Below are 58,379 nucleotides of genomic sequence, written 5' to 3' on the forward strand. Positions count from 1 at the left end.
ATCCTCCAGGCATATCCACCCATTTGTAGACTAACGCAGTTTTACATAAATGAAATCACTCAGTGTATACGGTAACTCTGAAACGTGTTTCTTTTCAGTTAATCATTTGTCCCTGAGAGCCTTCCACACCCATCAGTAAAGACCTACTTTCTTGTTTCACAGGCTGCAGTGTTTTTTTTTTTAAACCAAAAAAAAAAAAAAAATCATGATTGAGCAATTACCCACCAGTGGATTTAACTTAGACCCATAGAGGGTGTCTCCACATTCCTGATTTATTTTCAGCCCATCACTGTAGACAAAAATCAAGGTGACATAATCCTGGAAGCTGACCACCTGGACCCTGTCATCCATGAGCTTTGCAAGTTCAGTATCCTGCAGCTTCGGGCCAATGGTGAACTCTTTCTGGAACAGCAACTTCAGCTCTTTGCTCAGGTGTTCTAGTCAACTTCCCTGCCCACGTACTTGTGGAAGATGGCCACAAGGAGGCCAACAGCCTAACCGGGAGGGTAGGGGGTGGGGGGTACACCATGATTGGGCTCTAGGTTCAGGGAGCACAGCCTGGAGAGCTTGGAGAGACGAGCAGCGTGGTGGCCAGTGTGCCTTTTAGCCTGCAGGCTTCAGTGTATTCTAATGAATTCATGTGTCACCTTGACACAACTTATCTAGGCTATTTCTAAATTTCTACCGTTATAAACAAAGCCACCATGAACATCCTGTGCTTTCATCGATTCTCACCTATTCCTTTATTTCTTTTGGATAAATTCCTGCATGTGTGGTTTTGGGTCATTTTTTATGAATATTGCCAAACTGTTCTCTAGAAATATTGTACCAATTTACATTCCCACCAATAGGACATGAAAGTATACATTTCCTGAGACCATATCCAACTCTGAATGTTATTAACCTTTGCAATGTTTGTTGAGGACCAAACAATGATATTTCATTAATAGTTTACTTAGCTAGTATTTGATTCCTAATAAAATTAAGCATCTCCTATGCTTATTGGTTATTTGGATTACTTCTTTATATGAATTTCCTGTCCATATTCTTCTGTCATCTGTCTTTTGTTTTTTCCTTTATAAATATATTTATGTGTGTGTGTGTGTGTATATATTAACACTTTGTTATGTATCATGTTCTGAAACATTTTTCTAATTTGTCACTTGTCTCTCTCCCTTCTGTATAGTGTGAATTGTGAGTTCACTTTCTGTTCAGATGTCTGCAATGCAAAAGTTGAAAAGGTCAAAGTTAACAATCTTATCCTTTTTGGTTTCTGAATTTTTGTGACATGGTTTTAAAAAGTCTGCCATATCTCCAAGCATCTGGGTGGTTCAGTCAGTTAAGCATCCAACTCTTGGTTTTGGCTCAGGTCATGATTTCACAGCTGCATGTGTTCAAGCTCCACACCGGGATCTGTGCTGTCAGTGGGGAGCCTGCTTGAGATTCTCTCTCTCCCTCTCTCGCTGCCCTTCCCCCACTCATGCTGTCTCTGTGTCTCTCAAAATAAATAACCTTTAAAAATATTTTTTAAGGGGTGTCTGGGTGGCTCAGTTGGTTAAGCATCAGACTTTGGCTCAGGTCATGATCTTGCAGTGGACAGGTTCAAGCCCCACGTCAGGCTCTGTGCTGACAGCTCAGAGCCTGGAGCCTGCTTCAGATTCTGTGTCTCCCTCTCTCTCTCTGCCCCTCCCCCACTCATGCTCTGTCTCTCTCTCAAAAATAAATAAATATTAAACAAAATGTTTTTTTAAAATCTGCCATATCTCAAAGGGAAAAATATTTATCCATATTTTCCCTCTAGTACTTCTGTTCCATCTAGCACACTTACATCTGTGATCCACCTAGGAGGTATTTACGTATAAGAAGTTAAAATCTGGATCTGTACATTTTTTGTTTTTATTTTTTGCTGGATGACTAACCTATTGTCCCAAACCCTTACTGAATTACTTTTGTTTACCACTTATCTAAAATGCTACCTTGGGGTTCCTTGGTGACTCAGTCTATTAAATGTCTGACTTCAGCTTAGGTCATGATCTCACAGTTAGTGAGTTTGAGCCCCCATCCCGCTCTGTGCTGACAGCCCATATAGCCTGCTTCAGATCCTTTGTCCTCTCTCTGACCCTTCGCTGCTTGTGCTCTTTCTCTCTTTCTCTCTCTCTGTCTCAAGTATTAAAAAAAAAATAATAAACATTTAAAAACAAAACAAAAAAACACAAAATGCTACCTTTATCTATAAATTAATATGTATGAATATATGCAGTATAATGATTAGCATTGTATTTAGAGTCAAACAGATCTCAATAAAGTTTGATTATTTTCTTCATATAACACTTCTTGTACAGGTTTTCTTATGTAATTTAACTTTTTGTTGCTACTGAAATTGATGTGTTGTCTGCCAATATATTTTATGACTAGGGATTTTTTGTTATATGCCATCTATTAATTTTGTACATATAGATTAAAATAACCTGCAAAGATGACAATTTTGCTCTTTCTATTCCAGCTCTTATTGTACTCCTTGTTTTAATATATTAGTGGCACCTTTATTTTACTCCAGACATTAATGAGTTAAGGAAATATTCATCTAACTCTACTTTACTGAATGTTTTCAATGAAAATGGATACTAAGCTTTATTAAATGTATTTTTGGCATCAATCAAGATGATCATACAGTTTCTTTCCTTTGACTTATTAATATGGTGAATTATATTAATACTTTTCTTTAATGCAAAAACTACATGTGCATTTCTGGAATAAATCCCACTTGGTCATGGAGTATCAGTCTTCTAATATACTTCTACATTCTGTTCAAGATATGTAAGATTATTTTTGCATTTATAATTTGACTCTAAATACTGTATCCTAACAGTCCCACCATTTTTTTTTTTTTTGTTCTCTTCAAGTACCAACTTTGAAGTCAATTAATTTAAAATACTATGCTTTAGGGGTGCCTAGGTAACTCAGTCAGTTGAGCATCTTGCTTCAGCTCAGATCATGATCTCACCGTCTGTGAGTTCAAGTCCCACATTGGGCTCTGTGCTGACATCTCAGAGCCTGGAGCCTGCTTCTGATTTTGTGTCTCCCTCTCTCTCTCTGCCCCTCCCCCACTCACGCTCTGTCTCCCTCCCTCTCAAAAATGAATACATGCTAAAAAAAACTTTTTTAAATACTATGCTTTATGAAATGGAACTCCTAAACAAAATCAGAAATGAGAGAGGAGAAATAACAACCAACACTGTAGAAATAAAAAGATTATAAGAGAATAACATGAAAAATTATATGCAAAAAATTTGAACAACCTAAGAAATGGATAAATTCCTAAAAACATATACTCTCCCAGAGCAGAATCAAAAAGAAATAGAAAATTTGAACGGACTGATTATCAGCAATGAAATTGAATTGGTAATCAAAAAACTCCCAGGAAACAAAAGTCCAGGACTAGAAGGCCCCACAAATGAATTCTTCCAAACATTTAAAGAAGAGTTAATACCTATTCTTCTCAAACTATTCCAAAAAATAGAGAAGAAAGGAAAGCTTTCAAATTCACTGTATGAGGCCACAATTACCCTGATACCAAAACCTAATAAAGACCACAAAAAAAAGAGAACTACAGGCCAATGTCTCTGATGAACATAGATGCAAAAATCCTTAACAAAATATTAGCAAACAGAATCTGACAGTATATTCAAAAAGTCATTCACCACAATCAAGTGGTATTCACTCCTGGGCTGCAAGAGTGGTTCAGTATATGTAAACCAATCAACATGATACATCATATTAACAAGAGAAAGGATAAAAGCTATATGATCATTTCAATAGATGCAGAAAAAGCATTTGACAAACTACAACATCCACTCATGATAAAAATGCTCAACAAAGTAAGTTTAGAGGGAATATACCTCAAAATAATAAAGACCATATGTGAAAAATCCACAGCTAATATCATGCTCAATGGTGAAAAACTTACCACTTTTCTCCTATGATCAGGAACAAGACAAAGATGTCCACTCTCCTCCCTTTTTTTAATGTTTATTTTTATTTGAGAGAGAGAGAGAGGGAGGGAGGAAGCATGAATGAGGGAGGGGCAGAGAGAGAGGGAGACAGGATTTGAATCAGGCTCTGTGTTGAGAGCAGAGAGCCTGAGCGGGGCTCGGAACTCATGAACCATAGGATCATGACCTGAGCTGCAGAGGCTTAACCAATTGAGTCACCCAGGTGCCCCTTCTCTCGTCATTTTTACTTAGCATAGTACTGGAAGTCCTAGCCCTAGCAATCAGATAACTAAAAGAAATAAAAGTCATCCAAGTTGGTAAAGAAGAAGTAAAACTTTCACTATTTGCAGATGGCAAGGAGGTGAAAGACCAATACTCTTCAAAGAGACCAAAACTAAAACATTGATAAAAGAAATTGCAGATGACACAAAGAAATGGAAAGATAATCTATACTCATGCATTAAGAGAACAAATGTTGTTAAAATGTGTATACTACCCAAAGCAATCTACAGATTCAATGCAATGCCCATTAAAATACCAACAATATTTTTCACAGAACTAGAACAAATAATACTAAAATTTGTATGGAACCACAAAAAACTAGCCAAAGCAATCTTGAAAAAGAACAAGATTAGAGGTATCCCAGATTTGAAGATATACTACAAAGCAGTAGTAGTCAAACAACAAGATACTGGCACAAAAATAAACACATAAATCAATAGAACAGAATAGAGAGTCCAGAAATAGAGACCCCATGATTGTATGGCCAATTTATCTTTGACAAATGAAACAAGAATATGTAATGGGAAAAAGACAGTCTCTTCAATACACAGTATTGGGGGAAACTGGACAGCTACATGCAAAAGAATGAAATTGGACCACTTTCTTACACTATAGGGAAAAAAAAAACTGAAAATGGTTTAAGGACCCAAATGTGAGACCTGAAACCATAGAAATCATAGAAAAAAGCAGTATATCAAAATAAAGGTTTCTGCACAGGAAAAGAAATAATCAACCAAACAATAGATAACTTACTGAATAGGAGAATATATTTCCAAATGTTATATTAGATAAGGGGTTAGTATCCAAAATATCTAAAGAACTTATACAACTCAACACCAAAAGACCCCAAACAATCCAATTAAAAAATGAGCAGAAGACATAAACAGACATTTCTTCAAAGAAGAAATGGCCAAATGGCCTACAGATACATGAAAATATGCCCAACATCACTTACCAACAGGGAAATGCAAATCAAAATTACATTGAGATATCACCTCACACCTCTCAGAATGGCTAAATTCAAACAACATAAGTAATAACACGTGTTGACAAGGATGTGGAGAAAAAGAAACCCTTGTGCACTGTTGATGCGAATGAAAACTGGTGCAGCCACTAATTAAAAACATAATTACCATATGATTCAGTAATTCCGCCACTGAGTATTTAATCAAAGAATAGGAAAATACTAATGTAAAAAGATACATGCACCCTTATGTTTATTGCAGCATTATCTAAAATAGCCAAAGTATAAAAGCAACCCAAGTGTTCATTGATAGATGAATGGATAAAGAAGTGATAATTATATATCTATATCTATGAATATAGTGGAAAATAGTCAGCCATTACAAGGAATAAAATCTTGCCATTTGCAACAACATGGATGGATCTAGAAGGTAATGTTAAGTGAAATAAGTCACTCAGAAAAAGACAAATACTATATGATTTTACTCCTATGATGAATTTAAGAACCAAAACAAATGAACAAAGTAAAAAGAGACAAAAAAATAGACTCTTAAATGTAGAGAACAAACTAGTAACTATCAGAGGGGAGGTGGGTTGAGGGATGGGTGAAATAGGGGAAGGGAATTAAGACACTTATCATAATGAACACCAGATAATGTATAGAATTGTTGAATCCTTATATTGAACACCTGAAATTAATATAACACTGTATGTTAATTTATACTGGAATTTTAAAAAATTAAAAACAACAATAAAATAAAATGTATAAATAAAATGGAACTACTATCATGTGTGAATTCTACCCTAAGAAGAATGAAATGGTCTATATGAATTTTCTAAAGCATAATTGTGTACCATCTCATAATGTATATTACATTAAAAATTTGAAGCTGTAGGTATATATGCAAGAGAGTTAGGTATATGTCCCACAAAAATGTGTACACAAACGTCCATACATTATTCATAAGAACCCCAAACTGAAAACAACCCAAATATCCACCAAATAACAACTGGATAAACAAAATGTGGTATAACCATAAAATGAAATTATTATTCAGCGATGAAAATGAATGAAGTTCTGATACGTACTACAACATAAATGAAACTCTTAAAAAGATTTATACAACCCAACTTCAAGACTTACTGTAATGTATCGGTAATGAAGAGAGCATGGTATTGAGATAAGGAGAGACATAGATACAGATTAATGGAACAGAATAGAAAGTCTAGAAATAGATCCATGCATATATTGTCAAGTGGTTATCAAAAGAGGTCAAAGCCAACTAATTGAAAAAGAGAGGTCTTTTCAACAAACTTTAGTGGAATAATTGGGTTTTCATTGGAAAAAATGAACTGTAAATACTATAAAGAAATATTAACTTGAATTAATATGAAAGCTCAAATTTCTGGAAGAAAACGTAGGAGAAAATCTTTGTGATCTTGTGCCGGGAGCCGCACCGGGCTCTCTGGATGGCAGTCACAGCAAGGAAACTGGTATCTCCTTCTGCTACTACTGGCTCATGTTGTAAATGAAGCTGCTGGTATTGACCAGGTCTCACAATATTCCAGATCAGACCGATATTCCCCACACAGGTTGCTCTTAAGGAAAGGCTTTTCCTTGCCTTTCCTAAGATGATTGTCAAAAGGCTCTTCCTGAGGGTCTTGCGGATCCAAGACTTACATAATAAAGGGGGCTTGAGACTGGCCCTGAGGCAAAGAGCCTAATTTAGAGTTAAGGGCAAATATCTATCCCCACCCATTTGTTTCTGCCTGGAGCATTTTCTGGCCTTGTATATGCTGATTACTCCCCGTGAAGGAACCTATGGAGGAACTTCTTTAGTGATTATGAGAGTAAAGGTATCTCCTGAAAGACCTGTTTGACCCTTGCTCACAGAGAAGTAACTTCACCCTCTTATGCTAAAAACNATCTTGGGTTAGGCAAGGTCAAAGGACAAACCATAAACAAAAGAAAAAAATTGAACCTCATCATATTTAAAAACTTTTGATCTTTAAGAGACAGAAATTCTGAATTTCCTTTCTCAGATGGGTGAAATAGGGGAAGGGATGGGAGATTCCCACCCATGGATGGGAGATTCATGCACGTTCTGAAGAGTGGTCTGGCAGTACTTCATCAAATTAAGTACATGTATCATCTGTGGCCCAGCAGTCTTCCTTCTGGGTGTATACGATACCCTCACACAAGTCTAGGAAGGGGCATGTTTGACTACTTTCTTTGCAGTACTAATGGTAGTAGAAGCCAAAATGGTACAAAGCAAAAGAGCAATGACTATTAATTTATATAGAAACCTTTTTAGCATCCCCACTCCCCCAAAATAACCTCTTTTAGGCTTTTCTGATACTTCCAGGCACATCTTGTTAACAGATGCCAAGATAAATTGAGATGAAGCACACATGTTCACGAACAATTCAAAGTTACAGCAGTTTGACATGGAGATGCTGAGTGTAGTTCCCAGGAAAGAAGCCTAGGAGGGTTACTCTGGCTGCTGGGGGCAGAGGTGAGGGGCATGATCCACAAAACGAACCCTGACCGCTATTTGCACTTTCTGACTTTTTTATAAAAGTGAATGTCCTCTTTGGATTTCTTTCAAGTTAGCGAAAAGAGTTTCTAATGTAGGTCTTTTGTAAGAGTGAAAAGGCATAACAAGAACTTTCGAGAAATGGGGGAAGACTGAACATAACATCAACTATAATCAGCAATTCATCCTGGTAGATTCTACTTTTTTCAGTTTACAAAAACTAAAATGACCACTCTGCACCCATTAGGAAGGCTATTTTTTCTTAAGGAAAATAACAAGTATTGGTGAAAATGTAGGGATTCGGAATCCTCTGCGTTGGGGGTGGGAATGTAAAATGGTGCAACTGCTGTGGAAAACAGATTTGCAGTTTCTCAAAAAGTTAAACATAGAAGTTTGCAGTGTGGTGGAGTGTAAAGGTCAGGAAAGAGTTCTTGAGACGTTGTATGGCGCTATTTAGTAACTTTATTTAAGTAGCACAGGGACAGTACAGAAAGACCTGCACTTGAGCTGTATGAAGCTGGTGGTTATGTGCTTAATGTTCAAGGAGGAGGGGATGGGACATGCAAGAAGTATTAATTAGATCATAAATGCCTTCTTTGAATTTCCACTTGCAAAACTACTTTCACAAGATTTCTCTAGTGCTTTTCATTCAGTTGGATATTAACTGTCAGTAAGATTTACAAGCAGTCATGAGACCCATTAAGAATGGGGCACCTGGAGGACTCAGTCAGTAGAGCCTGTGACTCTTGATCTCAGCGTTATGAGTTTGAGCCCCACATTGGGTGTGGAGATTACTTAAAATAAAATCTTAAAAAAAAAAAAAGAATGTGGCAACCAGCACGCAATTGATCCTTATCAGAACTATGCAGGCTATAGGTCAGCCTTCCGGGCTAAAAGTAAACATTTTTCTACTTCCAACCCTCATCAGAAGTACCATAAGACTCCACAATTCCGCTTCTAGATTTATATACCTTCAAGAGTTGGAAATAGGGACTTAAACATATACTTATATACCAATGCTCATAGTAGTGTGACATTAAGCAAAAGGTGGAAACAATCCACATGTCCATGGGAATGGATAAACACAATGTGGTATATATATCCAACGGGAATATTATTCATCTGTAATAAGGCATGAAATTCTGATACATGCTACAATGTGGTTAAAACTTGAAAATATTATGCTAAGTGAAAGAAGCCAGACACAAAAGGACAACTATTTTATAATTCTACTTATGTAAGTTTCCTAGAATAGGCAAGTTCCTAGAAACAGAAAGTAGAATAGAGGTTGCCAGGGGCTGGGACCAGAAGGATGGAGTGTTATCACTGAGTGGAAATAGAGTTTCTGTTTGGGATGATGAAAAAGTCTGGAAACGGATAGTGGTCGTGATTGCACAACACCGTGAATGCACAAAATACCCCTCGGATTGTACATCTAAAAATGGTTGAAATGGTAAGTTTTATGTTATGTCTACTTTTCCATAATTAGGAGAGAGAAAATGAGAGAGAGAGAGAGAGAGCACGAACACAAGGTTCAGTAGAGCTAGGTGACTCCCTGAGGCTATCTCCCTAGCAGATGCCAGAATTGGGACCAAACCACCTCCAACTGGCCCCAGAGTGGGACTTTCCTGTGCTGCCCCTGCCCCTTACCATCTCCATCCTCCTGTCACCTCAGGATGAAAGCTGAAACAAGCTGGGACGCCTACTTGGCCCTCAGCTGGCAACCTGCGAATCAGGCTACTCAATTTTTTCCAGGCTCTGCACATGTCCACAAAGGACCATGAAAGTACCACGAACATTGATTTGGGGATTACAAAGAAATTTTAGCAAGTAGGTGAATTCACGGACACAGAATCTGTGAACAATGAGGGTCGATTATATTTACTAAAATGTATTTTTAAGATTGACCAAGGTTTGGAAGTAATCTCCCAACAAAATGGGTACAGATTTATAAAAGGTGCAAAATCTCTCTCTGGCTTTACTTGGATGGACATTTCTTCAGCACACGTGGAAAACACATCAAGTGCTGTATACACGCTTATATGCACGTAAGATTCACCTGAGAAGCTTGTGAAAATGCAGCTCCTGGCCCTCTGAAGAGGTTCGAGTGGTCTAGGATTGAGGCCAGGCATCTGCATTTTTCAAAGCAAGCTCAGATGATTCTGACATATGAACGGTAAAGACAGTATATAGCAGGCGCGCCTGGGTGGCTTAGTCGGTTAAGCATCCGACTTTCACTTAGGTAATGATCTCGCGGTTCGTGGGTTCGAGCCCCGCGCCGGGCTCTGTGCTGACTGCCAGCTCAGAGCCTGGAGCCTATTTCAGAGTCTGGATCTCCCTCTCTCTCTAACCCTCCCCTGCTCACGCTGTCTCTCTCTCTCTTCTAGAAATAAATAAAAATATTTAAAAAAAAAGTATATAGCAGCTCTAAACCTGGGCCTACCTCTTGTTTATGACTGCAGCCAAAGACCACCAGTAACACATCTGTAAGTCAAACAGATTTGGTTTCTTGGCTGGCCTCACTGCAACCACACACCGTGGAGACCGCACACCATGGAGGAACTATAAGGGCATCTCATTAGGAAAGAAATAGAAGGAACTTTCTATGGGAATTTGGCTTGTGTTAGACATTTTGGAGGAGAGTTCAAACAAAGCAGGCTTGGATTAGATGCTGGCAGGAAGTGAGAGCAATTCTACAATTGGGCATCTTAATCATTTTTATCTAGAAGGCAGGAGAAATGAAGAGGGGCCAATGCAGCCATTGGTAAAGAACCAGACCAGGAGTTTACTCTGCTGGGAAGAAGGACGTTTGATTACTTTTCTGATTTCATAATGACCTTGTTTTTTTATGAAGTTCAGCCCTAACTCCACAGTGGTCTTACTTTCATTTCACTTCATTACTGAGACACGGTGACCTCATCCAACGTTGGTGATCTAAAGGTTGTTCATACTCAACGGGAAACCTTCATGGCCTGGCTGTGAGTGCCTGGCCAACTCTATGGCCCAGCTCACAGGACCAGGCCAGCTCCTAGCTGTTATAGGCGATTTTTTTTTCCTTTTTGGTGTTCTTGGACATCAGTTATGTGTCCTGTTTCCCCTTCCTCCATGATCCTGTCACTCTCCCTCATTCCATTTTGCCCATGTCTTACTGGAGTCAAGTTCAGCAATCAGCTTGAACATTTGCATAAAATGGCCCATGCTCAAATGGCTACCAGCACCTATATTTCCTACTAATACATTTACAACTGACAGGGAGAAATGCTCCCCAAACACCCCCAATAAAGTAAGGTGATACTTTCAGTTGCTATCTCAAAGGAAGAAATTTTGTCTTTTTTTTTTTAGTTCTTTGCATGTCATAAACGTTAAGCAAATATGAAATGGATCATGGTGGTGAGCTTGGGGAGAAAAAGGAGGAAGTATTGATGTAAAAGGAGTCAGAGGTGTTTAGTCTCATTTCAACTCCTCAGAGAAACTATAACCACCTCTAACAGCTATAAATGAGTTGCAGTAAAAAGATGTGGATTTAGTGACCATAGGGTCATTAAGAAAACTATTAAGTAGCCTAGATTTCTTAGAAAAACAGTATTGGGGGGGCACCTCGGTGGCTCAGTCGGTTGGGCAACCAACTTCAGCTCAGGCCATGATCTCACGATTCATGGGTTCAAGCCCTGCGCTGATAGCTTGCTTGGAGCCTGGAACCTGCTTCAGATTCTGTGTCTCCTTCTCTCTCTGACCCTCCCCGACTTGCGCTCTCTCTCTGTCTCTCAAAAATAAACAAATGTAAAAAAGAAAGAAAGAAAAGAAAAGCAGTGCTTTTAAAGACTTTTAGGATAGCCAAATTCAATTTCCATTTGTTCTGGGTCTACCTTGGATAGGATGGCTGAAGTGATGCAAATGGTTGATAGCACCTAGATCTCTGTAAATGGAGTGATCATTACTGGAATTATTAGTAACTACAAATACTTAAGTTTAGGCATTCCCATATGCTTTGGCTTACTCAGCATCCAGGAAGTAGAAATGTCAAGCGTTTACATCATAAAAAATTTCAATTGCCCATTGAAAATACCTGGCTTTGATCATATATTTGGGCAACATTACCCACCAAAAATTTTTGAATTATCTCTATAAACCAAGTCTCTGATAGTTCAAAATAATGACTGAGTGTTTTAGTGACTGAAGAAGAAAATCTCCTTCTACCAAAAAGAAAAAGTAAAGATGAAACTAGCGCAGGGGAGAGAGAGAAATCACAATAACTTAGCAAATGAAGCACCTCTAGGTAATCTATTCCCAGCAGCTCTTCAAATTCTAGGTGATCTTTGTTCCTCTCTGAAACAACAGACTCTCTATTTTGAAAGGAAAAAAAATTATATTTCCAAATATAGAACACCACATTACTCCCTTAGTATTCTTACCTTTTTAATTTCTCTAGATGTCATCCAGAAAGAGAAATATTGTAAACATTACAAATATGTAAACATCTCTATTTTTTGAGACTAGATTTATTTCAATCTTGATAGTCACATAGAAGCACAGGATTACTCTATAAATGATCCAAGTAAACTATGTGTTTTAGGATCTTTATTGGTGTGTTGACAATATACATCAGTTCAGTAAACCCATTTTATAAAAGGAAACCCATATGAAGTAGACCAGTGGTGGGTAAACGTAAGTGTATTTTAGTTCTGTATCAAAAAATAAAATGATAGACTTGCCTGTTTTCAACATTTAGAACTGAAGTAGGTATCACCTAATTCTTTGGCTATATATCACATTATTATTTGCCAGTCTTCCCCATAAGAGTTGAAAGATTAGAAATATGTTCCTTTGATTTGATTTGCCTCAGTCCCATAGAAAAGTAAGAAATTTAATTTTAAGGGAAACAAAATTGAGGAGTGTCTAGGTAGGTCTAGAAATGAATATGTACAGAGCTAAGTAGGCTGGGGTACACAGAAGTAGAATTTGTGGATACATTGGAAAGCATAGTTCTGTCTGGCTTCTACCCAGTTTCCTAACCATACCTGGACTTGAGCTGTGTCCCTCTGAGCCTTCAAAGTCCTGAGCCTCTTAATTTTCATACAACAAGCTAGACTTCATCTACTTTGTTGGTAAAGTATACATGAACATGAGACTCTCTTCTACAACTCTTATTTGCTTGGATTTTCCTTCCTTCCTTTTTTCTTTTTCTTTTCTTTTTTCTTTTTTTTTTTTTTTAAGTAGGCTTCATGCCTAATGTGGGGCTTGAATCATGGCCTTGAAGTCAAGAGTCAAATGTTCTACCAACTGAGCCACCCAGGTGCTCCCTAGTTGCCTCACTTTTAAAACCAGGTGAATTGTTTATGTTCACATAATTTTTAAAAAATAATTAAAAGCTCTGTTGCATTTACTTGAACAACAACCGAGAATAATACAAAAAGAAAAATATCCTGATTTGGAAAAGGAAAAGAATGAAAAGGTGCTTCAATCTTATGAATGTATTGTTGGAACTTATATATCCATAGATGATTTGTGTGTGTTCATGAGATTAAAGCAGCTTTTCCGCAAGACACACATCTGCACACCTTTGGAGAGTAGATATATCATGAGATCATACAATCACGAGGATGGCATTTAGCTGTGTTCTCTTCCAGGGTTAACATACCACAATTTTCCTCAGTCTGTTCATGTGTTTAATTGCCTTCTGTTATTATTTTTTATGCAAGACATCTAGCCAGAGACCAGTGAATTGGAGCAATTATGTTTGGCTTGGATTCCCTCTGAGAACAGAGCCTACTAATTGCAGTAAAATTCACCCTTCACCTTGCTTTCAGTTATCTGCCTCAGACCCACGTATGCAGGCAGAATGTAGGGCTTGGGACATTATTCAGGTAAACCAACACCCTCAAAATAATTCAGAGGAACAAATACATTTTCTAAAATACAATATGGTTGTTAACTTACAATGGTTTTAAGAACATACTTTATTCACCAATTGTTTATAAATGATTGCTCAGCACTTCTCTTATTTAATATTCATGTAATAACATGTGTGTAATACTAGTTACAAAAATGAAGCATGTAGTTCAAACTACATGGAAAGGACTGAATCAAGTTGAACTGAGTCTTAATACTTGGAGAATCATTGTAATGGTGTTCAAGCAGAGGGTCTACTATTTTCATGTGACTGTTCAATAGTAGGGAGATGGCAATACAGTTGACCTTGATTAACACAGAGATTAGAAGCACCGACCCCCTGAGCAGTTGAAGATCTCTGTATAATGTTTGTCTCCCATAAAACTCAGCAACTAGTAACTAATAAACAGTCGATGAACAAAGATTATGTACATAATATGTATTTTTTTAATGTTTTATTTATTTTTCAGAGAGTACAAAAATGGGAAGGGCAGAGAGAGAGGGACAGAGGATCTAAAGGGAGCTCTGCGTACTGACTGCAGGAAACCCGATATGGGGCTTAAATTCACAATCCATGAGATCATTACTTCAGCTGAAGTCAGACGCTCAATTGATTGAGCCACTCAGATGCTCCTGTATATGTATTAAAAAATGTATTCTTGGGGTGCCTAGGTGGCTCAGTTAGTTGGGGATCTGACGTCCACTCAGGTCATGATCTTAAGTTCAAGCCCCACATGGGGTCCTGTGCTGACAGCTCAGAGACTGGAGCCTGCTTCGAATTCTTGTGTCTCCTTCTTTCTCTGCCCCTCCCCTGCTTGTGCTCTGTCTCTCTTTCATAAATAAATAAACATTAAAATTTTTTTAAAACCATATTCTTACAATAAAATAAGCAAAAGAAAAGAAAATGTTATGAAAAAAGAAAATGTTATGAAGGAAATCATAAGGAAGAGAAAATAGATTTACAGTACCAGAATATGTGTATCAAAAACAATCTCTATGGGGCGCCTGGGTGGCTCAGTCAGTTAAGCGTCTGACTTTGGCTCAGGTCATGATCTCACGGTTCATGGGTTCGAGCCCCGCGTCAGGCTCTGTGCTGACAGCTAGCTCAGAGCCTAGAGCCTGCTTCACATTTTGTGTCTCCCTCTCTGTCTGCCCCTCCCCCAGCTCATGCTCTCTCTCCGTCTCTCAAGAATAAATAAAGGTTAAAAAATTAAAAAAAAAAAAAAACAATCTCTATACATATACAGACCCATGCAGTTCAAATCTGTATTGTTCAAGGGTCAACCATAGGCCACTGATAAGAGCCAGACTGATAAAAGGAACATTTTTGTGTTTCTAATTTTGTCATGGTCACACAGAAGCAGCCTTGCTGAGAAAGGCTAGGATGTAGATCATTTCCCCTGTCCTTGTGAAGACTAGATACTCTCTGGTCTTCAGTTTTTAACTCTGATCCTGATTCCCTACAACCTCTCCACACCAGATCCCCTGCAGTTGGTCCAATAGGCTGCCCAGATCAGCTCCCAAAAGACCCCAGGAAGGCAGTTCTAGGTGGGCCTAGAAAATTCACAAAGCTTCTATTGGGTCAGAGTTCCTTCTATCTAGTGATGCTGGTTTTATTTTTGTTTTCTCCCTGTTTTTCTGCAGTAGTTAAGTATCTTTATTTCTAAAATACTATTTATACTTATATATTTTACTGTCAGTGCCACCCCTATCATTTAACTTCTCATTTTATCACCAATTCCTAAACTTATTTATTTGACATCATTGTCAAATTGTATGTCCTTGTAACAAAGGATCCGTTTTGGATTTACATTATACTTTGTCTCTCCTTATCTTTTATTTAGATTTACTTCTCCATTCTCCAATATATTTTTTCTCAGTTGAATAGCACCTTGCTTCTCTGATCAAGAGCTACTTTGAGTTTGGTATTTCTAGCGTCAGGGTCAATCTTTGGATTATCAATAAATAAAATTTTAACTTAAAAAAATCGTGTTGGTTAGTTTTCTGTTCAGTTCCATCCATTTACCCTTGCCCCTCTTTCTATAGTATATTCTCTCTTTTTAATGTGTAACTTTATATATTTTTATCCCCTTAAGGAAAGAAGCTCTCATTTGTAGTTTTAGCCTGCAAGTTAAAAAAACTCACAGAATCTGAGTTGCTCAATCCTCAGTATTTTTTATACATAGTATTGGATATACGACTGCACTACAATGATCTTTTAGCATGCTTTGTGTTACCTTGACCTTTTTAACTATCAACAGTCTCAAGGTTCTTCTACCAAACTTGTCTTCTGGAATTGGAATTCAGTCTTAATTCTGCCTCAAAATAGATGAATATGCAAATAGTAGCATATTTATCGGGAAAAATCACTTCCAAAGGAAAAGGCTAGAAACATTGTTTTAAAATAAAACCTCTGGCGGGCACCTGGGGACTCAGTTAATTGAGCATCTGACTTCAGCTCAGGCCATGATCTCATGGTTCAAGCCCTATGTTGGGTTCTGTGCTGACAGCCCACAGCCTGGAGCCTGCTTCTGATTCTGTGTCTCCCTTTCTCTCTAGCCCTCCCCCCTCTCTCAAAAATAAGTAAGCATTAAAAATTTAAAAAAAAAAACCTCTGGGAACAATAACTTGCTTATCTCATATTACTATCTTTAATTAAGTGCCTATTGATTCTACTCATCATACTGGCAGTTGGATTTGTGGGTTTTTTGTTTTCCCTGAGGAAGGCTCTTCTGGACCTGCATATCTTGGAGGCAATTCCAGAATGCCTGGGCTGAAGATCAAAAAACAAAATAAAATAAATGTAAGAATTTAAAATCTTAGGGAACAATATGGTAATTAAAACACATGGTAATTCGGTGGCAATGGCTGCTTCCCTCCTTGCTCCTCAAGCTGTCACTAAAAGTTCTCTCCTCAGGCTGGCCTCTTTATCTATTTAACATCCAGGTGCCTCTGAAACTGTCCGTTTTCCAGAAAAAAAAAAAAGAAAGAAAGAAAAAGTTCCAGGCTCACCTTGATTTTTTTCTTCAAGACACTGGATCAGATATTTTGAAAAGCTCTGGTATTTTTTAATGGAAAACAATATCGGAGGATAAAAAAGACAAAACTGGACACTACAAGGTATATTAGGTTGCTTACCCGGACTCCTGAAAGGAGTCAGGATGCCATCAGAGAAGATACTCCCTAAAATACTGTAACAGCAATAATCCCTTAACAAGAACAATGAATTCATGTTAATGTTTTCGATTCATCTCTAGTTAAATTGAGTCCCTTTTGTATTGTTCTGCTAGGACAGCTGATTTTTTCCTAAAGTGTTAATGGAGTTCTGTTTTACATTAACATGTCCCAGTATAGGTTGTCATATTATGCATCTTAATTATTGTGTAGTCCCCTAAAATGTCGAGTTCTTAGAATTCTTTTAATTTCTTCTTTGGATTCTCAACCCAGATATCTGGAATTCCCTCCAACATATGCAAGTCCACGGAACTCTTTCTGCCCCCTTTTCTCAATATCACCAGAAACACCAAGTATCTTTAAAACTGAAAGAAACCCATGCTTCCTCAGGAACACATCCACAGATCCAACTCAGCCTCAGAGGCTGAATCGGTGGACACTCAGTCAAAGATAATATCCAATGGGAAAATTATTGGTTCTCCAAATTAGTTTGTTTTTCCACAATGCTTCTTTAGCTGCCTCCTTTTGAACTGATTTTCCGTTATTTTTTTTTCCTCTTATGTTCCCAGGCCTTTGTTTGTTTGCGTATTCCTTTTTCTTTCTTTCTTTCTTTCTTTCTTTCTTTCTTTCTTTTCTTTCTTTCTTTCTGTTTATGTATTTATTTTGAGAGAGAGAGAAAGAAAGAGAGAGCATGATCAGGAGGAAAGGCAGAGATAGAAAAGAGAGAGAATCCCAAGCAGGCTCAGAGCTCTCGGCAAGAAGCCCAAAATGGGGCTTGATCTCAGGAACTATGAAATCATGACCTGAGCCAAAATCACAAGCTGGAGGCTCAACTGACTGCGCCACCCAGGTGCCCTACANTTTTGAGAGAGAGAGAAAGAAAGAGAGAGCATGATCAGGAGGAAAGGCAGAGATAGAAAAGAGAGAGAATCCCAAGCAGGCTCAGAGCTCTCGGCAAGAAGCCCAAAATGGGGCTTGATCTCAGGAACTATGAAATCATGACCTGAGCCAAAATCACAAGCTGGAGGCTCAACTGACTGCGCCACCCAGGTGCCCTACATATTCTTTTATTTCCAAGGCTGTCTTAGGGCTGAATTCCAATTTCAAAAGTCCTTGAATGCATACATATTATCTCAGTGTTGTTCAATTTCAGCAATCCAAACCAGACAAAGATAATTTGAAAACAAAACTAAATTATAGCTAAAATCATTAGAAAATTATGTTACATGGAATAGAGAATTCTCTTCCTTTTTTATTTTTAATTTTTTTCAATGTTTATTCATTTCTAAAAGACAGAGTACAAGCAGAGGTGGAGCAGAGAGAGGGAGACACAGAATTGGAAGCAGGCTCCAGGCTCTGAGCTGTCAGCACAGAGCCTGATGTGGGGCTAGAATTCACGAACTGTGAGATCATGACCTGGGCCAAAGCCGGCAGCCCAACCAACCGAGCCACCCAGGCGCCCCAAGCATTCTCTTCCTGAAAAGTTTATTTTGAACAACTTCCACTTTATTTCTTGTTGATTCTGCTATATTCCATAAGAACCATTTCATAAAAGACAAAAGCCCAATTGAACTATATCATATTTCCATATTCAAATACCTTTTGGATATTCCTCTAATAACATTACATGCAATTCCCAACACTTGGCCCATCTACAGAGACCCGTAGTTCAAGAATTTTTTAACCCATTAAATTATAACTATAAAAAGTTTTAGTGCAACATATCCAGGTTCTCAGTGGATTAAAACTTCCCATGCCTATACACCACTCCTGTATTTTACAATAATTGTGTAGTCACCACAGAAATAAATACTTCAATTTCCACTCCTCCGGCTTGCGCTCCCCGTCTGATGTGAGCTGCGCTCCCAGGGGGTGCGGGGAGGGGACCGTGGAGTGGCAGACAGCACTGAAGCTGATGTGCGTCGGATGGCCCATCCCCACGCAGACGCTCACCTCACCAAGAAACTACTGGACTTTGTTCAGCTGTCATGTGACTGCAAGCAGCATCGGAAAGGAGCTAACGAGGCCACCAACACCCTCCACAGAGGCATCTCTGAGTTCATCGTGACGGTTGCAGACGCTGAGCCGCTGAAGATGATCCTGCACCTTCCGCTGCTGCGTTGGGTAGGAATGTGCCCTACCTCTACGTGTTGTGCGCTCCACGCAGGCGCTGGGGCGGGCCTGGGGGTCTCCAGGCCTGTCATCGCCTGTTCTGTCACCATCAGAGAAGGCTCACAGCTGAAGCAGCAGATCCAGTCCATTGAGCAGTCTACTGAAAGTTCCTTAGTCGGGGCGCCTGGGTGGCTCAGTCGGTTAGGCGTCCGACTTTGGCTCAGGTCACGATCTCACAGTTCGTGAGTTCTAGCCCCGCATCAGGCTCTGTGCTGACTGCCAGCTCGGAGCCTGGAGCCTGCTTCGGATTCTGTCTCTCTCTCTCTCTGACCCTCCCCTGTTCATGCTCTGTCTGTCTCTCTCTCTGTGTCTGTCTCATAAATAAATAAAAATAGGGGCGCCTGGGTGGCTTAGTCGGTTAAGCGTCCGACTTTCGCTTAGGTCATGATCTCGCGGTTCGTGGTTTCGAGCCCCACGTCGGGCTCTGTGCTGACTGCCAGCTCAGAGCCTGGAACCTGTTTCAGTCTGTGACTCCCTCTCTCTCTGACCCTCCCCTGCTCATGCTGTCTCTCTTTCTCCTAGAAATAAATAAAATATTTAAAAAAAAGAAATAAATAAAAACATTAAAAAAAAAAAAGTTCCTTAGTCTAAACCGGTGACCTGTGCCCCACTCCTCACTGAGTTTCCGATTTCCCCCCGGGATTGTGTATCATGTTGTCTGTGTTAGCAGTAGTGTCTCTGGCTACCTTCTGTTGTTATACCATAGTACTAAATCTGGTTTCAGCCTTTTTGTATTATTTTTATTTTACAGTTGCCATCCATATATTAATCCCCCACCCCAGCCCCACCTCCCATTCTACTCTCTCTGCCATCTTATCCTACCTTTTGAGAAAGTGAACTCATGCCAAGAACCGGCAGAAACAGTGGTGACACCATTCAAAGGCAGGGAAGAGCCAAGATAGAGATCCCGTTCCAGCTTTCAGGCCTGAACTTCCTGTGGTGTGTAGGACATGATGGATGTAAACACCATTCACTTTGTAGCCCTTGTGCCCGGTGTACAAAATCATTGCATACAGCGTTTGCTCTCTATGGGGATTATGTGTCATTTGGGGAGACGGCATGTAGCCTGTGAGGCTGTTACGTGCATGTCTAAGGGTCATTTGCTAATCTGCTCCTGCCATTTGCTTTGAAAATGTGGTGTTGTTCCCCATCTCCCCCAACTCCTAACTGTGCCCCTGAGGGTGGCAGAGCATCTGCATGCCACAGATGTGCTGCAGAATTCCAGAGGCTGCCTGGGCAAGTTAGACATGGGGCAGTTGACCTATGTCCTGAAGGAGTACAGAGTAGCAAGATAAAAGAGGGTCAACTGATGGTGGAATGAAGAAGTCCAGGCAAGTCAGAGTCCTGATGGAAGGCTATAGCAGAGATGTTGGAGTCATGGGAACATCCTCTCCGGTCAACGGAGATTTCTTCAGTGGACACTTGGTACCAGCTCTGAGGGCCCTTACCCCTGCTTCCTGCCACAGTGTGGGTCAGATAGGTGTATGTATTCTTTTGTTTGTTTGTTTGCTTGTTTGTTTGTTTTTGAGAGAGAGAGAGAGACAGAACACAAACAGGGGAGGGGCAGAGAGAGAGGGAGACAGAATCTGAAGCAGGCTCCAGGCTCTGAGCTGTCAGCACAGAGCCCGATACGGGTCTCAAACTCACGAACCATGAGCTCATGATTTGAGCCAAAGTCGGACACTCAACCAACTTAGCCACCCAGATGCCCTTAGATGTATGTATTCTTTACCACATCAGAAGGAAAGTACCAGTGTGCCACTCTTGTGAGCATCCTAATAAAGGAAGATAAGAACATCCATAAAGAATATATGAATATATATGAAAGAAAAATATAAAGAAATATGAATATTCATATTCCAATTTAAAAAAAGAAATACTTCAAATAATCCACTGATATTAAGCATTTTTTAAAAGGATAGAAAAGAAAGGAAAAGACAATTTCCCTTTCAATTAGAAGCATAGACAGAAAAACCTCACAACTAAGAAACATCAGCTTCTTCAGTTTTATTGTACCATACGTGTCAATTATTTTTTTGATAGTAGAAGGAGAGAATTTTACTCCATTGTAACCAGATGGAAGAAAAAATAAATGTGAGTGCAAATACGCAGGTTTGTAGTTTGGTGTTATGAAGCTGAAGAGCTTGAAGTCTGATGATTTCTGTTTTCTCAATGAATTTATTTTCACAATGAAATACTCAAGAATGAGTAGATAGGAAGGAGTGCAGAAAGTCTGAACATAGACTTAGAGATGTAACATAATTATCTCAAGGAGGGGAAAACTGGCCAAGTGGGAACACAGAGGGCTTGACAGGCATAACCAAGTATCTATGATGTCTGTGACCAGGAATTTAAAGTAGAAGTGTTTACCTGGATTGTGTGATTCAAAAATGTCCAAGGTGGCAAAAGAAAACTTTCAATCAATGTTATTCTGACACACCCTCTCCTGACCCCAGTCAAATACCAAGGGTGGGGAGAGGGGAAAGCGAGGTGAGATTATCCATCCACAAGTGAGCTAGTAAAATGTTAGACACAGAATCTAGACCAGCAAAGAGAGAGAGGGGATGAGAGAGTCCTGACATTGTATTATGGTCAAGAGACTAGATGCTTATAAGAGGTTGAGGAGTAGAGTTACTAGAACAATTGAGCTGAAAGAATAGATACTGATGGTTGAAGAATGAGTGTTTGAAAGCAAAGTTTCATCAGTGGACATATTTTTTGAGACTGGTATCTTGGTTGTGACCATGGGAAGTGGTTGCCAGGAATTGAGTAGAGGAAAAAGTCATTAGAGATGTCTTGGGTTCTTTTCAGTCTTACATTTTCAATTGACTATTAATGGTACATAAGAAAAGTGTTGATTGTTTTATTTGTATCTTGTCTCTGATGACCTTACTAAACAATCTAATCGGTTCTAATTATTTTAAAGTTGATTTCTCTTGAATTGTCTGGAGAGATAATCATCTTACTGGCAAATAACAGATTTGTCTCTTCCTTTCTAGTAATTCTACCTAACTTATTCTTCTTGCCTTATTGAATTGGCTAGACTATCCAGTAAAATGTTGAATAGCGTAAGTGATTACCAGGGTCCACTTTGGGTCCTGACCTTAACATTTTTTTAATGTTTGTTTATTTTTTGAGAGAGAGAAAGAACAGAGACAGAGCATGAGCATGTACAGGGGAGGGGCAGAGAGAGAGGGAGACACAGAATCTGAAGCAGGCTCCAGGCTCTGAGCTGTCAGCACAGAGCCCGATGCAGGGCTCGAACTCACAAACTGTGAGACCTTGACTTGAGGTGAAGTCGGATCTTAACCAACTGAGTCACCCAGGTGCCCCAAGAATACTTCTACTATCTCATTATGAAATATGGTGTTAGTTATGGCTTTCTGATATATTCTTTTTATCAAACTAAGAAGTTTTCTCTTATTCTCAGTGTATTAAGGTTTTGTTTTACTTCTTGCTTTGAAATCAGAAATGTGTATTACATTTTATTGAATGTTTTTTCATCATTTATGAAAGTGAACATAACTTTCTTCCCAATCCCTTAATACAATGGCTCTCATATTAAAAATGCAAATGCTATTTCAATTCAATTCAACAAGTATTTTTGAGTCCTTACAATTGCTACACTGTAATTTAGACTGTCAGTATTCAGTGTTGAACAAAATATATATTTTAAAAAATCCCTTCTGTCATCAAGTTTTCATTCTAATGGATGCAGCTACCTTAGCACTCCTGCTTGTAGGGATTTATTCTACAAATATATGGTTAAATGTATGTAGGTTCAGGGATATGTATTGGAACAGTTTTCTGTGTTGTAGAATATTCAATAATAGATGAGTAAAAAAGGAATAATGACCTATGCATTTGTAAAACATTGTGCGGGGCACCTGGGTGGCTCAGTCGGTTTAGCCTCCGACTTCGGCTCAGGTCATGACCTCACAGTTCATGGGTTCGAGCCCCGCATTGGGCTCTCTGCTGACAGCTATCTCAGAGCCTGGAGCCTGTTTCGGATTCTGTGTCTCCCTCTCTCTCTGACCCTCCCCTGTTCACACTGTCTCTCTCTCTCTCTCAGAAATAATTAAAAATATTTAAAAAAAAAAACATTGTGCAATGATTAAAAGAATGAGGTAGACACCTGTGTAGTGACATGAACATTTCTTTAAGATCATTAATTATTTTAATGTGCATCATGGATGCATTATGGAAAAGAGACATATGTTTATGATACACATGTATAGAAAGAGAAGTGAAAGGTACCTTGATGGCTAATTTTATGTGTCAACTGGACTGTGCTAAGACTGTTCAGAGAACTGGTAAGACGCTATTTCTGGGTGTGTCTGTGAGGGCATCTCTGGAAGAGATGAGCATTTGAATCAGCAGACTGAGTAAAGCGGGTCACCCTCACCAGTGTGGGTGGGCATCGTCCAATTCCGTGAGGATGTGAATAAAACCCAAAGGTAGAGTAAGGGTAAAGTTGACCTCTCTGCTTGGGCAGGGACATCCGTCTTCTGCGGCCCTCACATATTGGTGGTCCTGGTTCTTGGGCTTTTGCACTCAGACTAGGACTTACGCCATTGCTCTTCACTCTGCATTTTCAGGTCTTTAGATCTGGACTAAATACCACTGGGTTTTTTTGGTTCTCTGGCACACAGATGGCAGATTGTGGGACATCTTGGCCTCGATAACCGTGTGAACCAATTCCTATAATAAATCTCTTATATCTGTATCTACATCTACATCTATCCAATTGGTTCTGTTTCTCTGGAGAACCATGACTAATACAGATATCCATCAAACTAACAGTGGTGGTTGCCTCCAGAGAGGGAATTAGGAATGGGAGTGGGGTGAATAGGAGCCCCAGTATGTTACTCGATAAGCTTATTTATTTCTTGAACCATTTGCAATGAGAATTTATTTGTGTATTATTTATGCAATTTTAAAAAGAGAGAGAGCGAAAAAAACAGCATGAAACTGCTGTGAAACCAGCAAAATTTTGACAGATGGTCTGTCAAAACTACCAGGAAAAAAATGCAAGCACTGGGAAAATAACAGAGAAAAAAAATCAGGGAAATATCCTCAGTTAATTAACACTAAGAAAGAAAAGAAAGAGAGAGGTAGAGAAATCATCTGAAAAGTTAGAATCTAAACCTAAAGCAGGAGGTCTGAGAGATCTTGAAGAGCTCTTAAGTATGACCACAGCCCGTTACATCTGTGATTTATGAAGACCATTTTGTCAAAATGAGAGCATCACGAGTCTCCGTTGCAGCTCTATTTCAGATAGGCTGGAAGGCATCATTTTATTTCAACACCCGAGAGGAAACGATCTTGAGCCAAGAAAGATTTAAATATCCTCAGACAAGAGTTTTGCTTGCCAACTTTTAAGAAGCCAAGATTTACTTGTCATGATGAACCAAGATGCTGAGCAGAGAACAGATTCTCAAGTCAAAGTCAGGGACCAAGCATAGTGACATCTGCAAGTCAGATGTTTTTAGTTAAGAGTTTGTTTTATTTTTTAATTTTTAGATTAGAAATTATTTGATATATGCTTCTCCGGTCAAAATCAGATCCCATCCAAGGGGAGACCGCAGCAGCTTTCTGGATATTTAGCTGCCCATGTCACTGAGCTCTCCTGATTCTTACACACTATCCAGCAGTTCAGAAAACACTTTCTCATGCATTACCTCAGGGGGTGCTCAGAACAAACCCAGGACTGGTCCTATTGATGGTATTCTAAGAGGGGAGAAACAGCTTAAAGGAGTAGCTTCAACCAAGATCGCCTTCATGAATGGCATAGATCTAGGACTGCTGACTCTGGCATTCCCCACAATGATTGCTCAGGCGGAGATAATTAAGGTGTTTGATCTTTTCTTAAGCAATATTTGTGTCGCAGTACAAGAGAAGGAAAGTGGATAGCTTGGGATGGAGCATGAGAACCGAAACAGGAAATAGTATAAAGTAAGCTTGGGGAAGCGTGTCTAAGGGGAAGTGAATGAGCAATCTCAATGTAGCTGGAGGGTTTTTTATCTGTTGTGATTAGGCATACCCAATGCCAACGTAGAACTTTGAAAAGGGAACTGGCATGACAAAAACTGTGGTTGAGGGGAATTATTTGAGGCATCCAGCAACAGAGGAAATGGAAAAAGAGTATCGGAAACAAGGGGAGTGGAGCAGTGCAGAAAAAATGATGAAAAGCAGAAATATCCAGCGCTAGAAGATTCCCAAGACCCTGGGAAGAAGAGCCAGTCGGACTGTGAATGAAGAATGAATCAAAAGATATATGCCAACATTTTATATCAAGTATGCCAGACTGATATAAATGCTAGTGACTAGGGGAAATGTTGAGAGGGTGGCTTTTTTTTCCTTTCCTTTCCTTTCCTTTTTTCAGTTTTTAAAGACTTTTTATTGAAGAAAAAAAAACACATCCAAAACGCAAATCGAAATGTTTCTTACCTGAGTTTTTTTTTTTGTCTTTTAAAAATTTTATTACGCAAATCTCTCCCATTCCCATGTGTCAGAGGAAAGATGTCCTTGCTCTTTCCAAAACCAATAGTGGAGAACGTTTAGAAAACAAAAATCCAACTAGCTTCCCTCCTCCCCTGCCCCCAAATACCCACCATGCATCAATCTAGATAGTAGGACTTGCCCCCTTAATGTTTACATTTAATTTACCTTTTTAATTTTTTTTTAATGTCTATTTATTTAGGGGTTCCTGGGTGGCTCAGTCAGTTAAGTGATCGACTTCAGCAGGTCATGATCTCACAGTTCATGGGTTCTGGCTCCAGATGGGGCTTTGTGCTGACAGCTCAGAGCCTAGCGCCTATTTCAAATTCTGTGTCTCCCTCTCTCTCTGCCCCTCCCCTGTTCACACTCTGTCTCTCTCCCAAAAATAAACAAACATTAAAAAAATTTTAATGTATTTACTTATTTTGAGAGAGAGAGGATGCACACACACACACATGAAGGGGAGAGGGGGGAAGAGAGAGGGAGAGAAAGAGGAATTCCATGTAGGCTCCGTGCTGTTGGCACAGAACCTGATGCGGGGTTTGAACTCACAAACCATAAGATCATGACCTGAGCCAAAATCAAAAGTCCAGCACTTAACCAACTGAGCCACCTAGTCGCTCCCTAATTTAAACTTTTTAGCACAACACTGGCGATTGACTCTAAATCAGCAACAAAATATATATAGACAATATTTCTAAAAATAAAAAACAAAAAACACAACCAAACCCTTTAAACATAGTAACTTTAGGAGTTTTATTTATGCAGCAGTTATTCTTTTAATCACCAAGTGAGTTTATATCATATATATGATATAAATGTTTTTTATATTTTTTTAATATATTTCATATTTATATATATGATATAAAATTTTTTTCCTTTCCTTTGTAGTTTTTCACCCCAGTGCTTGGGAAGATGGAGGTAGAGTGTTCAGCCCGGTAGCCTGAGGAAGACGGGCTCTCTGGGCAAGGCCACATCTCAGAGCAGACTTCAGGAAGTGCAATGAGAATTCCAGGATCCTCTGTCCCCAGAGATTTCTCTCCTTTGCAGGGACCAACCCTCACCTCTAAAAAACGTTCCCCCTCCACCCATATGTAAAGCTCCAGGTGTCCATAATCAAGTGAAACTTCCTATAAGGAGTTGATGATATTAGTTCGGAGAAAAGTAAGAAATGACTGCTAGACCTTTATATCTGAAAGCCATTCCTTTAGTTAGGTGATCATGACAATCAGGAGCATCGAGAACTGTCTGTGCATTAGAAACACTGGAGGGATCTACCCGGTCGCAGGCAGAAGGGGAACTCTAGCCAAGCAGGAGAGATCAAGGAGATAGTAAAGGCTGCAGCAAACAGCATCAGCCAAAGTGGGAAGAATAAACAGGAATCACTAATCTACCCAACAAGATCTGCCAAGTCTGCAAATACAGCCTCTTGGAACATGGCTGGTAAGCTGTGGTTTAACAGCAGAGATCCTCTTTGCTTTTGCTAACCTCTTATTAAATGGAGGTAATCCTACACTTGAAAGCACTCATTATGGCTGTGGAGAATGGCAGGGTGTTGGAATTACTTTATTCTAAAGGTATATAACATAAAAGGGAGCAAAGCCAAAGCCCAAGTTTCAGGAATAGCCCATAACTAAAGAACAGGGGAAATGTTAGTGAAAGAGAAAGGGAGGAAGAGAACAGTAGAAGGAAAGGAGAAAATAATGGTATCTCAGATCTCAGGCTAAGGTAAAGCAGAAAAATAGAAGAGCTGTTAAAAGTAACAAAAAAAAATCAGAAAGTATGAGGACACACCAAATAAAGGTTTCAATGATTTGATAATCAGGAAACCATTGGCAATGGAGGGAAAAAAGGTAATTTGGGTGAAGATGTGAGGATGAAGATGTGAGGATGGACAGCAAATGACTGGGAAGGAATGGTGGTTAGTAAGGCCGTAGGGAAAGAACAACTCTGAAAGACAGTAAAATGATGGAATGACAATTGTTAGGGAAAGAAGATTGAATTTAATTGAAGAAGCATTTAAGGAACATGTATTGTATGCATAGCATCCTGTTAGATGCAAAAACAATGTTTTAAAAGAAACAGTGAAAGGAAAGTAAACAGTAGGAAAGATAGTTGAGAAAGGTAGTTCCCAAAAGGCTAATGCAGAGAATCCAGAAAGAGTAAGAATCTGTCAGCCGGCTCCTCAGGTACTGTAGACGCAGCGTGGAGGACAAGCTGGGGTAAATGAAAAGCAGGAACAGAGAAAAAGTGAGCATAAAAGTTTGGCCTCGGGGCGCCTGGGTGGCTTAGTCGGTTAAGCGTCCGACTTTCGCTTAGGTCATGATCTCGCGGTTCGTGGGTTCGAGCCCCGCGTCGGGCTCTGTGCTGACTGCCAGCTCAGAGCCTGGAGACTGTTTCAGAGTCTGTCACTCCCTCTCTCTCTGACCCTCCCCTGCTCACGCTGTCTCTCTCTCTCTTCTAGAAATAAATAAAAATATTTTTTAAAAAAATTTTGGCCTCAAAAGAGAACTGGTAATTACTGATCAAATACAAGATTGGCATCTCCAGTCAAAGTGAACATAAGGCAGGGGACGCCTGTGTGGCTCAGTCGTTAAACATCTGACTTCGGCTCAGGTCATGATCTCATGGTTTGTGGGTTCAAGCCCCTTGTGGGTTCAAGCCCCAAGTCGGGCTCTGTGCTGACAGCTCAGAGCCTGGATCCTGTTTCGGATTCTGTGTCTTCCTCTCTCTCTGACCCTCCCCTGCTCATGCTGTCTCTATCTCTCTCTCAAAAATAAATACAACATTTTAAAAAATGAACATGAGGTGGGGGTGGGGGGCAGGGAGGTGAGAGTGGAGGGTCTTTAAGAAGCCTAAGCTGAGGTCACTGGCAGGGATAGACTAGACCACTGAGTGTGACATGTTGTTTCTGAAGTCAAAACAGAGCTGGATTTGAAATCTGGTCCGGTCACCCTCTATTTGTAAGACCTTAGGGAAATTACTTAACTCTTTGGAGCTCTAGTTTTCCCCTTTAGAAAGATCTATCTCATAGTGTTACTGTGAAAAGTATATGAAACAGTGCCTGTAAAAGCAAGTACCTGACATTCAGTAAGCACTTCCTAAATAGCCACTATTATGAACATAAAGTACGAAAGGACAGAAACATAGGTGAGGGGGTACAACACTGGATTGCATCTGGACACTGAGGCACTATGGTTCTGAGGGAATGCAAGAAGGGAAGCTCAAACTCAACATTCAGGCAGAGGGCTGGGAAATAGTCTTTGATACTTTCTGAAAGATGCCATCAGTAGTGCTATCAAAGAGGACCCCCACCCCTTAGAGCAGAAAATAGCATTTCACTTTTAATATGTTCATTATTAAGCTAATACATATGATCTATATGCAAAAAAAAAATCTATATAGAAAAGCCAGGGACCCCTGGGTGGCTCAGTTGGTTGAGCATCCAGCTCTTGATTTTGACTCAGGTCATGATCCCAGGGTCAAGGGATCAAGCCCCAAGTCAGGATCTGTGCTGACAGTGCAGAGCTTCCTTAGGATTCTCTCTCCCTCACTCTCTGCCCCTCCTCTGCCCAAGCACTATCATGCACGCATGCACCATCTCTCTCCCAAAATAAATAAACTTTAAAAAGAAGAAAAAGAAAATCCAGAAAATATTAAAAATGAGTTTAAAAGGTTATGTAGTTCTATACATGGGAGCTAAACACTATTAAAATGGTAGGGTAACTCCTTAGTTTTGCTTTCTGTATGCACGTGCATATGGGGGTAGCAAACTGAATCCTCCTTTGTTCACTTAATATCGTATCAGGGCTTCTCTCCATATTTCATCTTATGGGTAGACCATACTTCATTTATCAAACCGCTTCCTGTTGAACATTTGGGTGTTTTTAATTTTCGCAAATATAAGTACTGAAGTGATATTAATATCTTTGCATCATTTAAAACAGTTGCATAGTATTCTATTGTGTCACTAAGCCTTAATTTCCTTACCATTTAATTCTCTCTTACTTGACATTTTAATTTTTTTCTTTCTTTTCGATCTTTGACATTGAAACAATATCATAATTTACTTGCACATACTTTGACATATTTGTGTGTATTTGTTGAGATAAATTCCTTCAAAAAATAAGTTTCAAAAAATCCAAACACTTGCTACAGACAGCCAAATTTACATCTGGGAAGTTTGTGTTGATTTTCACCCCCTCAGCAGAACCTGACTGCCCATTTCAGCACATGCACACCAATAATGAACAATGATCGTTTTTTGTTTTTTGTTTTTCTTACAATGATATTCTTCTTAAGTTTATCACTAAATTGCCGTTCGAACCAATAGTTTTTGCTTTATTTTTCACTTATTATTAACAAAGCTGCACACATACATTTTTATTGGCCAGTTGTTTTCATAGAATCCTTTTTATAACCTCTTTTAAGGAAAATACGACAATCATAGAAGCCTATTTTTAAGTACCATTACTAGAACACCAGAAATCACGCTTTTTGCACTGTTCTCAAAGGGCTTTGTTCTGTTTCCCACAACCGTATAGCTGGAAACGGAAGCATTTGGCTTCAACCCCCAGTAGCTCTTCATTATTTAAAGGATGCGATGGAAAACTCTAGTGGATATCTGAGACTATGTCAGTAACAGAGCCTTTGTTATCTTCTCCTGGGTGCTATTTCCTCATTTAGTCTTTGTTGCGGTGCATTGAAAGGCTAGGTTGAATAGACTATAGATTGTATATATTTTCTACCATGTATGATTAAGCTCTATCATTCCCTTCAAATTGGAGATAAGACACTGGACAATGGAAGTGTTGACTGGAATTAATTGTCAAACAAGTCAGTGGGTATATTTCTTTTCCCATGGCTAGTGATAGTAAGGGTAGGGAGCTGCAAATATTTTGAACAGAAACAATCTTATTTAAAAGAAGAAAAAGAAACAATCTTATTTAGATGGAAGAGACCACAAAGATCGCAATAGTGAAATCTGATTGCCCAAATTTCTCTTATTGTGGCAATTTATTCCTCCTCTGCTCACCCCTGAAATATATCTAAATTATCACCAACAGGTTGATTCTGCTATAGACAACTGTTGGGAACTAGGCCAATCTCAACCCTTGGGAACTGGGAATTTTTCTCACCAGGTGATTGGACCTGAAGGCTAATAAAAAAAAATGGTACATTTTGGCAGGTAAGCTCTTTGCCATGTGGCTTGGGAAGCAGAGGACATTGGTCAGCAAGTAGGAAGAAGGTAGTAGATGAGAAATAGTGCAAAATATTTTCTTGGTTCATTATGATGCTGCAGGCTCTAGTTCTAGTGCCCTGGCGTGTGTCCCTGCCTATATCTTTATAATCAATTCTCTCAAATTCATTCTCTATCTATCTTCTTAGTGCTGGGTAGGGTTGGTTTCTATTGCTTGCAGACAAGAGAATTCTAAACAATGCAACGACCCCAATCCTTTTTTTCTGTCACCTTACCTGTAAGTAAAGAACATGCTGATGATTTTAAACTGATGAGGAAAGGGATGTATCTTCTCCCACTGCTTTATCCCAACTGTTTTCTTCTCCCTAGCAAAGCAAAATACTTGCAAACCACTTAGTATCATGTTCTTGTAAATGTAATCAATTTAATTATAAATGTGGTCAATTCAATTAGTAAATGTAATCAATCCAATTGTAGGAAAACCTTATTGTGTGATTATCTTGGATATTCCTCTTACTCAAAAGAATTCTGAGTCTCTTAAAGAGCTTTCCAATTAATTATTTTCCTAGGCACAGTCTTAGTGAGGTAGGCATGTTTTGCTACATACTATTGAAAGATTTTCAGGGAGCTTGGGTGGCCCAGTAGGTTAAGTGTCTGACTCTTGATCTCAACTCAAGTCTTGATCTCAGGGCCATGTGTTCAAATCCCACATTGGGCTCCACACTGGACACAGAACCTACCGAAGAAAGAAAGAAAGAAAAAAAGAAAGAAAGAAAGAAGGAAAGAAAGAAAGAAAGAAAGAAAGAAAGAAAGAAAGAAAGAAAGAAAGAAAGAAAGAAAGAAAGAAAAGAAAAGAAAGAAGGAAAGAAAGAAAAGAAAGAAGGAAAGAAAGAAAGAAAGATTTTCCTATTCAAAAATATTTCCCCATTTGGGATGATGAATACATTCTAGAACTAGATAGCGGTGACTCCATCTGATGACCCTGAAGTCATGACCTGAGTTGAAACCAAGAGTTGGATACTTAACCGACTGAGCCACTCAGGCACCTCAGGATTGTGCACTTAATTTTTTTATTTTCTTTTAGCATTTATTTATTGTGGAGAGACAGAGCGTGAGCAGAGGAGGGGCAGAGAGAGAGGGAGACACAGAATCTGAAGTAGGCTCCAGGCTATGAGCTGTCAGCACAGAGCCCAATGCAGGGCTCAAACCCATGCACTGTGAGATCATAACCTGAGCTGAAATTGGACGCTTAACCGACTGAGCCACCCAGGAGCCCCAGAATTGTACACTTTAAATGGTGACTTTTATGCCATATAAATTAAATCACATAAAAATCAATAAAACCAAAAACAAGCCACAACAATGATGAAAACCTAGCCACAGTGAGTCATACACATTTAAATTAGAACAGGAGGTAATAAAATTAAGTTTGTTAGGGGCGCCTGGGTGGCTTAGTCGGTTAAGCGTCCGACTTTCGCTTAGGTCATGATCTCGCGGTTCGTGGGTTCGAGCCCCGCGTCGGGCTCTGTGCTGACTGCCGGCTCAGAGCCTGGAGCCTGTTTCAGTCTGTGACTCCCTCTCTCTCTGACCCTCCCCTGCTCACACTGTCTCTCCCTCTCTCTCCTAGAAATAAATAAAAACATTTTAAAAAATTAAGTTTGTTGATGATATAATACAGGAAAAAGAAATCTGTCACCACCCGCCATGCCAAAATGTCTTTATTACTGAAAAAATTGGTCCTTTAATTAAAGTATTGTCACTTTTGGAACCCCCATTCAGGAGCAAATAAAATTTTCAAGGTTTTATATATATGTATGTATGTATAAAAGAACACTATTTGCCATTCAGTCTTTTACTTAACTTATCTAGTGAGCAGCAATCACTTATCAGGGTGTGAAGAGAGAAAATATGATGGAAAATTATAAATCCCTTTTTATAACTTGTCCACATTTTTATACGTGGACAGTTGATGAGAGAAGGCATAGGGTAAGAAAGTGGGTAGTGATCAGAGAATGGACTGTAAATCATGTTAGGTTCTGGACAACTAAAAGATAGCATTAGTCTTTGGGATCTATATATAGAGTAGCAGGGGGTCAGATTGTGGAGTAGGAAGAATAAAGAAGAGGAAAAAGAAGTGCCAAAAAGAACAGAAGTCCTGGGGGGAGTGGGGTAATAAAGTACTTAAGCCACATAGCTGACCTCCTTTATAATTGCCCCAGAGTGGATCCAGCCTGTTAACAACCTTCTAGAATTCTGAGCTTTCCATGGAAATTGCAAAGACAAATCTTAGAACAATACTAAATTATTAATGATCCTTAAAACAAAATGGACTTTTTATCTCTCTGACAACACACTTGTTCTCCTTTGCTTGCTAACTACAGATCACACACAGCTTACATTTCTCTTTGTTCTCCAAGTGGTACATGAACTTCTTGAATTCTTGCCATATTATAGAATGACGGGATGGAGTTTCCTCAATGGAGTGTGATGGGTAAGTCTAGGTTACACAGGCAGCAAAGCACTAAAGTTTTCACTAAACTATTCCAAACAAAGAAAACACAATGAAAATGAATTCTTTAGAAATAGTACTTATTAATATTAAAAAATAATAATTATTAAAATTATGTCAATGTTCCTATCCAAAATTAAAGTGAACTTACACGTAGAGGATTAAGTAATGACTTTGTAACTCAATATGTACATAGAGAATTTAGGTAATGTTACTTTCTCATCAAAATGTTTTGGGATAAATTTGACCTAGGCTTTATCTTTGCCTATGTAAACAAGTGTCTGTGAGCCAGGGATAAGTAAATGGAATTAGCAACTGCTTGAGAGAAGACCAATGAATACTGAGGTTATGGTTAGGTGCTAAGATAGAGTTGTTCTGATAGTAACAGCTAAACTTTATTGAACACTGACTACGTACCAGGATTTGTTCTAAGCATTTTACACATACTAACTCATTTAAAGTTTACCACAGAGTGGCACCTGGGTGGTTAAGTATCCGACTCTTGATCTCGGCTTGAGTCATGAGCTCAGTTTGTGAGTTCAAGCCTCACATCGGGCTCTGAACTGATGTTACAGAGCCTACTTGGGATTCTGTCTCCCCTTCTCTCTGACCCTCCCTCTCTTGTGCACTCTCTCTCTCTCTCTCTCAAAATAAATAAACTTAAAATAAATAAATAAATTAAATAAATAAATAAATAGTTTACCACAGGGCTCAGTTGGTGGACCATTTGACATTTGACTTCGGCTAAGGTCATGATCTCATGGTTCATGAGTTCAAGCCCCACATCAGGCTTGCTGCTGTCAGCTCAGAACCTGCTTAGGATTCTCTGTCCCCCACTCATGCCCTCTCTCTCAAAAATCAATATACATTTTAAACAACTCACTAACTAAATAGATAAATAAAGTTTACTACAATGCCATGAGATAGGTAGGGTTAGCATCTCCATTTGCAAAATGAGGAAATGAGGGAAAAGTGAGAACCTTAACCCTAAGGTCAGGAACAAGATGAGGATGTCCACTCTCAACACTTTTATTCAACTTGGCACTGGAAGTCCTATAGAAATTAGACAACAAGAAGAAATAAAAGACATCCAAATCAGCAAGGAAATAGTCACACATTCACTATTTGCAGTTGACATACTATATGTAGAAAATCCTGAATATTCCACAAAAAAACTACTAGGACTGATAAATGAACTCAATAAAGTTGCAGGATACAAAATCAATATACAGAAATCTGTTGCATTTCCATACACTCCTAATGAAGCAGCAGAAAGATAAATTAAGAAAACAATCCCATTTACATTGTGCCAAAAATAATAACACGCCTAGGAACAAACCTAATTAAAGAGGTAAGAGAACTGTACTCCAAAAAGCTATGAAATGTTGATGAAAGAAATTGAACATGACACAAAGAAATGGAAATACATTCCATGCTCATGGATTGGAAGAACAAGTATTGTTGAAATGTCTATAGTACCCAAAGCAATCTACACTTTTAATGCAATCCTTATAAAATGCCAATAGCATTTTTAGAACTAGAACTAATGATCCTACAATTTATTTGGAACCACAAAAGACTCCAAATAGCCAAAGCAATTTTAAAAAAGAAAATTAAATGTGGAGGCATCAAAATTCCCGACTTCAAGTTCTAGTTCTAGTACAAATCTGTAGTAATCGAAACAGTATAGTACTGGCACAAAAATAGACATGTATCGATCAATAGAAAAGAAGAGAAAACTCAGAAATAAACCCACAATTATAAAGTCAATTACTCTTCCACAAAGCAGGAAATAATATCCAATGGTAAAAAGACAGTCTCTTAGGGGCTCCTGGGTGGCTCGGTTGCTTAAGCATCCAACTGTATTTTAGCTCAGGTCATGATCTCACGATCTGTGGGATCAAGCCCTGTGTCCACCTCTGCACTGACATCACAGAGACTGCTTGGGTCCTCTCCCTCCCCCTCTTTCTGCTCCTTACCATTTGCTCTTTATCTGTATCACAAATAAATAAACATTTAAAAAATTTTTAAAGAAACAAGAAAAAGACAGTCTCAGTGGAGTTGGAAAAACTGGACAGCTACACGTAGAAGAATGAGATGGGACCACTTTCTTTCAACATACACAAAGGTAAACTCAAAATGGATTAAAGACCTAAATGTGAGAACTGAAACCATAGAAATTCTAGAAGAGAGCACAGGCAGTAATTTTCTGACATTGGCCATAGCAACTTTTTTTCTAGATATGTCTCCTGACTCAAGGGAAACCAAAGCAAAAATGAATGATTGGGATCTCATCAAAATAAAAAGCTTCTGCACAGTGAAGGAAACAATCAACAAAACTGAAAGGCAACCTACTGAATGGGAGGAGATATTTGCAAATGACGTATCTGATAAAGAGCTAGTGTACAAAATACATAAAGAATTTATACAACTCAACATCAAAAAACCAAATAATCCAATTAAAAAATGGGCAGAAGACATGAACAGACATTCTCCCAAAAAGACATCCAGATGGCCAACAGACACTGAAAATATGCCTAAAATTACTTACCACTGGGGAAATGCAAATCACCTCACACCTGTCAGAATGGCTAAAATTAACAACACAGGAAACAACAGGGGTTAGTGAGGATGTGGAGAAAGGGGAACCCTCTTACACTGTTGGTAGGAATGCAAACTGAATGCAAACTGGAAAATAGTATGGAGTTTCCTCAAAAAGTGAAAAATAAAGCTACCCTATCAGCCCGCAATTGCAATACTCAGTATTTACCTCCAAAATACATAAACATGAATTCAAAGGGATACATGCACCCTGATGTTTATAGCAGCATTATTTACAATAGCCAAATTATGGAAGAAGCCAGATTATGGGGAGTCCACTGATAAATAAATGGATAAAGAAGAGATAGTATTTTTATTTATACAATGGAATGTTATTTGGCCATAAAAGGAATGAAATCTTGTCATTTACAATGACATGAATGGAGCCAGAGATTAGAATGCTAAATGAAGTAAGTCAGTCAGAGAAAGACAAATATCATATGATTTCACTCATATGTAGAATTTAAGAAACAAAACAAATGAGCAAAGGAAGAGAGAGAGAGAGAGGCAAACCAAGAAAGAAATTCTGATAGGGAACAAACTGACAGTTACCAGAGAGGAGGGGAAGGGATGGGTGAAATAGGTAATGGAAATTAAGGAGTGCGCTTGTGATGAGCACTGGGTGTTGTATGGAAATGCTGAATCACTCTATTGTACACCTGAAACTAATATTATACTGTATGTTAACTATACTAGAATTAAAATAATTTTTTTTTTAATTTCTAAGAGAGAGAGAGAGAGACAGCGTGAGCAGGGGAGGGTCAGAGAGAGAGGGAGTCATAGACTCTGAAACAGGCTCCAGCCTCTGAGCTGGCAGTCAGCACAGAGCCCGACGCAAGGTGCGAGATCATGACCTAAGCGAAAGTCGGACACTTAACCAACTAAGCCACCCAGGAGACCCTAAAATAAATTTTTAATGAGCATAAACTAAGGTACCAGCCTGGTGGTGACAGGAGTAAAATAAACTGCAGGGAAATCCCAAATTTAAAGTAAAATTCAAGAAGGTTTGGTTAGTTCTCCCCTATCCCTAGAAATTCTCCTTCCAATGTTAAAATCTGCAGGTTCTGGGTTTTGTCTCATTGTGTCACTTCTAAGATTAGTCACGTTGAATGCCCTGTCCAAATCCCCTAGGACTGTGATGACTCTGTCTGAATTCTGTGAGTATAGATCTAGAACCTCCCAGACTAAAGTGAGCTTTGATGCTTTGCTCTTGTTGCCTAAAAGCCACGGTAAGGACCTCAGACTTCATTCAGAGTGAGATGGCAAGCCATTTGAGCATTTTGAACAGACAAGTGTCATGATTTTATTTTTGTTTTTCACAGGTCACTCTGGTTGGATGTGTAGACAATAGATTGGGATGAGGGCAAGGACTGAAACAGAGAAACTAATTAGAAAGCCATTGAAATAGTCCAGGTGAGACAAAATTGTGGTCTAAGCTAGGGAGATGGTAGAGAAAGGAGTCGGAAATAGATTTTTCAGTATATTTTAAAAGTAAAGTCAGCAGGATTGGCTAATGGCTTAATTGTGGGCTATCTTCAAGTTTATTGGCCTTAAAAACTGATTGAAAGAAGTCTTTCTATTCAGTAGTATGGAGAAATCCATGGAGAAGAATAGAAAATTAAGAGTTCTTTTTTTTTGGATATTTAAGTTTGAGACACCCTTTAGACATTCAACTGACAGTATTTAGTAGGTTTTAAATACATGAGTCTGCACTGTAGAAGAGAGGTACCTTTGTTTTTTTAAAATTCCTCCTCCCACCATGTTCTCAAGCAAAGATTTAACTCATATCAAGCTACAAAGTAAGATGGAAATTTTACACATTCTCCTTTTAGAAATGGTTTAATTTCAAGAAGGGACAAAATGTTATGCCATTTCCTGGTGGCACAATTTCAGACATTCATATTACTCCAATTTGGGGTGAATAAAAAGGGCATCTAAGTGTTTGCCTGGGCCATACCACCAAAGGAGGTATTTATAATACTGTATGTTCACTCCTCATGATAATCTCTACGTTCAAGAAGCAGGCATTCTTACAGAAATGTCAATGAGTACCTTGACATTTTACTACTTTGCAGAAGTAATTTCTTGGATTATATATGTTCTTGGATTAAACAGATAGTTGGTAAAAAAAAAAAAATTATGCTTAAAATAAATTTACTTCCTTTTGCTCACTGAATGGTTTTTAAATATGGATGAAGAGAAAGAGGTAGATAATGTTTTCACAAGCCAAAATGTTATCAGGAAATACATAAAAACACTAAAATCACAGCACCCTATCAGAATGTGTGAACAAATACAGTATACAAAAAATGCCTTAAAGTCAAGCTTTTTTACATGCAAAAAAGACATGTATTTTCTTTATAAAATACACTTAACTGTATTTCTCAACAGCTAGATATATTTCTATAATTGGAATTATAGCTGGGAAAAAAGGAACATTCTCTAAAATGATCCAACAGAAAACACTGAAACCACTGTTATTTTGTTTTTACGTTATTATTTGTTTTTCCCAAATATTCTTCAAAATAAAAACCCTTATCACATCTTGCACTAAATTTATAGTGCTGTTTCACTAACATGTATAAGATATAATACTTTACAAAATATACTCAAACATACATTACATTTGTCTAGTTGATCTGTATAACAATCTTTCGGAGCAAGTGTTATTAATATCCCTATTTTGCAAGTGGGGATATTCGACACTCAAAATTCGACACTCAAAAAAGGGTAAGTGATCTGTATAAGAAGATATAATCAATTGCTGGTTTTAAAATAGGCTACAGTTTCATTCTTTAGATTCCATAACATGCTGATGCTTTGGATTTCCCCTCCTCCCAACCCACAGTATCCATTCAAATTTCATCCATTTTCCTCTTCCTTTTCCTTCTATCCAAAGAGACTTTTTCAGGATGCCTAGGTGGCTTAGTTGGTTAAACGCACCCGACTCTTGATTTCTGCTCAGGTCATGATCCCACGGTTCATAGGTTCAAGCTCCACACTAACAGTGGGGAGCCTGCTTGGGATTCTCTCTCTCTCTCTCTCTCTCTCTCTCTCTCTGCCCCTCCTGTGTGTGCTCTCTCTCTCAGAATAAAAAAATTTTTTTTTTAATTTTAAGTGGCTTTTTTTAAGAAAATGCACACTGCCCTTGCCAAGATCTATGTTAATGGCTGCTTTAAAGTCCTTTTAATTCCCACACGTGAGCCCTCTCCTAGCTGACCCCTATTGGTTGTCTTTCCTTTGAGAATGACTGACATTTCTCTGGTTCTCTGTATATTGAGTAATTTTGGACTGTATCCTAGAGATCGTGAATGTTGTGGAGACCCTTAGCAATGTGGCCAGTTTTGTTTTAGAGATAGTTAATCATTTAGCAGATAGTTAATTTAGTTAGGCCCAAACTAAGAACTTTGTCCCACCTGCAGCAGGGGGCACCTCAAATATGAGCCCCGTTGTTTATGTCTTTCTGCCCTGCCTGCCGTCTGACACCATGGCTATTCAGGAGGCAGCCTGAGTCTCGGCAAAATTCATACACCAAATTTTGGACTCCCTTCTCTAGCTCTTTCCTTTCTAAGATTTCTCCATCATGCTTGTTCTGTGCGCCCCATATTTGCCCCAGACTTATTCTTCATGTCAGAAAGATGGCTAACCTTCTACTGGTGTTTTAACTGCTCTGTGCCCTGAAATGACTGTGGCCTGCACTCAGGGAAAAGCTACAAATAAACAGGAAACTCACCCTGTCGTTGTCTCTCCTCCAAGTTTCAACTCTTCTACAAAAACCTACTGCTTTTGTCCACTCTTTATAGGTCGTTGTGTTTTATATTTTTTCCAGAGTTTACAACTGTTGTCTGCAGTAGGTTTGATCTATCGGTTTGCTATGCTACACCAGAAGCATACTTCCCCATATAGATCTCCGTTTCAGCTATCTGTTGCAACAACCCAAAATTTGGTGGCTTAAAATAACAACTATTTGTTCACAATTTTGCAACTTGGGCTGGACGTAACTGGGTGGTTCTTCTCCAGGCAGTGTTGGATGCAGCCATCTGGAGGCTTGAATGGGGTGAAAAATCCAAAATAGCTCCGCTCACATGCCTGACACCTCAGACGGAATGGCTGGAACAGCTTGTGGGCTCATCAGATGGCTCGCTTTTTGCTTTCTTTCTAGCAAGATAGCTGGACCTGTTTATGTTGTGGCTTAATGTTTCAAATGGAAGTATTCTGAGAGCACAAGCCCCAATATACAAATACTTATAAAGCCTCTGTTTGCATCACACTTGTTAATGTACCATTGGCCAAAACAAATCACATATCTAAGCTAAGAGTCAATGTGGGAAGGAACTACCCAGGAATGACATGACCCATTGAGGCCACCAATGTAAATGTCTACCATAATCTCTCAGATACCTTTCCTACATTCAAGTTATAGGTTACCTCTCCCCACTCTTTTTACCTCAGGATCTTTCTCTATCGTTTGTTTCTCTATTCCTCTATCCTCAATCTCTCTCTCTCTGTCTGTCTGTCTCTCTCTCTCTGTCTCTCTCTCAATTCTTCCCATCAGTATGTAGGTGATCTCTGTATCTTGCTCTTAAAATAACACAAAACCTGACTTTAACCTAGTACCCTATCTCTCCACTATCCCTCACAATCAAACTTCTTAAACAGTTGTCCCGTTCAACTGTTTCCGATTCTCCATCTTGTAATTATTTTACTCCGTAAGTGATATGGCTTCACTCGCACAACTACATTGGATTGCTCTCACCAAGGTCACTCACACCCTTTTGTTGCTAAATATAACAGCTGTGGCTCGGTTCTTTGATTAAATTTCAATAGCATTGAGCAGTATAGATCAATCCCTTCTTGAAACACTCTCTTACTTGTACTCACCTTACTTCATCTTTTTCCCTTGACAGCACAGTTCCTTGCTGTTCCATTTATTCCATGTCAATTTTTAAAGTATTGTCATTCCTGAAGTTTTATCTTGAGCTCTCTCTCTCTCTCTTTTTTTTTTTTTTGCTCTAACATTCTTTCTTGTCATCTCATCCTTTTCAATGCCTTTAGTTACCATCCAAATGCTGTTACCTCCTAAACCTAAACCTTTGGACCAGATCTCTCTCCCTCAGCTTCAGAAGTATATATCCAATTACCTCCTCGACATTTCTGCTTGCTTTTCCCCCAGGTAACCCAAAATGAAGTTGTTTCCACTCTCCCCAAAACTATGTCTCTTCTTGTGATCTCTCTCTTCATGACCGGCACCAGCAATGGCTCCCGTCTATCCGCTTACCTCCCTTTTACCCACTCCCACCTCCATCCAACCTACAATGCTCCCTCCCTGAGTAGATCAGCCACCACTGATCTCATCTGGATTTCTGCCAGGATCTCATCTGATTTCCCTGAAGACACTGGCAGGTTTCCTGCCACCCCCATCCACATCCCAATCATCTATGCACACATATACAAAAGCTACTTATCACCGAAAATCCAGCATGATCTTTCTATATGAAATTTACTCACTTGTTTTAAATCCTTCATTGGGTCCCCAACATCTGTCGAATAACATCTCAACTCCTTATTTGGGTGACAAGGTCCTTACTGATCGGGCACCTACTGCTCAAACATCCCTTCGTAACTCTTCAACCTCCTCTCAAATCCTCCCCCTTCACTCATTTTCCCTCTGCTGCTTTTCCAATTACACACAATCTCATTCACCCTGGCACTGGAAATTCAACATGTTATCTTTGAAGTTAGACTAATTGGCTGTTCTCTCTTATGCTTGGATGTGTGACCTTGAGCAATTTACAAGACCTCTCTGTGCTTCAGTTTCTTATCTTGTAAAATCAGAATAGTATCTACTTCATAAAGCGCTCGTGAGAATAAACAGGTAATTTATGCAAACTCCTTGGCATAGTGCTTAGCATATAACAAACACTCTATTAACATTATAGCTTTGGGGTGCCTGGGTGGCTCAGTTGGTTAAGCATCTGACTCCTGACTCGAGCTCAGGTCATGATCTCACAGTCATGAGGCTGAGCCTCCTGTTGGACTCTGCGCTGAGTGTAGAGCCTGCTTGGGATTCTCTCTCTCCCTCTCTCTGCCTCTCCCCCGCTTGCATACATAGTCTCTTCAAAATAAATAAACATTAAAAAAAAAAACAACATAGCTCTTATTATTTTTTCTAGTCACACTATTTTTAGTTCTTCAAACAGCCTGTTCTTCCCCTTCTTTCTGAGCCATGTGTGAGCTGTTCCTTCAGCCTAGAACATTCTCCTTCCCTCAACATTCCCCTCACAATCTGCCCCTCCACCACCACCGACCTCTACTCTTTGCCTGGCCAAACCATACACATTACTTCAAGTATTAGTTTAGACATCACTTTCCACTGGAAGACTCCCTTCCAAACTACTGTATTTCTTTCTGTTATAGTATCTATCACACTGAAGCATCATCTCCTGTTTATTTCTTAGCATCTCCACTAGATTGGAAATTCTCTGAGTATTAGGATGATATCTTTCTTTCTCAGTCTCTTCCTGTAATGGGCTGAATTATGTCTCCCCAAAATACATACGTTGAAGACCTAACTCTCAATAACTCAGAGGGTAGTTGTATTTGAAGATAAATTCTTTAAAAGGTAACTAAGTCAAAATGAGGTCATTAGAATGGACCCTAATCCAATATAACTAATGTCTTTATAAGAAGAGGAAATGTGGGCATAGACACATGTGTATGGAAGAAAGATCGTGTGAAGACAGAGGAGAAGACTGCCATCTGCATCTTCTAAGCTAAGGAGAAAGGTCTTCTAAGCTAAGGAGAAAGGCCTCAGGAAATATCAACTGTGCCAACATCATAGATTTCTCCCGGACTGTGAGACCATGCCACCCAGTGTGTGGTACTTTGTTATGGCGGTCCTAGCAAACTAATACAATTCCTCATGTTGCATCTATTAACATGCCTTACAAACAATAAGAGCTCAAAAATATTTGTTTCATGAAAACAAATCATCCCATTTTCTCCAATCCTATTAGAAAATGCCCTAATGAATTGGAGTAACAGTAATAAGCTAAGTGTTTTTATCCAGACCAAAGATACCACAGAAATGTGAGATTAAACCAAAATCTAGATCTAAATACCAAGTTTCAAACACTTGCGAATCACTTTCCTTTTTTTTCCCTTTCAGAAACAGAAGGTAGGAAATCTTAAAAGTTGTTTATAAACAGCTAAAGCAAAAGAGAATATTTACAGTACCTATATTCCTTTTTTTTTTTTTTTTTTTATTTCTGAGAGACAGAGAGAGAGAGACACCATGAGCAGGGGAGGGTCGGAGAGAGAGGGAGACACAGAATCTGAAACAGGTTCCAGGCTCTGAGCTAGCTGTCAGCACAGAGTCCCACGTGGGGCTCAAACCCACAAGCTGTGAGATCATGACCTGAGCCAAAGTTTGTCACCCAACCAACTGAGCCACCCAGGCGCCCCTACAGTACCTATATTCCAAACAGCTTTGCTTTTGACTGACTTCACCCCTGTTATTTAATTAATGGGGTTTGTACTTGAAAAAGTCACCAAAAGTGCTAAGAATCCCTGCAACAGGCATCACATATCTTCAAGTCCTTCAAGCCCCCAGAGGTAGCAGGGAAATAGTGGGGGACAGAGAAGTATTCTAAAAGATTCTCTGGCTAGGAAACAACTTTCATTCCCTCCTTAACTTTCTCCTGATGGGCTAAAATAATCCAAAGCAGAGAACCAAATAAAATGATTCGTCTATGTTTAGTTTGCTACTGTGTTAGTATGTCAAGGTTATTTGATCTTTCCCTCAACCAGAAAACAGAGGCTCCCTAAAATATATAGAGTCCATTTGAATATAATATCTGCTGAAAAATTACAAGAATGAATGGAAACTCCAAATCTGCAATGAAACAGTTTTATATTGCTTTGCATGTAGTTTAAAATCTTCAATTATCTAAAAGTTTGGTAAAGACAATTTTGGAGAAAATGGCTTAAAAAAGAGTAAATGTGGGGGGTGGGGCGCCTGGGTGGCTCAGTAGGTTGGGCATCTGACTTCAGCTCAAGTCACGATCTCAAAGTTCATGAGTTCGAGCTCCATGTCAGGCTCTGTGCTGGCAGCTTAGAGCCTAAAGCCTGCTTTAGATTCTGTGTCTCCCTCTCTCTCTGCCCCTTCCCCACTTGTGATCTGTCTCTGTTTCTCTTTCTCAGAAATAATTTTTTTTTTTAATTTAAAAAAAGAGTAAATATGCAACATTGATTTCTAGACAACATAGCAAACTTATTCGGGTTTTCTAACATTTCAATTTTAAAATAATTTCAGAGAGCTGAAAATATTTTCTCTCATTACAAACATCTGCTTTCCCTTTGTCATTGCTGTATTGTACGTGTAGTGTGTGTGTTGTGAAAACCAGGCCTTTGGTGTCACATGTACTTTATTTTATTTATTTATTTGTTTATTTACTTTACACATTAAAGTTCTTAGTTTATTAATCCTCTCAGGAAACATCTGCCCAGTTACCACAGATAAAGTCACTGCGGAATCTTCACTCCTTCTGCGGTCCAGTCTCCAGCTCACTTTTTTTGCTAAGACCCACGTTGGCGTCTGCAGTTCTCCTGACTTTTGTCATTCCATCCTTGTGTTCTTTCTTTCGCGGTTTTCCCGACGTCTTTTTCTTCTCATACAGGCCACGTCTTGTGAATCTATGTTTGGGTTTGTTTTTCTTTGCATAACCCAAAGAATCATAAATCATGCCAAAGCCAGTTGTCTGGCCACCACCAAAATGGGCCCTGAATCCAAACACGAAGATGACATCTGGTGTGATCTTGTACATTCTGGTGTTTTCCCCAAATTTCTAACTTAGGTGCTGTTGCCTTTCCGGGGTGATGAACATCGATGACCATCTGTTTCCACTGAAGTAGTTGGTTGGTCATGAACTTCCTGGTTGGGATAGTTACTGTGTCGTTTGTGATGGCGGCCAAGCTCAAGCAAGCCAGCGAGGAAAAGAACACATATACTTTAACTTACACATTGATGTAGCTGTGTGAATTTGATCAAGTCATCTGGCTTTTCTGGGCCTTGGTTTCCTTTTATGTAAAATGAGCATAATATCACATGCTTCATAAGGTTATGAGGTTTAATGAGATAACTTTTAGAAAATAGCAATGTAATATCTAGTGTACAAAGGACGTTTAATAAATATTACTCACCTTTCCCTGGTCTCCTTCTGGAGAATGGAAAAATAAAGACAAACAGAATGTCTCTTCTCAAACTCACAAAGAATTTCGGTTATATCATCTGGCTTTGTGTTCCTGCAGCCTGCACAAAAAATAGAGTATCATACAGCAACAGATTAATGTAGTGTGTAAGAATATGGCCTTAGTGATGATGATGATCATAGGTGAGGCGTATTAGCAAAATCTCACACTTTAAAATTCTGTCCTCAGCTTTTCAGGAATGCTAACCTCCTCACATGATGCCTGGTAAATACTAAGTGCTATTCAAATAATAGTTCTCTTTACTAATTTAGTATCTACTGAAAATCCTCTTCAGACATGTCACTAACAGGAAATAAATATCTATCTTTAAGTGCTGAGACAGAAACATCAAACATTTGCCCCTTTAATGAGAAAGATTATGCTGGAAGCCACTGTCCCCATCTTACTGATAGAGGAACAGCACTGCTCAGCGGGCTGGCCGAGAACTGCACCTCTGAATGCAAGCGTGGGGAGAGCTTACAACCAAGTATTTTAGTTCCTGTGAAGCAAGTCAGTGTCTTAAAGTTTCTAGACAGTTCTCAGTCCTAAAAGCATTGAGATGGACATATCACCCTGCCCGAACCTTGTTGCTTACTCCTAGGGAGCAGTCCCAGGGCAGTGTAGGGGATGTGGTGTGGAGTGGAAGAGGAAGGAGGAAGGGGTGATAAGGCAGAGAAGAGTTCAAACCACAGCATGTATCCTAGGGAGAGCTCTAAGTCTGTTTCAAAGAAATACTTTGATGAGCTACTTGGAGGAGGTTAGGGCATCAAGGTCCTGTTCAGGCAACAAGAGATCTCAGCTGAATGGATATGCATGATGCAAGAAGAAAGATTTTTTTTTCTCCTAAAAAGAAGGGAAAAGTGGAAAAGAGGAAAAGGGCTGAACCATTAGGACAGCAGGAAACCCTACCTTCCCCAAATCCTCGGAGAATCCTATAAAATCCACAAATGCCTGGGGTAAACTGGTTTCCTATAGAAATCATTGAAGGCAGACAGGCAAGAAGACTTCAGCTAACATCTGGGTTCCTTTTGAAAGCTGCATCTTTTCCTGATTTGAAGGGGTGAGAGATGGTAAGAAGCCATAAACCACTTCCTCAGTCTCTCTGACTAGCTTCTCAATCTTTGCTTCTGTGTTTGGTTAATTATGTTATGGACCACAAGGCAGGCCCTCAAATTCTAGACCGCAGACTGTCCAATGGCAAAGAAGCAGCGTTGTGAGACAGGTGTGAGCATTGTCAGCCCATCTTGGGGAGAAATGAATTGAAGTATCATTATGTGATTTGCCCAAACAACACTTCGAGTTTATCGTTGGTGCCCTCTGAATTTCTGCCAAGGAAAAACATCTAATCAGAGTGATTGCACAAAGTGGTTTTCACCTGCTATGATGCTGCCGAACTTAATCAAAAAGCATTTATTAAGTACTTAATTGCATGCAGTGCTGTGCTGGATACCCACAGAGAGAAGTATGCGCACTGGCCCCTCCTTTCCGGCAGTTTGCATATGGAGAATTGCAGGAGACAGAGAAGAAGACAGGAAGGAAGCCAAAATTTCATGAGTTCCTCATATGTGCCAAGGCCATGTACAGATTCAACGCATGACTTAATCCTTCCTGTCACCTTATGCGACACATATCACTGTGTCCATCTCATAGAGGGTTATGCTGTAGAGCTGGAATTCAAGCTGAGTTTTTGGCTCGAAGGATCTTTCTCCACTCCACGGTGGTGTGGGAGGGGGCCAGGCTGACATGGGAAAGTGTGCCCAGAATGAAAAGCCTCCTTAAATCAATAAGATGATTTCTAAGCATTTGGAGATGGAAGGCAGAGATATGTATGTGCTATGAGATCAAAGGAAAAATGCCCTGTGGACAGTTTTTTCAGCCTCCAAAATTTTGAGATGAAAACATTTTCTTCATTATCTAAGGCTTGGGGTGCCTGAGAAATAGCTGCCCCCTTGTCTCTCCTACCTCTCACTCCGCGCTCTTCCCCCCCACCTCCATCAGGCTATGTAAGAGACTCTGACAATGCCTTTGAGGTTATGCCTATACCGAGCCAGTGAACCTGCCCCACATGCAGGGGCATTCTGGGAATACAGCTATAAGTTTATCGCAGGATCCACAGCAAACCTGCCCAAATGAGAAACTCACTGCTGCTGGTAGCCCAACAACGTTCCAGGATGCCCAGCCAAGGACCTGTCACCCACGTAGCCATTCGCTTACTGCCTGGCATTAGCCCGCCACTCACTATCAGCATGTAATGTTTGAGTGTTGGCCAGCGGGGGGTGGGGGAAGGGGGCTCCCTCTGCTTTGTCTCAGACATCCTACGCTATTTACCTACCCATGTCCACCATCAGCCCTTCGGGTGTTTCACATAGATCTCATTATCCATGTCTTGATCTAATTAACAAAGAGCAGGGGTGACTCCGCATTTCAGCATCTTGCCATACCTCTTCTCCTCACCCCTGCAGGCGCTCCTTTCTGTTCTTCTACCTTCCCTCTCATCTCTATTCCTCCTTCCCACAGCTCTCCTCCTAGCCCATCCTACTTGCTCTATTTCTGCCACTCCCTCCCTACATTCCATTAGGGTCTTACTTTTACACCGTGAACTGTGTTTCTCCTTGATTGAGGTCAGTTCAGCCACTATTTGTTGCATATTTAGTTTGGGGCTGTGTGTGGTAGATTCCGCCTTAGGGTGTCTGAGGTGTAGTCAGGGTGGGGTTGGGGGGGGTGTAAGGCATAACCAGGATACTTCTAGTAACTACAGGAAATAATTATTTTTTGGGAGTCAGACAGAAGCACCTGGGTGGCTTGGTCAGTGGAGCTTGTGACTCTTGATCTAGGGGTTGTGAGTTTGAGCCCCACATTGGCAATAGATATTACTTTAAAAAAATAAATTAAAATGGTGGCCTGGTGGCTCAGTCGAGTGTCTGACCTCAGCTCAGGTCATGATCTCCCAGTTTGTGGGTTCAAGCCCCACACTGGGCTCTGTGCTGACAGCTCAGAGCTGCTTCGGATTTTGTGTCTCCCTTTTTCTCTGCCCCTCCCCCACTCACGCTCTGTCTGTCTCTCTTAAAAAGAATAAAACTTAAAAAAATAATAAATTAAATACAATATTATTGAGAGTCAGATGGAAAAATGGTATGTACCAGTATGTACAGAGATGAGAAAGATCTTTGTCTTCTTTCTAGCCTTCTAAACTCCGAATACGTGACTTAAAATTTGTTCATCTCTCATTCACTAAAGGATAAAGGTCAATTAAAAACATGAAAAGAATGAGGAAATGATAGTTCTTTAAAAATAATTCAGGGTTATTACTTTAAAGTGGCTGGAGAAAGGCTGTATAGGGAAAGAAGAGGGGGTGGTGTGTTGCTATGTGTTGAGTGGACAGGCCTTATTTCCAAGACACAAGTGCAGTCCTTGGTCTTGAGTCAACAGCCTTGCTCAGTGCTGAGGAGCCTCCATGGTCTGCAGTCCTGGAGGGCTCCTCCCTGCATTTCTATTGTTTCCTCCCTCCCTCCTTCCCTCCCTCCCTCCTACCCACCCTTCCTTCGTTCCTTCGTTCCTTCCTTCTTTCCTTCCTTCCTTCTTTCCTTCCTTCCTTCCTTTATGTCTTCAATTATGATTCCTCAAGTTTGATCCCAGGGTCATGGGATCAAGCCCTACATCAGGCTCTATGCTGAGCATGAAGCCCGCTTGGGATTCTCTCTCTCTCTCTCTCTCTCTCTCTGCCCCTCTCCCCTGCTCATGCTCTCTCTAACATAAGAATATAAAATAAGATAAAATTAAATTAAATTAAACTATAGCATCTTTTGTTGTTTTAAATCTTGTTGTTGAAAATCTGCATTTTCAAGATTATGAAGTGAAACCGAACATACTTAGGCTATTTGCATGTCTATTTCTGTAAATTACTCGTTCTTATCATTTGCTCAGTTAAAAAAAAATTTTTTTTTGTTTAACATTAACCTGAAGTACTTTTCGTATAATACAAAATTAGCTCTTTATCATGTGAGTTGGAATTAGGATCATGCAATAATTCATAGCTGCATGGTAAACAATTTTGTGTGTGTGTTACAGACTTTTTCAAACCTATATTTTTATTGTTTTAAAATATTTGTAACGTATCATTTACAATGTTAACCATTTTTCAGTGTACAATTCAGTGGCATTACATTTCTAATATTATTTGGCCATCACCACTATTGATTTTCAAAAAATGTCCTCACCCCAAATAAAAACATTTACCCATTATGGAATAATCCCCACTGTCTCCTTTCACCAGCCGCTGGTGATCTCTAATCTACTATCAGTTTCCTCTAGATATTTATAGGAGTGGAATCATATAATATTTGTCCTTTTGGGTCTCACTTATTTCACTTAGCATAATATCTTCAAGGTTCATCCACACTACAGCAAATATCAGAACTTCGTTCCTTTTTATTGGCTAGATAATATTCCATTGTATGTATATCCTACATTTTGTTTATCCATTCATCTATTGATGGACACTTGGGTTGTTTCCACTTCTTGGCTATTGTGAACAATGCTGTAATATACAGTGAGATACAAGTGCTTGTGTGAGTGCCTTCTTTTAATTTCTTTGGCTATGTATGTAGGAGTGAAATTCTCTCTCTTTTCTTTTTTAATGTTTTGAGAGAGAGAGAGCATGAGCAGGGAGGGTCAGAGAGAGAGGGAGACACAGAATCTGAAACAGGCTCCAGGCTCTGAGCTGGCTGTCAGCACAGAGCCAGACGCGGGGCTCAAACCCACAAACCGTGAGATCATGACCTGGGCCGAAGTTGGATGCTTAACCGACTGAGCGACCCAGGCACCCCAGGAGTGAAATTCTCTTAAGCTAACTTTATGTTTACTATTTTGAAGGCCAAACTGTTTTGGCTGCATCACTTAGTTCCCACCAGCAATGTATAAGAATTCCAAATTTTTCTACATTGTCACCAACATTTGTTATCTCTTCTTTTTTTTTTTTTTAAGACACAAAACTTAATTTAATAGAAATTTTGTTTGTAGTTCTTACATTCTCAGNACACTCCCCTGCCCCCCTCACTTCGGAGGGGAACTAAGGGATCTGGGGAGAGAAGGGGACAGAAGGCGGCAAAGATGTCAATCAAGAAAGAGGAGGACCAGGAGTAAGGGCCAAGGAGAATCAGAGACAAACACCAGTTTAAAAAAAAGGGGTGGGGGGAACAAAACCAAAATCCACCCCAAATTACAACCTGCCCGGAAAAAATGCAAAGTTCTCCAGTCTCATTGAGATTATCGGGCGCGGCCGGCTCTGCGGCTGGAGCGCTCAGGCCTCAGTCCAGCCCTGGAGGCGGTGGTGGGGCCCCTACAGCTCGGCCTTGTCCTGGCCAGTGGCAGCATCTTCCTCCTCCTCTTCCTCCTTCTCATCTTCGTCGTCCTCGTCCTTGTCTTCCTCTTCGTCCCTGTCTGCCTCCTCCTCTTCCTCCTTTAGCCTCTGTTCCTCGTCCTGCTTGGCCTTCAGCTGCTTTTCCGCCGCCTTCGTGACACCCCGTGACACCCCAGGTCTCGTTTCCAAACTCCTCTGCATACACCTCGTCGCTGGTGATGAGGAAGTTGTCAAAAGTGGTGCCAGACTCAGGGCGCCTGGGTGGCTCAGTCGGTTAAGCGGCCGACTTCAGCTCAGGTCACGATCTCACTTCGTGGGTTCGANGTGCCAGACTTGACCTGCCAGAGATCGAAGCCCAGAACCGCGAAGTTTTCATAAGCATAGAAGTTGCTATCAGGGGAGTACTCGGGGCTGTCGATCTCCGGGTGGAGCCAAGTGCCCTTGTAACCCGGGTTGTCGAGCTGCCGGGGCTTGCACTCGCCCTTGTCCTGCGGGTTCTGAATCACCGGTGGTTCCCACTCTCCGTCCATCTCCTCATCCCAGTCCTCTGGCTTTTTAGCCTCAGGGTCGGGAATGTGCTCGGGCTCGTCCCAGTCTTCAGGCTTCGCGGCATCAGGATCCTTGATCTTCTTGGGCGGCAAGAAGTCCCGATCATCCTGCAAGGAGCCTGACTCCACCTGGCTGTTGCTGATCTTCACCTCACAGGTGTTTTCCGGCCGCACAATCGGCGTATACAGGTGTGTGAATTCATCAACCTTGCAACGAATGTCCCTGTTGATCAGCACGTTCTTGCCCTTGTAGTTGACGACGACACGAACCTTCTTGGTGCCAGGACCACGGATATCCGGCCCAAACAGGATGCTGTATTCCGAGTCTCCGCGCACGTCCGTCTGGTCCGAGCCCTCCGGAAACAGCTTCTCGTAGCCGCCCCCTCAGTCGATGTTCTGCTGGTGTTTGTGAACTGTACCACCGCGTCTGGCCCTTGTTGCTAAAGGGCCCGAATCTGGCCGACGAGGCGTAAAAGCGGGCATCCTGGCTTGTCTGCAGCCCTTGATCCTTTTCCTGGTCGCCGTAGAACTTGCCGGAACTGAGAACAAATTTACCAAAACCTGACTTGTGTTTGGATTCAATCCAGCGATCAGTCCACCCGTCTCCGTCCAGAAACTGCTCCTCGAGGTAGATGGTGGGTTCGGCGGCGGCCAGGCCGAGGAGGCGGAGCAGCAGCGGCAGGGGTAGCAGCACGGCGGCCGAGGGGGCGGCGGCGCGCGGGCCCTTTAAATCTCTCCTCCCGAGGCGGCTCTGCAGTAGGGACTATCTTCTATTTCTCTAAGTATAGCCATTCTGTAGTAGGTGTGAAGTACTATCTCACGGTAGTTTTTGATTTGCATCTCCCTAATGACTGAGGATGTTGAGCATCTTTTTGTGTGCTTATTGATTATTTAGATATATTTGGGAAAATGTTCAAGTCCTTTGCCCATTTTTAAATTGAGTAATTTGATTTTTGTTATTGTTGTTGCCATTGTCTTTGAGTTGTAGGGGTTCTTTCTATATTCTAGGTAATAAATCCTTCTAAGATATATGATTTCTCATTCTGTGGATTGTCTTTTCACATTCTTGATGGTGTCTTTTGATACACAAAAATTTTTAATTTTATTTTATCTTACTTATTGTTATTTTTTGACACAGAGGGAGAGAGAGAGAGAGAGTGTGTGTGTGTGTGTGTGTGTGTGTGAGTGAGTGGGGTAGAGAGACAGAGGGAAAGAGACAGAGAATCCTAAGCAGGCTCCATGCTTGATGCAGAGTCAAACATGGGGTTTGATTCCACAACCCCAGGACCATGACCCAAGCTGAAATCAAGAGTCACATGCTCAACTGACAGCCACCCAAGTGCCCCCAAAAGTTTTTAATTTTAATGAAGTCCAATTTATCTATTTTTTCTTTTGTTGCCTATACTGTTGTAATGTTTTTAAAACAATTGCCAAATTCAAGGTCATGCAAATCTGTCTTTATATTTTAACAATTTTATAGCTTAGCCTGTTAAATTTAGAGCTTTAATTCATTTTGTGTAATTTTTTAAGATGGTGTGGATACTCGGTTTTTCCAGCACAATGCATGAAAGAGACTAAGCTTTCCCCCATGAATGATCTTGGCACTCTGTTGAAAATCAATTAACCATAGATGTGTGGATTTATTAATTTATTCAATTCTATTCCACTGGTGTATGTATCTAATTTTATGTTAGTACCATGCTGTTTTGATTACTATATCTCTATAGATAGTTTTGAAATCAGAAAGCATGAGTCTTCCAAATTTGTTATTCTTATTTCTTATTATTTCAGATATGCTGGGTTCCTTGAAATTCCATGTGATTTTTAAGATCACATGGGTTTTTCCATTTATGAAAAAAATACTATTAAGATTTTCTTAGTGATTGCATTGAATCTGCATATTACTGTGGATAATATTGTGATCTTAACAATACTAATTCTGGCAATCCATGAACATAGGATGTCTTTCCATTTATTTAAGTCTTTAATTTTTTTTCAGCAATATTTCCTAGTTTTAGTGTACAAGTCTTGAACCTCCTTGGTTAAATTTATTCCTAAGTATGTTATTCTTTTTGTGCTATTATAAATGGTATTATTTTCTTAATTTCTATTTTTGGAGTGTTTGTTGTTAGTGTATAGAAATGCAACTCAGTTTTTGAGTTGGTTTTGTAACCTGAAACTTTGATATATTTGTTTATTAGTTCTAACAGTGTTTTTGTGGATTATTTTAAGGTTTTCTAGATACAACATCATGTCTTCTATGAATAGAGATAGTTTTACTTTTTCTTTCCAGTTTGAATGCCTTCTATTTCTTTTTATTGCCTAATTTCTTTAGCTCTGTATACTTTCATAGAATATATTTGCATATCAATATATGTTTTATTGCATTATATATGTATTCTTTTTTCATTAAAAGAATATAGCATGACTTTTATTTTGCAACCTACTATTATGACATACTATATTATACAGCCTCTTTTTGCCAACAAATACAGATCTATTTCATTTAAAAGATTGTTAGATAATATTCTAAGTATGGATACATAGTTTACTTAACTATTCTACAAATAGTAAATACTTGGATTGTTTCCAATTACTTGGTATTTAGCATTTATATTTTAATTTTAGGTTGTCTTTTTCTTTCTCATACAGAAGTTTCAAACTTTTTATGTAATCAAATGTATTGCACTTTTTTCTTTAGTGCTTTGAGTTTGGGGTCATGAATGGAAAGCCTTTCTTTTTTTCTTCAACTATGTTACAATTTTTTTCCCTAGAACTTTTGTTAACCTATTTTTATGTTTAAATCTTTGAACTATCAGGAACTTATTTTGGCTTAAGAAATATGGGAGTAATCAGGTTTACTTTCTTCCGAATGGCTAGCTGACTTTCCCAACACCATTCATTACATAATCCATCAACTGAGAAGTACTTATAAAAGAAATATAAAGTTCAAGTTGAGGGTGTCTGGGTGGCTCAGTTGGTTAAACTTTCGACTTTATTCAGCTCAGGCCATGCTTTCACAGTTCATGACCTTGAGCCCTGCGTCAGGCTCTCTGCTGACAGCTCAGAGCCTGGAGCCTACTTTGGATTCAGTATCTCCCTCTCTCTCTGCCCTTCCCTCACTTGCTCTCCCATTTTCTCTCTCTCTCTCTCAAAAATAAATAAAACATTAAAAAAAAAAACCACTTTAAAGTTCAAATTGAAAAAGAAATAGGAGGGGCGCCTGGATGGCTTAGTCGGTTAAGCGTCCAACTTTGGCTCAAGTCATGATCTCACGCTTCATGGGTTCGAGCCCTGCATCGGGCTCTGTGCTGACAGCTAGCTCAGAGCCTGGAGCCTGTCTTCGTATTCTGTGTGTGTCTCTCTCTGACCCTCCTCTGCTCACGCTGTCTCTCCCTCTCTCTCTCTCAAAAATAAATAAAACATTAAAAAAAACATTTTAAAGTTCAAGTTGAAAAAGAAATAGGACCTTTTTAACTCCACAAGGATTATACAGGCAAAGACAGACTCTGAGAGTGAGTCTCCTGAAACAGAGTGAAGCCTACTTATCTTTCAGAACTGAATCAGAGCCAAATTAGGGAGCTACTACTCAGCTCAGCGTGCAAGACTACAGCTTCTAATTTGGGTTCTTTATTTAGTCCAAATATCCCTCCCTTTCTACTTTTCTCTGTGAAACCCAATTCAATTGCCACCTCACCCATAATGAAATTATTTCCTCATTCTCCAAAACTTTGTTTTTGCTCCTGCTCTACTTCAAATACACGTCTAGGAATCCTTTTCAACTGTGAGCTCTAAGAATAGAAAGGTAAAAATGGGAAAGGGTTGACAGGAGATACAAGAAAATTGGGCTGACTCTGGAGACCCGAACAGAGTATTAAAGCATAATTAGGAGAAAGCTGAGGCCTGATGGGAATTCATGAGTATAATGTACTGAGCCCACGTAGAGGTTCATTCTAAAGACAAGAGTCTAAGGCAAATCCAAGATCAGCATTTAAAGAGACTAGCCAGGAGGCAAGGAATAATAATAGGAAACAAAACCTACTGATTTTTAGTTTGCTACAGGGCCTACCAGTGTCCCATGTTGGAGGACTTTAATAAATATTTATTGATGAATAAATGAATAAGTGAGTACAGAACGTGAAATCAAATGCCAGTTTTCTTTATCTTTAACAAATGACCTTGGGCGGATCATTTAAATTCTCTTCCCAATTTTCTCAACTGTAAAATGCAAGTAAAGGTGCCTGGGTGGCTCAGTTGGTTAAGCATCTGACTCTTGATTTCGTTTCAGGTCGTGATCTCACAGTTTGTAGGATCGAGACTCGCCTCGGTCTCCATGCTGACAGTGCAGAGCCTGCTTGGGATTCTGTCTCTCCCTCTTTTTTTTGCTATGTCCCTGCTTGCAGACTTGTGCTCTCTTTCTCCCTCTCTCAAAATAAATAAACTTTTAAGAACTAGATTTAAAAAGTGAAATGAAGTGCAAGTAATAATATTACACAACCCCAGCTCTGCGGACTGTCATAAGGACCAAAACAGTATGTGGTTCTCAAATGTGTAAGTGCTTTGTCATTTGGCACGACCATATAAACACTCAGAAAGGCAGGGCATACACACACCCATGTACAAATTTACATATTATTTGTTTCTGTCTTCTGTTTTATCTCCTTTTTAACACTCTAAGGAACTTAATTTTTTACTTACTTTAAAGAATAAGCCCATGTCTAGCTTATATTAACAACAAAGGTGTTGTAAACAACATATCATTGCATATTTCACCTTGGTCCGAACAACTTCAGAGACTTGGAAGTTATAAGGTTTTCTAAATATTGGAAAATCAACATAATTATTTTACAAGTTATTGGAGGACATTTTCAAATGTGCTTTAAACTTCAGCACATTGAATTATGAATTGCATTTTAAAACAAAAATTTTACTTCTTAAACGTCTAGAACTTAATTAAATGAGACATCACTGCAAAAAGCTTAAAGCCCCATTGTCTGGTTTATTCTGAAATAAGGAAATCCTCCCATGAAAATGCTGAAAACTAACTTGGCTGGATATAGAGCCTGGCACTCAGCATTAGAGTAGAATCAGAAGTGAGCAGAGATCAGGTGAGATTAGCTCCAGAATTACTAAGGAGGAGCCTGGATTTTCGTGAAGTTACCAAAATGCATTTCCATCCTAAGTTTCTGTAAATGCTTTTCTAAAACTTTAAAAGGAAAAAAATTCTTGGTCTGAAACTTCACACACTTGGTATCTATCCAGAGATAAATTATTTTTGGAAGTTTTAGCAAATTTGTTCTCCCACTCCCGAATTAGTCAGTGAAGCTAAAATAAATCTTTCTGCCTTCAGAAACAAGTGTGTTTTTAAATGTCAGCACAAGAACTTCAAGAGAATACAAACCAATAACGTGGGAGGAGGTGCTGGATAACAAGTCTGGAATTTAGGGTCTAAGGACCTCTAAATATACATTTTTTTTTGCCCAAATTTGAAGTGTTTGGTTACAATTGGATTCTATTTGTGGACCGTGGTACTCTCAAAGACCCCCAAATTTATGGAACAAATAAATGGAAATGGCAGAATGTTTCCAATTGCTCACAATTTAACAATGTCATTAAATTTCTTTCCAGAAAAAAAGATTTCTAGGAAAAGTATATAAGCCAAAAATAATTTGATCCATTAAAATAACTATTAACTTACTTTTTCTGCCTGTTCATTGAAAGGGAAGTTGTCAGCAGTATCTCTCTAAGTGCCTAAGAGAGGCTTAGCTACAAACCATTATCCAAAACCAGAGTTTGGAATAAGTGCATTCCTGACAGAGGTACAGAGAAACTTAAGAGAACTGTAGAAAAGTCTAGCTAGGATCGACTCAATCTAAAATTTGATTTAAAAAACAAGTTAGGGGGCACCTGAGTGTCTCAGTCGGTTAAGTGACCAACTCTTGATTTCAGCTCAGGTCACGATCTCACAATTGGTAAGTTCGAGCTCCACATCGGGCTCCACATTGACAGAGAATCCCTGACATGCTTGGGATTCTCTCTCTCTCTGCCCCTCTCATGCTCACTCTCTCTCTTATTCTCAAAATAAGTAAAATAAACTTAAAAAAATAAAAAGCCAAGTTAAAATCAGTATTAGTAGCTAATGAGATCTCACTTTAAAATCAATAATAGGGGCACCTGGGTGGCTCAGTCGGTTAAGTGTCCAACTCTTGATTTCAGCTCAGGTTGTGATTGGTGGGTTTGAGCCCCGCCAAGGGCTCTACACTGTAAGTAAAGAGCCTGCTTGGGATTTTTTCCCTCTCTCTCTGCCATTCCCCTGCTCGTGCTCTCTGTCTCAAAATAAATAAACTTAAAAAATAAATGGTTTAAAAAATAATAAAAACAAAATCAATAATAAATATTAAGCACCTATTTGCATTATACATGATACTATGGTAGGTTGAATAATGGAAGTTGTATTGGTAACATTATAAAGTGAATTAAAGACAAATTTCATATTGATGTTAAAAAATGAGATATTATTAACACTTTAGTATCTGTGATGGAGTTAAGCACTGTGCTTAAAATAATGTTGATGGCGACAACACTTAGAGGAACAATGGAAATATTTGGAAATCAGATCCAAATCTAAAGGCTAACCGTTTGGCAGAAAAACAGGTTCTCTCTGTTTTCTTATTCCTCATAGGTAAACAAATACAAGAATTCCCACTAAAAATATTTCAGTCATGCAACAATGAAATGTCACATACCCTTATAAATGTACTTTCTTTAGAGGGCTTTGCTTATTTAAATTGCTTTGAGCAACACTAGAACTTTATATGGACGTAAGATTTTAAGTCTTTCCCATGATGACTATGTTTTAATTTTCCATACATTTCATCTGTACCTGAGTTCTATAAAAATTCCTCTTGGAATTTTTGAAGAGAGTTCCCAGAACTGTATTCCGGTACCTAACCCATTGTTTCTGTTTATATTCCCCGAGTAGGTGGCAATTATATATTATGTTTCACTTATATATTATATATTATTATATTATATATTATGTGGCAATTATATATTAGTGGCAATTATATCTTCTTCTTCGTTTCTTTTTTTTTTTTTAGGTTTATTTATTTATCTTGACAGAGATAGAGAACCACTGGGGGAAAGGCAGAGAGAGAGGGGTATAGAGGATCTAAAGCAGTCTCTGTGCTGACAGCATAGAGCCCAGTGTGGGGCTTGAACTCATGAACCATTAGATCATGACCTGAGCCAAAGTCAGATGCTTAAGCAGCAGAGCCACCGGGTGCCCCATATATTTTTCTTTATCAAACTCTTGCCCTGGATGTAGTAAACATAATTATTCTTGCACGGCTAGGCCTAAAAACAAATCTTCTTCTAAATTTTCACCCTTGCCTGTTTATAGA

At 39.4% G+C, this 58,379-nt stretch overlaps 1 protein-coding gene and 1 pseudogene across 1 annotated transcript; both read right to left on the reverse strand.

Moving 5' to 3' along the window:
- Positions 1-44,317: 44,317 nt before the first annotated feature.
- On the reverse strand, positions 44,318-47,383 carry LOC144222240 (small ribosomal subunit protein eS24 pseudogene; annotated as a pseudogene).
- A 2,727-nt stretch (positions 47,384-50,110) lies between these two features.
- On the reverse strand, positions 50,111-55,692 carry LOC144222241 (calreticulin-like). Its single transcript, XM_077752737.1, is given in 5 exon segments — positions 50,111-50,590; positions 50,592-50,685; positions 50,762-51,400; positions 51,402-51,739; positions 55,675-55,692. Coding segments are annotated over 5 exon segments (1,272 nt in total). The 3' UTR covers positions 50,111-50,407.
- Between the last annotated feature and the right edge of the window lie 2,687 nt (positions 55,693-58,379).

This window comes from Crocuta crocuta, unplaced genomic scaffold (genome assembly GCF_008692635.1).
Source record: "Crocuta crocuta isolate KB4526 unplaced genomic scaffold, BGI_CrCroc_1.0 scaffold346, whole genome shotgun sequence".
Lineage (NCBI taxonomy): Eukaryota > Metazoa > Chordata > Mammalia > Carnivora > Hyaenidae > Crocuta > Crocuta crocuta.